This window comes from Panthera tigris, chromosome F3, assembly GCF_018350195.1.
Source record: "Panthera tigris isolate Pti1 chromosome F3, P.tigris_Pti1_mat1.1, whole genome shotgun sequence".
Classification (NCBI taxonomy): Eukaryota; Metazoa; Chordata; class Mammalia; order Carnivora; family Felidae; genus Panthera; species Panthera tigris.
Window position 1 is genome coordinate 43,830,334 of NC_056678.1, and position 69,450 is coordinate 43,899,783.

At 53.0% G+C, this 69,450-nt stretch overlaps 2 protein-coding genes across 6 annotated transcripts; both read right to left on the reverse strand.

The window, feature by feature from the left end:
- Positions 1–8,301: 8,301 nt before the first annotated feature.
- Positions 8,302–26,912, reverse strand: NUAK2 (NUAK family kinase 2). Of its 4 annotated transcripts, none has more exons than XM_042976196.1 (9): positions 26,764–26,912; positions 26,422–26,575; positions 17,196–17,316; positions 14,528–14,679; positions 14,127–14,192; positions 12,107–12,226; positions 11,400–11,532; positions 9,777–10,466; positions 8,302–8,851 (listed from the first exon to the last, which is right to left on the reverse strand). In XM_042976196.1, the coding sequence occupies exons 1-9, from the start codon at positions 26,895–26,897 to the stop codon at positions 8,694–8,696; spliced, it is 1,728 nt and encodes a 575-aa protein (XP_042832130.1). In that variant the 5' UTR covers positions 26,898–26,912; the 3' UTR covers positions 8,302–8,693. The 4 variants fall into 4 exon arrangements, with proteins under 4 accessions (XP_042832130.1, XP_042832129.1, XP_042832128.1 ...); XM_042976195.1 differs by having other exon boundaries at positions 8,302–8,881; XM_042976194.1 differs by having other exon boundaries at positions 8,791–10,466.
- Positions 26,913–43,116: 16,204 nt separating this feature from the next.
- Positions 43,117–50,205, reverse strand: KLHDC8A (kelch domain containing 8A). 2 transcript variants are annotated; one of them, XM_042976711.1, is made up of 6 exons: positions 49,960–50,205; positions 48,639–49,241; positions 45,728–45,892; positions 45,262–45,477; positions 44,592–44,693; positions 43,117–44,147 (listed from the first exon to the last, which is right to left on the reverse strand). In XM_042976711.1, the coding sequence occupies exons 2-6, from the start codon at positions 49,012–49,014 to the stop codon at positions 43,954–43,956; spliced, it is 1,053 nt and encodes a 350-aa protein (XP_042832645.1). In that variant the 5' UTR covers positions 49,015–49,241; positions 49,960–50,205; the 3' UTR covers positions 43,117–43,953. The 2 variants fall into 2 exon arrangements, with proteins under 2 accessions (XP_042832645.1, XP_042832646.1); XM_042976712.1 differs by lacking the exon at positions 49,960–50,205 and adding an exon at positions 49,600–49,923.
- Positions 50,206–69,450: the final 19,245 nt, after the last annotated feature.

The following is a 69,450-nucleotide window of genomic DNA, read 5'->3' on the forward strand; positions in this document are numbered from 1 at the left end:
TTACTAGAGAAGAGAATGAAAAGGTAAACGGCATTGTCGTATTATTAGTAAAACCGCTTAACCTTCTGTATCCTCTGGAAGGGATTTGGGGAACACCCCCAGGGGTCTCCCAGGACCACACTGTGAGAACTGGGGCTCTAGAACAACACCAGAGATCTTAGTGATGATCAGTACCAGCTCTTTTGCCCCTTAAATTAATTCGGGGTGGGGAGGGGGTGACATCGAACCCATCATCTGATGGGATTCCAAGCTGGTTCTTTCTGAGCTAAGCGGTGGGGGTGGGAGGAAGCTGAGGCTGGGTCCCTCACCTCACTAGGGATGAAAAATTGGACGTAGTGAGATGCTGACTCCAGGCACGCGGGCATGGGACACAGGCGGAACAAGCTGATTCAGCTGGGAGAGAGCTGTAAGTCTGCCAGGGCTTGGGGCTCTGAGAGGCATCCCAAGGAGGGAAACCCCTCCAGGCAGGGAGAAAAGAATGGATGAGGCTGATGGTGACTCTGGCTCCTTGGGAACAGGGTTGATGAGGCTCCTCTTGCTGCCCCACCCTCCCCCAACCAGGGCTGGCAAGAGAGGGAGGTGACCAGCTCTATCCCCTGTCCCTCCTGGGTGTACATCTGCTCATTGGGACCCGGCCCGTTGTTTCCCGTGAGAGGTAGCTGAGAGTGAGTCTAGCTATCTGACCCCTCACATCTCAGCTGGGTGACCTCAAGTGAGAGCCTGCCCCCAGGACGGAGGCGCCTCGAGCCCCCAGTCAGCAGGACTTATCCCTTTACTGAAGAACCTAGTGACCAAAGAGTGCGGACCCAAAACAGCTGGTGGTCTATCCCTCGTCCATACTGGTGGTTCCCTTACAACCAAACCCAGTGGGACTTGAGTATCTTAAGATTTTTCTGTGCCAGACACACTCCCTTGGCACACTTATCTCGTGCTGTTCACGATCATCCTGTAGGTGCTAGTTTATAGCTTCAGCTTTATTATATAGAAATTCCTTGAGGGAGGGGACCGTCCCTTTATTGCTTCTGTATTTTCCGTGGCACCTAGAACAACAGGAAGGTCTCAATACATGTTGATGGGTTTATTAGGGGATGGGTTTTCACTGATTTAATGATCAGATTCCCCTTTATAAGGGGCTGGGGCTGGGGCTGGGAAAGCAGGCGGAGGCCCTTCATTAAACATTTATGGAGTACCTACTCTCACTCCTTGGGTTTTCTTTGATGAGGTATCCCTTACGGAGTGTGTTGACGCATTGTCTCATTTAATCCCCGCAGCAGCATGATAGGCGGGAGTAAACTATGAGTGACTCTCTAAATAACGACAGTGTGCTCTCCTCTGCCTCAAGAAAGGATGCACTAAGCTGGGGATGTTGTCTCCGTGGCACTAGGGATGTGTGTGTGGGGGGGGTTCTCTCCAGAGCCGTGCGGGGGGGAAGGGTGTCCTGCTCATGATTAGCCAGAGTATCCTGGCAGAGGAGAGCCTGGCATGCTGTGAAAACCATTCCGCATTCCTGGCCCAGCTTCCACGCTCTCTGAGTTACGTTCCCGCTGAACTGTGGCCTCCCTCGTGTGAAGCTGCCCACAGTAACGGTGCCCAGCAGCAAACCCAGGGGTCTGGTTGGTTTGACAGCAGTCATTATTTTTCATTATAAATCAATGGGTTGGCACTTGGATGGTATCTGTTCATCTCCCGGAGCCTTGTGAGTCTGCCCCAGACTGTCCAGCGCCTGTTGTAAGCAAGGTTTCTGCAGCAAAGCGTAAGCCAGCCCCTGAATGGTGAAAAGGTCTCAAAAGAGACTTGGCCGCCACCTGAGGCTCTGTTGACGGGCCACCCAGCTCTCCTCAGGCCCCACCTGGCCTCTCCAGTGGCCTTTCCATTCCCAGAGGACTGGGCACTGGGCTGGCAGGCAGAGACAGTGGTGTCCCTTAACAGAGGGAAGATCCATGCTAGTGGTTGGCCTGCTTCGGGTATGAAGTTGCTACCCACTGAGGACCCACCGGCTTGGTGGACAGAGCAGTGATCACAGGGATCAGGAAGGCTGAGAGACACTGCAGGCCAAGCCAGGAGGGTGGTTCAGAGTCCAGCCAGCCAGGGAGCTGTGAAAGGTCATCGCACCCTTTCCCCCAGCTTCCAGGTGGGGCGTGTGGCCAGTCCTGTGGCGGTGGCTGCATCCAGAGGCCCCGCAGTGCAAAGCTCAGGTCAGTGCGGCCGGGAGCCCGCATTCTCGTCCTGAGGAGAGAGCAGTGATGTGTTAGGAAGGAGGTGGTGCTGAGGCAGAACTGGATGCTTCCATCCGGAAATGAGGTTTTGGCCTCTCGGGCTGGGAAAATCCTGGCCGGCAGTGTCTGTTTATCAGGGAAGCTGAGTCAGACTGGAACCTATCTCCTAAAAAGCTTCTGCAATTTCTAGAATTCCATTGGTCAAAGCCAGCCTCCCACTCCCACGCCTTCCTTTTCTCTGGGGAATTCCTCTGGGGGAGGGCGACAGAAGGGAGAGACTAGCCCTTTCCTGGGGACTGGGGACGGAAAGCTGAAATCAGAGCTTTTGCCCATTTATGGACTTGAAGCCCCCTGCCCCCACCCCAAGATGACTCATTCCTCCAGTTTGACCCAAACACCTCGGCTGGGACTGAAAGGGTAACATTGAGGAGGCGGCATTAGCCCTGGGAGAGGACTGGAGGCAGGAGAGACAGGGGAAGAGATGATTGAAAAGGATGGGGACTTCCAGTGAGGGGAGAATTTTAGAGCCAGAAGGAGGCCGAATGAGGGAGAGAGGTTTGTATTCCAGGGAGAAGCTGCCTGCCCAGCGGTGTGAAATTCCTCTAAAGGCAGCAGGCCCCTCGAGGTAGTTTATGGGCCTTCACCTGGAGTACGTTCTCGGGCCTTCACCTGGAGTACGTTCTCAAACTCCGGTGGGATTCAGGCCATTTGCCAGTCTTGTTAAAATGCAGATTCCCTGGCTCTCAGCGGGCTGTGCTCAAACTCCCCTGTGATTTGAAGCAGGAAGTTCTGAAACACAGGAAGGGGGCTGGCAGTCAGGGAGCCGGCTCTTTCTTCCGGCCTTGGTTGTACAGGGCGACTTGCACCCCCTTTGCCAATGTCAGAGGCAGGGCCCCGGCCCCAGGGCGACATTTCCAAGGGTCTTCTGAAACCCGTGAAAGCCTTTGAAGATGTGCGGTTCCGAGTACAGCCCTCTCATTGTGCAGGTGGGGAAACTGAGTCTCAGGAAGGTTCAGCTCTGTGAAGGACATTTTCTCCCCAACCTTCTCCCCCAGCCCAAAGAGAAAGCCCTTGGTCCTCCTCAGGAGGAGAAAGCTGATCCTAACCAGCAAAACTGCCTCCCCAGCTTAGCACCACACATGTCACCCCCCCCACCCCCACCACCCGCTTTCAAGCTCACGGGCAACTCATCAGCGGTGGAAAGACCTGCCCTCCAATTCAACACAATCCTAGAATCTTTACAACTCAGGACGCCACAGATTGTCTAGTCTACACTCAAAGCAGAGATTTCTTTTTTTTTTTTAATGTTTATTTATTTTTGAGAGAGAGAGAGTGGAGTGTGTGTGTGTGTGTGTGTGTGTGTGAACAAGCGGGGCAGGGGCAGAGAGAGGGAAACAGAGGATCCAAAGCAGGCTCTACGCTGACAGCAGAGAGTCTGATGCAGGGCTCGAACTCACAAACCATGAGATCGTGACCTGAGAGTCCAAGTCGGATGCTTCACCGACTGAGCCACCCAGGTGCCCCAGGCAGAGATTTCTTGTAGCAATAACTCCTAAGTCTCTATCTCTCGCCCAACTCACAACTTTCTCCCAAATCTCAGACTCCTTCTATCTCTTATCTCCACTGAAGTCCTCGTGCTCCCTTGCTTCCCTACAGCCCTCCACTTGCGGGCTTTTACCGGCTCAGCTAGTGCAGACGTCATCCCTTCATCCCTCCAGGCCAAAAATTATGGTGTTGACGCCTACCCGCCCAACCCCCCCCCCCACCCCCAGCTATTCTCAACCAGCAGCTAGAGGACCTTAAAAAAAAAAAAAAGTCAGATGATGCCACTCCCTCCCCTTGCTCAGAACCTCCCATAGGCCCCCCCATTTCACTCAGAATAAAAATCATAGCTTGGGGGCACCTGGGTGGCCCAGTCGCTGGTCTAACTCTTGATTTAGGCTCCGGTCATGATCTCACTGTTCAAGGGATCCATCCCCTTGATGGGCTCCTTGCTAACAGCTCTCTTTTTTTGGGATTCTTTCTCCCTCTCTGCCCCTCCCCCGCTTACTCTTTAAAGAAACAAACAAACCAGTGTGGTGTGGAGCCTGCTTGGGATTCTCTGTCTCCGTTTCTCTCTGACACTTCCCCCCACCCCTCCCCCCACCCCACCCCCTCCTCCCCCGCCTCTCTCTCAAAATAAATACATAAACTGAAAAACAAAAAGCCATAGCTTGTATGATGGCTCGCAGGGCCCTATGTGATCTGAGCCCTCACTCTCCCTCACCTCTCTTGACCCCATCTCTCCCACTCTGTCCTTCTTCACTCGTTCTGCTCCAGCTTCATTGGCCCTTCTAGAATTTGCCTGACCCGCTCCCACTTGGAGGTCTTTGTGCTGGCTGTTCCCTACCCCTGAAACACTGTTCCCCCAAATATTCACATGGTCAGCTCCCTCCCCTCCTTTCAGGTATTTGTCGAAATGCCACCTTGTCAGGGAGGCTTTCTCTCATCATTTAAAATTTGATTCCCTGTTCCCTCCATCCCTGTACTCCACCCCTCTTCTCCTAATACTTATGACTTGTGAACGTACCGTATAATTTACATATTAAAAATTTTTTTTTAATCTTTATTTATTCTTGGGAGAGAGAGACAGACAGAGTGTGAGTGGGGGAGGAACAGAGAGAGAGGGAGAAGCAGAATCCGAAGCAGGTTCCAGGCTCCGAGCTGTCGTCACAGAGCCTGACGTGGGACTCGAACTCATGAACCGTGAGATCGTGACCTGAGCCGAAGTTGGACCCTTAATCACCTGAGCCACCCAGGCGCCCCAACTTATTATACCTATTGCTTTGTCTCTCTTCTTCCATGAGAATGGAAGTCCCCGTGAGAGCGGAGATTTTTGTCAATGTGCTTCACGAACATATCCCCAGAACCTGAAACAGTGCATGTTGTGGGCAAGTAAATACTTCTGGAAGGAATGAGCGAACACACTGTGCAGCTGACTGCCTTATCTAACTGAATTTTGTGCCTCGGTAGCCCCTCCTCACTGGTCCTGGTCCTGCTTTTTGGGCTACGGGCCTGTGAGTGTGTCCACATTTTCAGAAGACCACCCCTGTCATCTATTATGTGGTTCCCCATAATCGATGCCCCCAAATGCCCTCTCTTGCCTAAAAATGTCCAGACTCTTCAGCTAATCCTTTGTCCTGGGTCCACCTCGGTCCTCAAGATGTGCTCTGGCTGTCAGTCTTCAGATTCTGACAGGCATTGCTGAAGGAGGGCTATAGCGGGACCACTGCCCCCCACCCATCTGAATTGCCATTTCCCCTTCATGTGAGCCCACAGGAGGGCCCAAGGCAGCCCCACTGCACGAGCTGAAGAAGCTAAGAGGGGGCCGTCCTGATGGTGGGGACAGGCTAACAGGCCAGGGGGGTGTCCCTCCCTCCACACAGAGGAGCCTCGGTTCTCCCCAGCAAAGGGGATTTCCACTCAGGGACAGCCGGGATGGACTTGCCTCAAGGAAGGGCTAAGAATGGGACAGGATTCTGACGGAGACTTTTCTGTCTCGGTTTCAGAAGGCCCCTCCTGTCTCTCCGAGTCTCCCCCTCCCCCGTCCCCCTCCGTCACGCCCGCACGCCCCCCCTTCCCCAGTCCGTTGTCTGAGTTATTCACATTCCGGAAGCGCTGATGTGGCACTAAATATTCCTAGGGCTCCAGCCTTCTGCCCCAGGGGCCCAGCGTCATCTCTCCGAGCCTGCTTTCTGGAATGTTTTTGATACGAAGCTCCCTGGTAGGTGAGGAGAAGGGCCCTGCAGCATGGGATCTGCAGCCCAGAGTCTGATCTCTCTGGGGCTGTGGTAACAGACCTTCTCTCCCACCTAGATTCTTCCCCAGCGGGCTTCCCCCATATCCACTCCCTCTCCTGCCTACCGTGCCTACTTAGAAGAGGTTGAGCAAATGGACCCCGAGGAGGACAAAGACCTCAGGACCAACCACCTCTGGGTTCCCTCTCCTTCCCGGAAATTCGAGGCACCCCACCCCCCCTTCCCAGATATGCTGATAGGACATGGCTGCAGGCGCTGTGGCCTCTCCCTCCCCCCACATTCCTGGCTTCCCTCCTCTGTGGCCTCCCCTCTCCCTTCCCATCCTGTCCCCCAACTTCAGCTTCTCCCCACTCCCACTCACCCCCTTTTTTCTCAGTTCCCTTTTGGGGCTTGTGGAGGTGAGGGGAAGGCACTTCGGGAGAGGGAAGTGCCAGATTCCTTGTGCCCGGAAAAGAGCCTGGCATATAATAGATGCTCAACAGGTATCTGTAGTTCCATTCACTGCCCGGCTCCCTCCCAGCCCGATCCAGGTTCGATGAGCCCCCCAACCCCGCTAAGATTTGGCATCCTGCAGATCTGGATTTGGGTTCTGGTGCTCCCACTTGCTAGCTAGGCGAGTCACTTCGTGTTTTCAAGTCTCAATTTCTTCTGTACATGAGAATGATAAAACTTGCACTGAGTTAATGAGGCCATCGCGAGTATCAAGTAACAGACATAAAGTGCTTGATATATATGTCCTTAATAAACGGTAGCGCAATTATTATCTCTTAATTGCAATTCTCTTCCGTCAACCAAACTCCCTTCCGACCTTACCTGAACTGACAACAATTTTTCTGCTGAATTTTATGTATTTTTATGCATGCCAGCTTGCTGGCCGGTCTGCAACCTCCTTGAGGCTGGGATCTTAAGTGTGGCACCAGGGACCCAGCAGTTCTGTCCTCCACAGAGCTTAGCACACAATAGGGCTGGATTCCAGAATTGAATGAATAAGCGAGCACAGCCAACTCCATAGCTGAACTCCATGCTTCTTGAGGGGGAAAGGCGCTCCCTTCTATTTTGCCAGCGTCACCCAGGGTCTCGCCCAGAGCCCCAGCACTCGGTAGGACCTCCGGGGTGCCAGACGTAGGACCTCCGGGGTGCCAGACCGAAACACCCCCATAGTAAGCCTATGCACCTTCTTGTTTGCTCTGGCATCTTGACCCGGTCGTTGCCTTGCCTCCTCCCGCTTCTGGCCCAGACCCAGTGACTGTGCCTGCCCCCCCCTGGATGCAAAGAGGAGACACTAAGGTCCAGATGCTGTACCCCAACAGGCACTGACGGCCGGCAGCAGGACAGGTGTGCCGTGCAGCCGGCCAGGACTGGGGATGTTGGGGGGGGGGGTGTTGGGAGCAGCGAATGCCAGCTGCAGCTTGGGTAGCGGGGAGGGAGCCCGCCTGAGCCGGAGCCAGCCGGCTGCCGGCCTGCACTTTGTCCTTATCCTCCCTTTCATCCCGGCCCGCTGCGCCCGGGAGTTTCTCAATGGAGCTGGCGTTTGGGGAATGCTCCGCAGGGGGCCGAGAGGGCTGGCCTACGAGGGGGGCATTCCAAGCATTCTTTATGTCCCGGCGGAGTCTGGCGGTGGGGGCCGGAGGGGTGGCAGCCGCGCAGCACTGGAGGAAAGGGGGTTTCTCTGGAGGGAGAGAATAAAGGCAGAGGGGTGGTCTTTAAGCTTGGGGCGGGGGACAGAGGTGGCTGGGGGAGGGGTGGGAGCAGGGCTGTATGATGCAGCAGACTCAGCCCTTCCCTTGGGGCTGAAGTCGAAGAGGAAGAGCAAAGTGGGAACCTCCGTCCAGGGCTCTCCCACCTGTGTGCTCCACAGGCTAGAACCCCGGACGGCCGCAGCACGGGAGCCTTTTGGAACTAAGAGCTGAGCTTTGTTGTTGTTGCGTTTTGCTTTTTTTTTTTCTTTTTTTAATTAAAAAAAAGAATTTATTTTTGAGAGAGAGACAGTGAGAGCAGGGGAAGAAAAGAGAGAGAGGGAGACGCAGAATACGAAGCAGGCTCCAGGCTCCAAGCTGTCAGCACAGAGTCCGACTCGGGGCTCGATCCCACGAACCGTGAGATCATGACCTGAGCCGAAGTCGGTTAGAAGTCGGATGCTCAACCGACTGAGCCACCCAGGCGCCCCTGTGTTTTGCTTTTTTTTAAGCAGGTGCCCCAGTTCCCGCCTATGACAGCCCAGGGGAAATGTGGGTTAAGAGAAGGCTCGAAGGCCTGCACCCCACCTGCCCAAACAGAACAACAGAGGCTATCTTCCGACCACGGTTCTGGTTTTAATGGAGAGGTTCTTTCTAGCCACAGTGGAAGGGAAGAGGGACCATCAGGTAGACAGAATCAGGGCATGGTGGGAGGGAGCCAGAGACCCCCTCCCGGACAGTGCAGTGGGACATGTGATTGATCCCCTCCCCCCATGATCAGTAGGGAACCACTGCAAAAATATCTCCCTGTTCACAAAACTTAGGCATCGCAGTGGACTTCCCCAGAACATAGTATTCACATTATTGAAAAGAGCTAGATTCACTTTTTTAAAAACACAGGGCTGAACACATAAAAATAAATAAGGGCGTCCCAGGGTCCAGAAAGCCCAGAGCAATAGACACTCCATTCTCAGTAGCAGGAGCAGCTTGGAGGCCAGAGAGGTTCAGAGTCTTCGAGGTCCAAGGTGGGGTCCAGGGGAATCTGGGCCCCTTGAGATGAAGTCCGATAGCAGCAGCCTGAGCCTTTTTGAGTCTTTTAGATTCCTAGCAGCGACTCCAGGAGGCTTGGGCCGGGTTTGGAGGACGGGAAAGAGGAGAAAACCTTCGAGGAGATAAAGGTTGGGTTCTCTTACTGTTGAGATAAATAAGGGTACACCATAGGAGGCCATTCCCAGGACGCCCCAGGCACATTGCGGGGGGGGGGGGGGCGCCACATTCCAGTTTTAGTGGTTGATGGGGATGGGACCTGTATCTGAGGAGTTCCCATCCCCACCTTAGCAGGAAGTCACCACGCACAAAACTTACTGCAAGAAAGGAGACTGGCACTGAGAGAGTGTTCTTTCCTGGTGTCTGTGGCCCTACTGTGTGAACCAGAAGCGGGCAACCCGGACTCTCGGCCACAGGCCTTCCCCTCCTCCCTCTACTAGCTTTCCCTCTACTCTCTTCTCTGCTCCACAGGGCCAAAGACTTGGAACCCTCAATGCACTTGACTTGCCCACTTCCCGTCCAGCCCTCTCTAGGGCTCAAGTGCAAACTACCTCAGCCTTCCTGGCCGGGATACTAGTCTTAGGAGGCAGGGGCGGTGGTGGTCTCCCCTCAGGGTGCAGCTGCATTTTAGAGCCTACCCAGGATGGGGCGGCGCCCCCCCAACCCTCAGCTGAGCTTTGAGCAGACCCCCAGTGCCTGTCGGTAGGCCTCTGTCACCTCCTGGCAGTCTGTCAGGGAAAAGCAGCTATCCCCCAGGGGGTCCTGCCACCAGCGCCTCAGGCCTCTGCTTCCAGAACCCTCTGCGGGGGGCTCCTCAAGCCCCATGAGGTTGTCCACAGACACACAGCCCCGCAGCAGGGGCTCGGGGAGCCGTTCAGGCAAGTCCAGCTGGTCAAACGACTCAGAGGACAGGATGCTGTCCTCACTCATAGCCCCGGAGGGGCGGCTGGCCCGGGCCAGAGGGTGAGGGGAGGCCAGTTCATCCAAGGAGCCGAAGGTGGAAGGGGTTGGGAGCTCCAGGGCTGTGCGGGAGAACTTGCCATTGTGTTTGAGGATGCCTTTGCGATGGAGGGGCACCCCTGAGGCCTGGGGGGGCTTCTGCTCCTCAGAGTCCCCACTCACAAACACATCGCCGGCGTCCAGGAGCTCCCCAGATTCACTGGGTTCCGGAGAGGAGTAGTAGCCAGATTCCCGCTGCCGAGACTTCTTGAGGATGCCCTTCTTGGGGAGCAGGGGGGCAGCCTGCCCTGGGCTCGCAGGGCCCAGGCTGGGCTCGGGGTCTGCCCTTGCCCCTTCTGACAAGGTTGGTGCCTTCTTCTTGAGAATGCCCTTCGGCAGCTTGAGGTTGCCCCTGCCGGGGCGGAGAGAGGGATCGTCAGCCAGGTCCCCCTGGCGAGACTGGGCCATGTCGTTCTCTTTGCGGGACTTCTTGAGCGAATGCTGGCGCTCCAGGCCTGGGGCGATGCTCCCGCCTCCAGGCGCGTGCTGCTTGAAGAAGCTGCAGACCTTGGCCCCATTCTCCAGGAGCGGGCGAGAGGACCGCCGCAGCCAGTCAGCCATGGAGGCCCGGCCAGAGTCGCTGCCAGGGTGCCCGCCCTCGTGCAGAGCCTCCTGCTCCCCCACGCGGGTGGCGTAGCCCCAGTTGACCCACCAGTGACTGGCCACATCCTCCAGGGTGGCTCGGCGGGTGGGGTTCACCATCAACAACCACCGGATCAGGCCACAAGCATCTGGAAGGCAAGAGAAGACAGGGGCTTCAGGCTGGCAGCCACGAGAACGGGCACCCCGCGGCCCCTCTCACTGGTTACCCCCATTTGGGCTAAGGCTTCTCAGTCCTGTGTCAGATATGTCCACTCCCACCTGGGCTCCATACACGCCACAGCCCACGTGGCTCCCCACAGCCTCCAACTTTCAGGGATTGACTCTGCTCATTTCTTCTTCCATCCCTCGACCCCCCAGGACCCCGGCCCCTTCTTAAAAAAATTTTTTTTTAATGTTCATTTATTTTTGAGAGAGACAGTGTGTGTGTGTGTGTGTGTGAGCAGGGGAGGGGCAGAGAGAGAGGGAGACACAGAATCCAAAGCAGGCTCCAGGCTCTGAGCTGTCAGCACAGAGCCCGACGCGGGGCTCGAACTCACAGACCGTGAGATCATGACCTGAGCCGAAGTCGGAAGCTTAACCCGACTGAGCCACCCAGGCGCCCCCTGGCCCCTTCTTTAGCCTTGTTGTACGTTAGTGTATTCTCCTTCTCTTGGCTGAATGCGACCCTGAGGGTAGAGACTGTGCTCAAGAGGAAACCAAGGTTCTCACACCCTGCTTCCTGCCTTCTCCACTGGGTGTGAAAGGACAAAGAGACTTCCAAGGATGAGGACTCAAGCAGGTGGAAATGAGGAAACTGCAGCAAAGACGGTCCAAGTTCAACCACCAGAAGCCCTTCCCAAATAGGATATAGCATCTCCCAAAGGAGAGAAGAGATACCCCTTCCTTCTCGGAGGTCACAGACCCTGGAGGCAGAGAGATGACAGCAGGAGGGGGTGGTGAGGAGCTACCCCCATCGACAGTGGGTCATCTTCTTTACTTCCCTGCCCCCACTTGGTTCCTGCCTCAGGAGCTAGGGAAGGACACACAGGGGCTGGATGAGAACACCCACGCCTCTCACTCACCAGAGGGTTTAAGCGGCTCCCTGTAGGACCCGTTGCTGATCTGTTTCACCAGCGTCTTATGGTCCTGCCCATCAAAGGGCATGGTACCATGGACCAGGATGTACAGAAGGACACCCAAGGACCAGCTGTCCACCTGAGGGAGGGCGGGCGAGAGACAGGGAGAGTGTCAGCAAGGATGCCCGCATGCCCCAGGCTGGCGGGCTTGTGGTGACACCAGAGAAGAAAGGGGTACACGCTGGAGAACTCAGGGGCTGGGGCACCTGAGGACCACCTCCTTCTAGTAGTACCCAGGAGCAAAGCTGGTGACACTGTAGAAGGGACTGAGGTTCGTGAGGAAAGGTGTGGTCAATTGCCTGCCCTTGGGAGGGGCAGCCACAGACCAGAGCAGTGGTGAGGTCACCCTTCTGGGCTAGGATGGGGTGGTTGTGAGAGCGCCCGCCTCTCCAGGGAGTCTGGGTGGGTGCCAGGAAAGAGAACGGGAACCCGGAGGGTGAGGGGGCACAGAACCAGACCAGGGGTCAGGAGACATAAGTTCTTGTCCCAGTTTTACTGCTCTTGTGAGGACCTGGCAAGTCACTGAAGGGTAGGGGGCTGAGCTTTGGGCTCTGGAAGGAGGGAAGAAGCTGGAAAGCTAGCCCACCCCTCTCAGAGGATCTAGAGCCACAGGGGGTGCCGAGGCAGGCCGTGGGTGGAGAGTAGAGACTCACCTCTGGGCCCGTGTAGGGTTTCCCGTTGACGATCTCAGGGGAGGCGTACAGGGGGCTCCCACAGAACGTCTGCAGGAACTCGCCCTGGCGGTAGAGGTTGGAGAGCCCAAAGTCTGCAATCTGTAGGGTCGGGTCAAACACAGGTGGGGGTCATACCAAGGCCTGGATTGTTCTGCAGCTCTTAGCCTGCCCCTCTCCCGATCCCAGGGAAACCCCGGCCCTCGCAGGAGGAAAGTGTGCCCGTGCCCCCTGCCCCCTGAGCACAGCTCAGGCCCTGCAAGAGACAGCCTTGCGGAGGTCATGTCCATGAGGAATGCCTAGGTGTGTGGGGTCTCCAGGGTCCTCAGTGTTCCCTAGGCCCCTTTGCTCATGCTGTACCCCACTCCAGGGATGCACTCTCCTGCCTATAAACATCCTCCTGACCCGGCAAGCCCACCTCCCCTGACACCTCCTTTTTGCACAAAGCCCAATGGCTGGCTGCAGTCCCTGCTCATCAGTCTTCTTCCTCATACTGTCCTGTCAGTATGTCCCCCGTGCTCACCTCCTTCTGCCCCTCCCCCTCCTGCAGCTCTTCCCACAGGTGTGACCCATGGATGGGACTCAACAGACAACTACTAACTGAAGGAAGGGTCTACCAGATGTACGGAGAGAATCAACTTCTCATGCCAACCCCATGGCCCTCAGAAGCAAGCCAGCCCCATCAGTGACTACCACGTGAGGCCTGGCCTGCCCTTCCTAACAGAGGGCTCATCTCTGCCCAGATCTGGGCGGGAACATAATGGCAGGAGCCGGGGGTCAGCCCAGTAGAGCTAAGAAGCAAGAGTGAAGTCAGAACAAAGATCAGAGCTGTGGTCAGAGCTCAGGAAAAGGAATCTTCTCCCAGGATTCCCTGAGCCATCTGATACTGCGGGCTTGAGAGGCCCCAAGCCCGTCTTCTTACTTCCCAGGGAGACACCTTTTCCCCTAACTGTCCTCAGATACAAGCAGAGGCCAATGCCCTGCTTCTCCTGGCCTCTTCACCCCCAGCAGAGGGTCATGTGTGCCCAGGGTGGGGAGGGGCTGTTTATGAAGCTCTGGCTCCTTCATTTATAGTTTTATTGGCCTCTTATCGAGCAGTTACCATTTGAAGCCCATAAAGACGCAGACGATTGGTACAGATGGGAAGGTTCGTGCCTGTCTGCTTACGTGAGTTTACTGGCTCTGGCTCCCCGCCCCCTGCTTAGCATCAAAGAAAGCCCCACCTGGCTCCAGGAATTGGCTGGGTAAGGGGAATGAACTCAGTGCCAGGGTGCTTCAGGGCATGAGTTCAAGGGTCACGGAAGGGAAGGGACTGTGTCCTGGGTTCAGGAAGATTCTGAGGAGTGTCCGAGTGCAGGATCAAAGCCCTCCCAGGTACCTGCAGGGGTCAGCCCTTGCCATTTCCCCCTTCTAGCCCCGAGAGCTGAGCTTATCTCATCAGCATGAACCTCTCAGACCTAAGCTTAACCACTCAGGCATGGGAATTCAGAAGCTGCAGGGGGCAGAAAGCTGGTGCCGGGATGCGTGGTCTATGGAGAAAAGTACCAAAGGGCTACCCAACTGCGACAGATTAATGTGCGTGTGCATGCGCACAGGTGTGTGCGTGCAGGCAGGTGGGGAGAACTCGGGCTGTGACCCTCTCTCCCTGCCAGTCCCAAGGTTATGTGCAAAGGCTGATCCTGGATCTCGACTCCAGTTAGCCTTATGGACGTCAAGAGCACTGGCTAAGGAGTCAGAAGACTTTGGTTCTAGTCCAGGCTCAGCCACTCCCTTGCCATGGGATCTTGAGTAAGTCACCGCTTATCTTGAGGCCTCAGTTTTTCATCCATAAAAAGAGGTACTGGAAAGGAAGGACGACGGCTGAGTTCTCTACTGCTACCAACATCTAAGTCTCAGCTTTGCTCAACTCCTTCTGGAGTCCCCTAAGCACTTGGAGATAAACACTCGGCAGAAAGGCTGTGGTGGGGTAGGGAAGCTGCTGGAAACAAGTAGCGGGGCTCACCTTAATATTTCCATTGGCATCTAAGAGGATATTCTCCAGCTTGAGATCACGGTGGACAACCCCATTCTGGAAGAGAAAGGGCAGAAGGATGGTCAGGGAGAGGTCGCCACGGAGGGACAGGACGACACGAAGGCCTCGTCTGGAAAGTGAGGTAAACACAAAGGGGGCCAAGTTGGGGGAGCACAGGCAGGCGAGGGATACCCATCTCACTGGAACACAGCGCAACAGACACAGGCCCCTCCACTCCCGAGGGAGTCAGCCAGAGACGCCAACATCCCCCGAGAGGCCCAGAGTCCAGATGGAATTTTGCCTCTGTTTCTGTCTCCCTGCGGGATCCTGGAGGGGTCATGGAATCTCTCTGGCTCAAACCAGCCCTGGAGAACCGGCAGGAGGTCGCTCACCTGGTGGCAATAGTGCACGGCCGACACGATCTGCCGGAAGAAATGGCGGGCGTCCTGCTCACTGAGCCGCTGCCGCTCACTGATGTAGTCGTACAGGTCGCCCCGGCTGGCGTACTCCATGACGATCACAATCTTGCTGCTGTTCTCAAACACTGGGGCAGAGCAAGGCAGGAACGTGAGGTCCCTCCAGAGTACACTGTTCCCCACTGGAGGGGTGGGGGTGGGGGTCACACACGCCTCCCTGGCCCCAAACCAGACAGGACCTTTGTCCAGGGATGTCTGCCAATGGGACGGGACAGTGGCAGGTAAGAGCAGGAAAAGGGGCCTCTAAAGCTCCCACCATCTTCCAGGAACCACGAGGTAAGGCCAAGGGAACTGGCTTAGCCTCCTTCTCTTTGGAAGTTTAGGCTTTTGAGGAATCTTAAAACTACCCTGCAAATTTCCCAGGAAGGCAGGAATCAATGGATGAGAATGAAAAGTCAGGTTCTCTGCCTCAAAACCTGGTACTGTTTGGCCTTACGACCACGGGCAAATCTCTTCTAGATACATCAGTAAGAATACAGGTTTGGGGTTTGAATCCTGGCCCCATCACTTATTAGCGGGGTGACTTTGGCCAGTTTTTCAACCAGAGTGCCTCAATTTCCTCATCTGAAGAGTAGGATATAATGGCAACCTCACAGGACTGGGTAAGAAATAGATGAAAGTCAGTGATAGCTCTGGGGCTGGCTGAGCAGGCGGGCGTAGGGTCTGATATAGAAACAAGCACTCGATAAATCGTACCTACTGTCATAAGCACGATCAGTATCCTCGTGCATAAACTTGAAAAATAATTCCCATAATAATGTTTGCCTTGAGGATCAGAAGAGGGATAAAAAGGGATAGGAAGGTGGCTTGTGAACTACACAATACCATGGAAAGCGGAGATAAGAGATCTATTACCCTCAGCATCTTTGACTTCCTGGCAATCAGCCTCCCCCAAGCTCACGTGCCACTCAGGCTTTGCCCTGGCTCTAGCCGCCTGGAAAGGTAGGGAAGGACTGGTTCACCAAACTGGCCCTTTGGCTGGGTATGTGTCAGAGCACGTATGTCCGTGACATTGCATCTTTGTGTCGAACGAGTCCTAGGAGTTTGGCTTGCTCAGCCAGCCCCAGAGGCACTGTTGTCTAGCCTGTGACAAGGAGCTGAGAGAGCAGGCTTCTCCCAAGAGGGATCCCAGGTGCCAGGCTATCGGATACATGGCCAGGAGCCAGCAGGATTGTGCTCTTTTTCCACTCCCACATGAGTGCGTGGACCTGACGCATGGTGGCCCAATCTCCCGGGGCCGGGGGCGGTACCTAGATGAGATCCCACGGCTGTGGTTCTCCATATGTCTGTAAGGGTGCGTACGATCTTTGTGTCATGAAACTGGAGGTCAAGAGCCAGCCAGAGTACATCCTGGAGAGCAGCTAGATTCCGAAGACCGGAGCCTTCCCCTGGTTCACATCTCCCGAAGATTGGCAGGGGACGAATGGGGTGGAGGGGCCTGCCTGTCACACAGTAACTGTGACACCCCTACAATCGCAGAATCTGAGGTGCAGGCAAGTCCACGGCCTAAGCTTCAAGACTCAGTTCCCAGACGTAGCTGGAGGTATGGGTGTGGGGGAGAATTCACACACACACACTCTCTCTGCCCAATCACCAAGCTCAACCTGGCTTAACCAATACTCTGTCATCTACCCACTCTTCCCTGGGGGAAATACAGAGAGATACAATTAGCCTTCTCAACCATTTGCCCGGGATCCCTGTGGGACAGGCTCAGGCCATGGGGCCATATCGGTGGCTCTGCTCTTAGTCTTTCCACGAACAGAACCCAAGAGAGGAGACTTCTGTCTTACTTCCCACCAGGAATATTCAGACAGAGGGCAAAGCCGCAGGCTTCCCTTCCTCCCTCCCTCCCTCCCACTGCTACTGTTATGGCTGGTTTCTCATCTAACCGATATTATGTAAAGGCTGGAAGCAGACAGGTGTGCGTGGGAGGGTGCTCCCCCTCTTTTACTCATCACTCTCTCTTGCTCACTTTGTTGTCTGGGTCACAGGGAGCAGGGCAGATGCAGTAGAAAGCCGGCACTGATGTCAGAGCAAGAGGAGGCTAAGAAAGATGAGAAAAGGTAGGAGCCGGCCCCATGGCAGGAATGGTTCAGAGCCCAGGTCAGATTCTAGGAGGCCGGCTCTTGGGACGTGTGAAGGATAACACCCACGCACCCGAGACAGGTGCAGGTCTCTCCGTTCGTTCCAGCCTCCCCCAGGATGCTAAGGATCTCATCGGGTTGGGGAGGTAGGGTTCAATTATGGAAAACCTAAGAATAACAACAAGAAAGCCTACGGTCCACGGAGTTCCTCCCGTGAGCTAAATACACAGTGACATTTAATTTGATCTTTGCAACTACCCTGTGATGTAGGTGGGACTGTCCCGGTCTACACATGAGGCACTGAGGTCCACCCAGAGCCTAATTAAATTAGTTGCCCAAAGTCATAGAGCTGGGTTTCAAATCCACCTTTTGTCCAACTCTAAAATCTGGGTCTTTTCCACTTCTTTGTGTCCTGTTCTGACTGCTCCTACACACACACACACACACACACACACACACACACACACACACACACTGCTTCGAATGCCCTGCCTCTGTACCTTCGTGGATGGCAATGATGTGGGGGTGGTTGAGTGATGACATGATCTCAATCTCTCGCCGAATGTGCATCAAGTCTTGCTCATCTTTGATTCTGTCTTTCCGGATTGACTTGATGGCCACCTGGGAACAGAGAATGCAGGAGACTGAGGAGAAGGTTTTGGCAGATAAAGGCATCCGTAGATATTCTGGGAGTGCTGCCCCTGGCCACCTGCCGCTGCTAGAAGTCCACAGCGTGCACCCAGGGAAGCCATTCCATCCCTCACCAGGGCAGGTGACAGAGAGGCTGGAGAGCACCTTCCCTAGAGAAGGTTTAAACCTGGGTCGGGTGCAGTCTACACAGCAGGGAGGCGTAGGGGCCAATGACCTCACCCAGAGTCCACAGATGAACAAGGAAAGTACAGCCTGCATCTGTAAGGTCCATGCTTTGTGATTTACAAAGCAAATTTACCATACGGCGCCATGATTACGATGGGGCTGGTTTTGCTCAGCAATGGATCCCTGAAGCCACGCGTCGTGCCTGGCACACAGTAGGCACCGAATAAGTATGTGTTGCATTAGTAAGTACACTGGGCCTCCCAACAGTCCTGAGAGGCAGGCACAGAGTTTCATCGTCCTCATATATAGGTGGAGAAAACCGGTACCCAGAGAGGTGAAATGACCTGTTCAAAGTCATATTAGTTACTAACGGGCATAAGCACGAATGAACTTTGAAACCATAATGCTAAGTGAAAGAAGCCAGACACACAAGTGCAAATGTTCAATTCTCCTTATACGAGGTAACCAGACTAGGCACGCGCACAGGACAGCAGGTAGACTAGAGATTACCAGAGTGGGGGATGGCAGAGGTCGGGGTAGAGGTGGGGGCGGCCGGGAGCGTATTGTTTAATGTGTCCGAAGCTTCTGTCTGGGGTGATGAAAAGATTTTGGAAATGGATAATGCTGACGGTTGCACAACACTGTCATTGTGCCTAACAGGTCACTGAACTGCAAATTATATGTTCTGTATATTTTTCCACAAAAAAAAAAAAAAAAATTATCAAAAAAACACCCATCCCTTCAGTTGAGGTCAGGAATGTCCCTCTCCTAGCAACAAACAAACAAGACAGCGTGCTCTGGTCTTGGCTATCTCCCCTGCAAAGGTGAAAACACCATATAAGGAGTCAGCCCTCGGGCTGGTAAGTGCGGTGGGTTCAGGAAGGGCAGGAAGGGCGGAGGCAACAGGAAATGGAGAAAGAAGTGCCAGATGCCATCGCTGGTAAGCAGGACTCTTAGCTGCTGAGGAGTCTCTGTCCTTTCCCTGCTCTGCCCCACTCAGCAGCCGCAGGGACAGAAAGAGGAGAGGGACAAGGGCCCTTCCGTGTGTGCAGATGGCTCGGGCCTGGGGAGCGCCAGGGGAGTCGGGGAGACCTCCTCTGGGCTCTTGTCTCTTGTCGCTGTGCCCAAGGGAGCAAGTCCCGCCCCCGCTCCGGGCCTGGGTTTTCTTTTCTGTGAAACACAGGCTGAACTAAGAAGTGTGAGGTGTGTTCCTGCTCTCAAGCTGTGAGATGAGCTGTCCAAACGTGGTTGGGGAGGGGGGGGGAAGTGGTGGTGGCTCGGGCGCTGGGCAGGGGCCCGGGAGGGCTGTCACAGGGCTGGTCGGCTCCTGACAAGTCCTGTCCCAGGACACCAATGGTAAATTCAGGACTTCCTTTTCGGGGGGCGGGGAGGTGGACACGTTGTGAAAAAATCTGAAGGCACAGACCGAGGTAAACTGCTCCCCATTCAATTTCCCGGGAGGGTTCGCCTCCCCTCAAGGTTCAAAAGGAGACAGGGAGAAAAAGGAAACCAAGCTCCAGGGGAGGGGCCTCTAATCCACCCTTTCACAGGGCTCTGGAGGCAGACAATGGCTTCCGGCTCGCAGGGACAGTGGCCGAGCGGGCCTGCGCTCCCCATCGGACAAGAATGCGGAACAGCCTTAATCCCATAAGGGGAGCTGCGCACAATGGCCAGGCCCGGTCACCCCGGCAACGGGCCAGGGATGGCGTGCCCTCCGCCCCTCTCCTCCCCTGGAGCTGCATCCTTGAAAGAGGGGAGGCCCAGCTCTTGTGCCCTCCCGGAGCAGAGCAGGGAGGACAATGGCAGCAGGAGGGACCTGTCGCCAGGGAGCCTCGTCCCCAAGATACCGGGGAGGCCCCCGCTGCAGCTGCCGGGGACAGGGCTGCACCTCAGCGCCTTTCTTTGCGACCCGCCCCCGCTTCTCCTCCAAACCACCCTGATGAGCCAAGCAGAAAATCTCTGGCTGAGAACTGAACGGAGGGGTGGGGATGGGGAGGTGAGGGCCTGAATCCTCCTCCCGCTATGAGGAGTCAACTTACAGAATCATTCTTGCAAACCCTTCTCTCCATACCCCTTTCTCTCCCTGAAGGGGAGATTTTATGGACTAGTTCTTTTCTAAACTTCCTTGTTTTAAAAATCAGACAGTAGATAAAAGTCGTATGAGCTCTTCGGATAAAGGGCCTTAAGTATTGTGTTAATAGACAGTAAAAGAAAAATCACATAAAAATCACACAACTACATAATGAAACAAATAGTTGAGAGCTTACGATGCACATATATGTAAGAACTAGGCATATTACAACTGTACACACAAACCTATACAAGGAGATAAATCATTACAGGCTTAGGGGGGGAGAGATCGAACAAAGATAAAGCCTAAAAGAAATGAGGTTCCCGGGGTGCCTGGGTGGCTCAGTCAGTTGAGCATCCGACTTGGGCTCAGGTCATGATCTCAAGGTTCGTGAGTTCGAGCCCTGCGTCGGGCTCTGGACTGACAGCTCAGAGCCTGGAGCCCGCTTCAGATTCTGTGTCTCCCTCTGTCTGCCCCTCCGCTGCTCTCACTCCGTCTCTTGCATTGTCTCAAAAATAAATAAACATTAAAAAACCTTTTTTAAAAGAAATGAGGTCCCCCCTCCCCAAAAAAAAGGGGTCTGAGCAGCGGTAGGAATCCCTGAGTGGATAGAGAACACAGAGGTTGAGCCCCAAGACCCATTTCTTTCAACTCTGGAAGTCTAGGATTCCAACTCAGAGTTGTTCATCCTCAGTGAACAGTTCCATTCTTCCGCAAGCCCACTCAGGCCTCGAGGGCCAGGTCAAAGACCCCCGCGACACCCCCACATCCCTCCACCTCAAGTTATCCCCATTAGGTCCTAGGAGACTACAACTTGGTTAGCACTTCCTATGAAGGAAACAAGGTAAGTCATCAGGCCTCCAAGCAGAGCGATGTGTCACTGCCCTGGTAGGGCTGGGCCACTCTTCCCCAACCTATCCCTGCCCCACAGGACAGGCCCCTAGCCATGTGCTGTCTAGCTTGTCATAGTAAAGAAGATGCAGCAACAGCTCAGGCCTAGAAGGAGCTCGGCATCCAGAACAACTGTTTACTGTTCAACAACTGTTTACTGGTGAACATAAATCACAAATAAATAGTTATTGGCTAAGTCATCGGGCTGATCCCTGACTGATGTGACCAGTGCCCAGATAGGATTTTCTGCCCTTCTGCCATGGGTGGAGAGTCAGTCTCAGTTACAAGGACTAATTTGAGGGACCTTTGTTCTGATCTGCAAGTTGGTTGAGCAACCATTCTCTAGAATTAAAACAAACTAACTAGAGCCAAGGAGGAGGGTAACAATTGCTGAATGGATCACCCAGAGGTAGGCAGGCCACATGCCTGGAGATAATCCTGGTTCATCCTGGTATAATTATTAATAGAGCCCCTTTTACTCCCAAAGTACCTGAGTTTAGATGACATGTTATGTCGCCACCCTACTCAGAGGGGGCAGGAAACCCAGGCACAACAATTATGTGATAATGTAAATGTGAGTGCCAGATCAGGTATCTGATCCTTATTTGTCCCTATGGCACCACGCAACTCAAGACAAGTCACTTAAATGAGCTGGTTCACTAGTGTGGCTAGTTTTAATGTCCTCATCTGAAAAATGAAAGGGCATTTATTTATTCCTCAAACATCTGCTAAAAATTACTATGTGCCTGGTGCTATGCTAGGTATTAGAGATTTAGACAAAATATGGATAGTCCCTGCACCAAGGCCCTCAGCCCAAGGGGAGGACTGGTAATTAAATCCATGCCAGTCTAGTGTGACGAACAGGACAGTTGAGGTCCCTGCCTGCCCAGGGGCTCCAGGAGCGCAGACAAGAGTTTTCTTTGCCTGGGGGAACAGGGAAAGTCATCTCTGGGAGAAAACTTTGTTTTCGCTCTTAAAGGATGAGTGGGGTTTGCCAAGCCAGGGGGAGCAGGGGGTGGTAAGGTGGGGAGGGGCAACAGAGCATTATAGGCAGAGAGAAAGGTTTGTGCAAAGGCCAGAAAGAAAGGAACCATTCATGAATTGGTATATCAGGACCTCTAAGCTCCCTTCCAAATTGTAGCATTTTCCGCTAAGGTTCTTCAGAAATGGGTCACCGGCTACTATGCCAGGAAGGTTCTGGCCAAAGATTGTTGTAACGGGTTTATTTCGATGCCCTAGGCTAGATCTATGTGAATCTGCCTGGGAAAAAAGTCCTATAGATGCTGGCCCACATTGCGAAGGGAGCGGGACTTATTCCCCACCCCCCACCCCATTTTGCAAATGGCAAACACTGAAGTCCAAAAAGGCACACTACTCTTCCAAGGTTCCCTGACGCACCGAGGTGGGATTACAGCGCAAGATGGAAGTGTTGCCTGCAGAAGCGGAGTTCTCGGAAGACAAAATTTCCCTGCAGGTGCCCTGCCCTGCCTCTAGCTCCCTGCTTCCCACCCCTGGAGAAGGGAATGCCTCGCACCCTGCCTTGGGCCCGTGCAGCGCCACCAGCAGCCCCGTCCCACTTACAGACACACAGATGTGCCGGGGAGATGCGAGTTGGGGCTCGAGTGGTTAAGCACTGTCTCCCCTGCAGGAATAATCTGGATGTAGGAGAGGATGGCTGAAAGGCCTTAGAAAAAGAAGATGTGCAGGTGCTGGTCCCCGGTCCCGGGAGAAAGGATGCAAGCTGGGCATCTCCGGTCATGGCTATCACTAGGAGTTGGAGCCAAGATCCTCGACTCCTCTCTGGCCTTGCACGGAGCAGCTGCCATCTGGGAGGTGGGGCAAGGAGCTGGAGGATGACCCATTTAGATAACGGAGGGGAGGTTAGGCCGGGCTGGGCTGGCCTGAGCAGAGTGGGGATGGGTCTGGGGGTGGCTCACCATCTCACCAAGCCTGCCAGAGAACCACGTAGGGAGCAGGAAAGGGCTCTAGGAACGAAGGGAGCCTGAGCCGCCTCCCCTGAACCCCATGCCGTGCCCGCCCCCTCCTCGCCACCCTCCTGCCCACTCTGCCAGGTTGCCAGGCAAGGCGCTTCCCTGCTCAGCCCTCTTGTGTGGTTTGGCCAAAGCCCAAGGACAAGAGTCGCCTGCAGCCGGAGCCTCCCTCCCTGCTGCTGAGCAGGGAGGTGCAGGAGAAGCTGGGAGGGCAGCGTCACGCAGAAGAGGCCTTTGGCAGCCGGCCAGGCGGAGCCCTCCTCTGGGAGCTGGGGCTAAAGGAGAGGACTCTGAACAAAGCAAAGACCAAAGTAGTTTGGCTTAGGAAAGCTCAGCACAACCCCTTCTCTCGCTCAGGGCAGGACAGACCCAGGATGGGGTATCCCAGGAGAGGGGAGGGCCAAGCAAACCAGCCTGGCTGGGATAATGACACTGTGTGTGTGTCAGCTGCCGTGCTGAGCATTTTACATACATTATCTCATGTAATCTTCTGAGAACTCCACGAGGCAGGAATTATTATAATCCCCGCTACAGGGTCTGATTCCTTCATTGGCAGATGAGGAAACAGAGATGCAGAGAGGTCACATAGCTGGTAAGCGAGAGAGTCTGAATTGGAGCCCTTACAGTCTGAGTCTGAGCTGCCCAGCCTTCCTGACGAGGTAAAAACCAGGAATGTAGAGTAGTCCACCCATTCGGGATCCCTCGACATAGTCAGCATGTGTGGGGGTGGGAGTTAGTTCCCAGTGACTGTTCCCACCCTCAGCACTGCCTGGAGCCCTGGGAAAGGTGGCCCGGGCTAGCTGTTGGAATGACAAAGCACACGGAGGGAAGCCCGGCCTCAGCTCAAGGCAACTCCAAGTCCAAGACTCCTTGTTGGTCATCCATGGCCTGGGGTGGTCAAGTCAGGAGCCCGCGTCGCCGGCATGCCATTAACCAGCCACAGGACAAACCCCATCGTCTCTCTGGGCCTCAGTTTCCCCAACTGTCAATGAAGGAATCAGACCAGCCCAGTCATTTGCAAACATTTTGAAACGCCATGCAGCAGTCCAATATATAGAAGACACAGAAGCATCTCTGTCCCAGATCGCTATCCACTTGGACTCCCCTAATGCTCCTCGTGGTACCCCTTGGAAAGAAGACTGCCATGCAGATCACCCCAAAGGCTCTACCATTCCAGGGACCCACAGCAGGTGTTTTTCTTTTGAGGGGAGGGGTGGTAAGGGGAACTGGGAGAGTCACAGGAGGAAATGTCATTTGGATACCAGGAATGTGGTCAGAGACTAGAAGATCCAGGGCAAATATTTGTTTTTCCTTTGATGCCCTCCTGGAGTAGCCATTAGTCCTGCCCACCCACCCCTTCCTCTGGAGGGTCCCATCTGGCCCCTGATAATCTCATCTAAGTAGGCTGGGAAGGGGAAGTATGCTAGAAAGGTAGAGAGAATATTGGGATGGGAGTCACCCAGCAGGCTTTCCTCTGAATCCAGTCCCCACCAACAGCCTCTGTTGAATTGCCTCAGTTCAATGAACTGAGCCATTCCGGTGTCCTTCTCCCTTACAGAAGATCCTGAGGCACCAGGTCAGTCTCTCTCTCTCTCTCTCTCTCTCTCTCTCTCTCTCTCTCTCTCTTTTTAATGTTTATTTACTTTTGAGAGAGAGAGACAGAGCATGAGTGGGGGAGGGGGAGAGAGAGAGGGAGACCCAGAATCCGAAGCAGGCTCCAGGGTCCGAGCTGTCAGCACAGAGCCCCACGCGGGGCTCGAACTCACGAACTGTGAGATCATGACCTGAGCCAAAGTCGGATGCTCAATCGACTGAGCCACCCAGGCGCCCCAAGGTCAGTCTCTCTTAAGGGAGGACAGTGAAGAGGCAGGGATGGGGGTGGAGTGGGGAAGACAGCTCCTCTCCAGAACTGAGAGATCACTAGCACAGCAGGCAGCTCTCCTCCAAGGAAGAGGGAGACCCTGAGCACATTCCCAGTAGAAGTACAAAGTGGTCTGTCGATTAGGGAAGTTCAGGGCAGACCCCGTTCCTACTGACCTTGGGCCCCTGCGCACCGCCAGAGGCGGGAGGCCAGGGAGTACCTTCTGAATTCTCTCTGTTCTGATGTCATAAGAGCCGGAATTCCTGCTTCAGCCAATGAGGTTTGAAAACTGAAAGCTGGTTTATCTCATTCCAGAATCAATGACATCAATCTCTCTCTCTCTCTCTCTCTCTCTCTCTCTCTCTCTCTCTCTCACACACACACACACACACACACACACACACACACACACAGGTGCACATACAGTGACCCAGGTCAAGAGTCTGATGGGATCTCAACTTCAATCTCAGTTTCCCAGTTTCTGGGCCACCCCAGTCCCCCAGCCCAGCCTGTCTTTCAACAAGAGGCACATGCTACGAGCGGCTATTTTCCAGCTGAGCGCCTGACAAAGCCTGAGCCCAGTGGTCTCAAGCCTGGAGCCTCACCGGGCCCTCACACTTTATAGAAAGAGAAAGAGAAAAGGAAAGCCAGGAAGTACATGATTGCCCAATAGCTGTAACCTGGCAGCAGGCAACTGGGGACAGTGCCAGGCCCTAGCAGGAAAAACATACTCGGTCCTATTGATGAGGCCATAATCCACTCCCTTTCTCCAGCATCCACTCTCCTTCACCAATGAAATGACTTCTTGAATTTCAAACCAGTTACTGGCTGCAAAAGCAAACAATCTGGGGAGGTGACTGGTCCCACAGCCAATAGGGTGAACCACGGACACACAGACAAACACACACACATGCATGTCTCATAACCAGTACCCATTTGAAGGTGGCCAAACAGTCAGTCCCTAGATCACCTGCCCTAAAAACCTTGCTAAGAAATGCAAGTTATCTGGCCCCGTCCTAGACCTCTGGAATAAAATCCTCTACAAGTGGAACCAAAGAATAAGTATTTTAAAAGAAGCACTCCAGGTGATTCCTATGCATGTTAAGTGCAAGTTTGTTAACTCTTGGCAAATTTGCTACCCTTTCAGGGCTTGCCTTTCCGGATATAAGTATCAATTCTGACTGAGGTTTCTATGTATCAGGATCAATTTAAATTCACGTTTGTATCTCATTCAATTCTAATAGCAACTTGTGAGGGAGGCTGTGGGGTTTTGTTTGTTTTTGCAGAAGGGGAAACTGAGTATAGAGATAAGTTGCTCAAGGTCTCACAGATTACTACTATTTCTATTGCCTATACCCGCCCCTCTCATAAATTAACTAGACAGGTTTCTGAAAAGGCCCCTCACCAAAGGTATCTTGGGGCACAGTAGACTTTGCACCAGAGCCTTGTTTCACATTTCCCAGAATAAAAAACGCATCCTAATGAAACTCTGAGTCAATTTTAGAGCTGGAAAGGACCGAAGTGTCAAGCTTACTTCCCACCCACCCCAGTGCAGAACCCCACGGTATGCTGGGCTGCCAGATTATAAGAACTGAGTTGAGAAACTGGACCTCATACATTCATTCAACCACACACTCATTTACTAAACCCATCCTATGATCTGGCACCTTCTACTTCCTCTTCCCATTCCACTCTTTTGGACAGTCTGCTCCAAGTAAAATTCAACGTAAGTCTCATCTTCTTTGGGGAGTTTTCTCATCTCAAGACAGGGCACTATCCTCTAGGCACCCTGCATCAACCGTCCTCCTCACTTACTGGGCAATCATCGTATGCTGGCTAGTGTTGGGATTCCCAGGTCTACGACCATTGTCCCTACAATCACGGGCAGACATATCTGCAATGGATACCCCAGGCCCCCGCCCCCACTACACACGCGCGCGCGCGCGCGCAACCTCAGCATGGCCAAGACTAAATGCTGGCCATCCCCCCGCCCCGAGGAAGGCACTAGCCCCTGGCCCAGCCTCCATCCCTCACCGCCCGCGGACAAGTCCCAAGCCCGCCCGCCCGGCCGCGCCGGGAGAGGGAGCCGCACTTACCAAGCGCCCCGAGCTCTCCCGCGCCTTCTTCACCTTCCCGTAGGTTCCCTTGCCCAGGGTCTCGAGGAACTCGTAGCGGTGGCGCAGGTTGTGCTTGTGGTGGTGCCGCTTCACTGCCTGCTTCTTCATCTGGGGCTTGGGCGACTTGATGAGCCTGTCGGGCAGGGGCCGGGCAAGCTCGGTGGCCGGGGCGGTGGCGGCCGAAGGAGCCGGGCCGGGCCGCCGGGGGAAAGCCAACGGCTCCATGGCGGCCGGAGGGTGAGCGAGGGCGGAGGGGGAACGTGCTGCGAGGGGAGAGGTAGAGCCCGGGGCACACGTCCCGCACCAGGGCTGGGAACTCACAGCAGCAGCAGAACGCGCGGCAAGTCGCCGCGTTCCAAGTTGTTATAAACGCTTCGAGCCGGAGGCCCTGGCCACGCCCCCCCGCGCGTCCATTGGCCTGCTCGCCGGCTGTGCGTGACCAGGACGTCCCGCATTGGCTCTCCCGGGCCTCCGGCCCCGGCTCCTCCCCCAGTCGAGGCCGGGAGAGGTGTCAAGGGAGCCCCGCCCACCTGGGCCCCGGAGGGACACGCACCGGGCATTGGGGACATCAGTGGGTACTACTGGGATCTGGAACTTTTGAAGGGCCCTGGAACTGCTCTTGCTTGCGAGTGGCACCCTGTCCTAGTTACAGCCACCTGTTGTCCTTCCACTGTACTGTGTTCTCTGTGACGAAGGGGCAATCTGACAGTTCTAGATGTCACCAAAGTATTTCTCCATCTGAGTACTTTGCCTCTCTCAAGCCAAAAGTCTATGAAGTCACTGGATCACTTCTTTAAGACTATAAGGGGGGAAGGGGGAATGGAGAGGGATGGAGACTGAATCCAGCCGAGTGGGAGGGCTAGTGGAGAGCTGTTCCAGGGTTCTCACTTCACCTGTCTTCAGTTAGATCTACCTCGATTGGATCCCAGAAACGTGGTTCTGGAAAGTTCCTATCTCGTCATCAAAGAACGCTTCTAGGGTTGAGTGGCTCCCTCAAGATGTAGAGGAACTTTTGAAGTTTTGGAAGGAGTTGGAGCAGACAAAGGGAAACACCCATCCATTAAAAAATACATTGCAATCCTATTATTTAACTTGTGTTCCCTAAATCTGTATATAGCTGTCCCCTCAAAGTATTCCTCTCTGTGATTTCAGAGCCAGGAGGACGGTTGGTAGGTCATGAGATTTGGCTTGGTATTTAAGGCCCGGAGCACTGTCATTTACAAAGGAACGAAACTATCCATAGTCTGTCCTCCTTCCTCTAGATGCGAAGAGTAATAGGGAGAAAGAGACGTTTCCCCTCGTGTCTTCATGCTAACTCCAGTTTTTGAAGTGGGTCTTATTTTGCCAAAGGCCATACAGCCTGTGAGAGTATGGTAGAGCTGGGATTCAGACCCCCAGGAGGATTGTGTCTCCAGCTGTGTATTCAGGACATCAAGATCAAGATCAAGATCAAGATCAAGATCAAGAAGGACTACATCCCCAGTGACTGAATTTTGCATTTAGTGTCTGCCCACTTTCCTATTTCCACTGATCCTTTGATCCTTGCTAGTGTGTGTTAGGGATGGAGAATACATCCTTTGTAGCTAGAGAGGATCCACTTAGGCAGGAAACCAACCTCCCTTCCCCCAAATCTGGAGGGCCATGGGAGGTGGCAGCCAATTTGGTATTCTTCTCTCTGCCAGCCTCCCTTCTTGCTCTGAATCATCTGAGGAATTAGAACAAGGCCCAGGTAACAGTTCCCTTGACCTGTGTCCCCTGAGGTCTCTCCCCGGAGATCTCCATCCATCCTGGGGGCCCAGCTAGCTGGGGCCATCCAGATGAACTAGAGTTCTTAAGAGGAAGCACAGGATGAACAGGGCCGAGTACTGGAAGACCTGAGTTCTAGTCCTGCTGACATCAACCAGTTCTGTGACCTTTTACTAATCACGGTATTCAGTCATTCTACAAATAATGGGGCCCACTAGGTGCTGGGCCTATGGATATACATGATGGTGACAAGGCGTACATGGTTTCTGCCCTCAGAGAATTCTCAGTCTAGTGAGAAATAAACAAGCAAATCCTAGCCAGAGGAAGATGTGTTCAAGATGGGAGAAGAACGGAATGCCCTTGGGGTGTATAACAGGAGGGAGCCCCTAGCCTGGACAGGAGGAGGTCAGTCAGAGGCAGCTTTCAGAGACAGGGCCTTTTAAGCTGAGACCTGAAGAGTGGGAGACGGCCAGATGAATCAACATCTCCTCATAAATAAGGTGAAAGAATCATACAGATGAGCCTAAGTGTCCCTTGCAGGCTTAATCTAGATTCCTATGAATTCTTCCAGATATGCCCAAGACTGCTAGTGCACGGCTAGGCCCCCCAAAAGGCACTCAATGGATGCTTATGAACCAAAGAACATACCTGCAATGTGATTCAGAGACTAAAGTGAAAGCATCTATAGATGATTGATTTTCTTCCATCACTGCTGAACTGGCCATGGCCGTGGGGAGTCGATCTCCTGCGCCTCCTGGGCCCTCCCCACCCCACTTCAGCTTCCTTTGACCAGAATGTGAATCCCTCTTTAGGGGGCAAGCCAGGCATGATCAAAGACCCCAGAGAAAAGAGATCTGCCCTGTTCCAGCCAGGTGCAGCCTGATGGCCCCTGGGGGACTACAAGACAGCAGTGATGAGCGGACCTGGCTGCTGTCTGTCCACAGAGACAGGCAAAGCAGGCAGACACAGACTCAGACAGAACCGGAACAGTTTGCGACTCGGAAATGAGCTTCACCGCTGAAACTCAACTCTCAGATTCCTTAAAGGGAGACCTGGTCTGTCGCAGCAGAGTGAGAATTCCCTGACAGGGAATCTGATTATGTCAGGGGCCCTCGGCTGCTGCAGATTTTTAGGACATTCCTGGGTCATGTGCTCGGACGTGGCTGGAAAGCTGGGCTGAGCTAGGCCATGTCAGTCCTGCTTCCCCACCATCCCATCCTGGGAAGGGGAAGCCTATCCACCTACCCCCACATCCTGTCACTGATCACTGTCTGAAGGGCTCTGGGGAAAACCGTTCTTTGGGCCTACTAGATGCCACAGTGGGCAAGCAATTAGAAACAAGTGTCTGTGCCAGTCCAGACACACTTTACAACCTGTGTGCATGCGTGTCTGTGTGAGTCTAGACTAGTAAAAGCAGATGTTAATGTGGCTCAGAGTGAGGACTTCTGTGGGGTGTGGAGGGCAGGGTGCTGGTGGGAGAGCAGGTGAGGGACACCAAGGCCATGTTTTGGGGGTGAGGGGTGAAGCATTTCTTTTGAAAAAGAAACACATCTAAGATGAGCCTTGGGGGGGGGGTGACTAAGAATTAGCTCTCTGCTCCCAGGAAGTATACAGTTTAGTAAAAGAAATAAGATAAATGCACAATTTCTTGTATAACCCGAGGCAGATGGTGGGAAGGTGCAAGGTGCCATGTGAGGCTGAAAGCGTGGGTCTTACTCTGGCTCAGGCGTTTGAAGGAGGACCTCACAGGGGGTCAGGTGGGCCTGGAAGGAAGAAGTATGAGGAACAGCCTTCAGGGATGGGGTCAGGGTAGACGATTGGAGGAGATACTGAGTGTGTTGGGGGGGAAGGGGGGTGCGGGAGGGGGGAGGGCGGGGAAGAAGAGTAGAAAAGGACCAGCCAAGCACTCTCTGGATCTGATGAGCTTTAGGGGGGCTCCCAGGCCCTAGAGCATCTCCTCCCTTGGGCTTTATCTCAGTGTTGATGTCTGAGCCCATCTTTCCTTTTCTTTGGGAAAAGAGCTACTGCAGGCTGGAGGGCCCAGCTCATCATGCCCTTCCAGCCTGAGACCCCAACCATTATATTTTCTTCCCCCGGAGCTCTGAGGACAAGTTACAGCGCTCAGTCACCCCCAGGTAGTGGACAATCTGGCTTTGAAGGTGCCGACCTTCCCCTCTCAGGGGCTGGTGGAACTGTCTGGATAGGAACTGTGTGTTAGAAGTGGCCCTCCAAGATCAGGAGGCGAGAGTCCAAAGAGAGGGGTTGTAAATTCTGGAAGTGGCTGACAAGTTAGGATCCCTGACTCAATGCTGCTCTCTTCTGACCAGCCTAAGCCTAGCAAGCTTTATGGGATGCTGTGACCACAAGCTTTGTTCTGCTTAGGTAATTGTTCCTGCAATGAGCCAATCACTCGTTCGTGCATTCATTCACTCATTCATTCATTCCACAAATATGTACTGAGCGACGACAATAATAGGTATGAGAATATCTAACATTTATTGAGCCAGCCCTGGTTCTGAATGGCTTAGATACAGTGTTATGTCCAAGACCACCTGGCTATAGCCGGGAGTAACAGAGCTGAGAGGCCAACCCTATCAGTCCAGCATCGTAGCTCGAGTTGCTAAGGATAGCATTGCTTTGTGGTGCCCAAATGGGCTCTGGAAATACACGATGGAATGGTGAGCTGCTCACAGTCTAAATTCTGTAAGCCTTACCAGGAGCCTGGGGGGATTGTGCGCAGCAAACACTGAAAGCCGTCCCCGGATTGCTGGATTCTCATGGGAAATGGAATGTCATTCACGGGTTATGCCTGGGAGAGGCTTGACCCTAGCTCTTGTCCTCACACCAGAAAGCTTGCCTGTCTCCTGCCTGGAGTGGCGGGGAGAGCTCATGCAGATGAAGAGTCAGGGGTCCTGGGTTCCAGCTCCTCTTTTAACCGCCAACCCACCCACTGCGGTCACGGCCAAGGACTTTCTCTCTCGAGGAAGTTTCTCATCTTTCAAAAGGGATTTGAATAAACCAGCTCTGAGTTCCATTTCGACTCTGCTGTGACTCCTCTGTAATGTCTAAGAAAGGACACACTTGAAATCTTCGTCATTCCCCCTCCTTTGCCCACCTGGGAGGTCATCCCATCACTAAGAGACACTCTGGAGCCCCACCCCCTTTCCCACCCCCGGGGCCGGAATGATGTTTTGGCTCAGGAATCTGGCAATCCAGATTCTGCCACTCACTGGCTATGACTATCTCTCATCTCGTGGCAACTCCGTGGGCAAGAACTGTTGTCTTTTATATATAGCTAACGCTCTGTGCGCTGACCACTGCATAAATGGGGTCTATCCTCACCACGTGAAGTAGGTGCTGACGTGTGATTACCCCCATGACACGGATGAGGAAACTGAGACAGAGAAATTCAAGAACTGCGGTGTCATAAAGCTGGCGAGTCATGGGGTCAGATTGGAGCCCAGGCAATCTGGCTTCAGAAACAGCACCCCTTACCTTTTTTTTTTTTTAAATATTTATTTACTTACTTACTTATTTTTTTTTTAATGTCCAAGTTAGTTAGCCTATAGCGCAAAATGATTTTAAGAGTAGGTTCTAGTGATTTAGCGCCTACATATAGCACCCAGTGCTCATCCAACAAGCGTCTTCCTTAATGCCCCTTGCCCATTTAGCCCGTCCCCCTGCCCACCACCCCTCCAGCAACCCTCAGTTTGTTCTCTGTATTTAACAGTCTCTTATGCTTTGTCCCCCTCCTTGTTTTTATGTCATTTTTGCTTCTCTCCCCTTCTATTCATCTGTTTTGTATCTTAAGTTCCTCATATGAGTGAAATCATATGATATTTGTCTTTATTTGACTAATTTGGCTTAGCATAATACCCTCTAGTTCCATCCATGTAGTTGCAAATGGCAAGATTTCATTCTTTTTGATTACTGAGTAATACTCCATTGTGTATATATATATATATATATATATATATATGTATATGTGTGTGTGTATATATATATATATATATATATGTATATGTGTGTGTGTATATATATATATATATATATATATATATATATATCACATCTTCTTTATCCATTCATCCATCGATGGACATTTGGGCTCTTTCCATACTTTGGCTATTGTCGATAGTGCTGCTATCAACATGGGGGGTGTATGTGTCCCTTCAAAACAGCACACCTGTATCCCTTGGATAAATCCCTAGTAGCACAATTGCTGGGTTGTGGGGTAGTTCTGTTTTTAATTTTTGAGGAAGCTCCATACTGCAGAAACAGCACTCTTAGCCATCATACTTCAGCTTAGAGAGAATACTTGATTTGCCCAGAGTCTCCAGTAAACTCTGATTCTCTATGTCATACTTTACCCGACCTGAAATGTGCCTCATACTTGTCTTGTGGGCTTTCTGTGGGGGTGAAACAAGAGGTGAAGCTGTCAGATTGATGATTTCCTATGTCTGCTTGGGGGTTTGCTGAGCCCTGGTCCTCTCAAGTCCCCCCCTCCCCCCCCAGTTCTGGCAGAGATTCGTGTGTGTGTGTGTGTGTGTGTGTGTGTGCGCGCACTATGACAGTAAGGGGCTTATCAGACTCCCTGAGCTACAGCTGATCTCATCTGGGACACAGGACTGTTAAGATAAGCTAAGAGCTAGGAAGTGGTCATTGAAACTGCCCAAGGCAGGAGCTCTGTGCTGGGGAAAGGAGAGGAGGGATCCTGACTTGGGGGAGAAGAGGAAGGGCCTGAGAAAAACTCTCAGTGCTGGTGTTGTAGCCAGAACAGGGATATTCTAAGAGTTGGGAGGTGGAGTGGGCGGCTGTTTGTGCAGATTTAGTCCAGGGCTTCTAGGCAGTAATTTGGAAAGGGTCTTCTTACCCTATTGTTAATGGCAAACCAAACTGATCCTTCTCTTTTCCTGCCCCTCATTCCTATGTGCTGTTCTCAGTGTCTGAAGCTGTGTATCTCCCATAGCTGTGAGGTTGTAGGTGGGGCGGGAGGCACCTATGCTTATGACTGGGGTAAAAGTTTTTATAGGACATAAGAAAGAAGTCCTCATCTTTACAGGGTCAGCGCTTTTCATATCCACCATGGATCCTTCACGGATCCTGTGAAGACAGGACCTTTGCTACAGGATCCTGCGGTATAGAGGCCGTAGAAGTACATGAGGCCAGGGGTACATGAGCCCCAAAAGGACAGTCAGAGAAAGGGATTTTACACCTAGCCCTACCCTTAGCTGGCCACATGACCTGGGGCAGGTGCTTTGTTTCCCTACACCTCATTTTCTTTCTTTTTTTTTTTTTTTTAATGTTTATTTATTTTGAGAGAGAGACACAGAGAGACAGAGCGTGAGCAGGGGAGGGGCAGAGAGAGAGGGAGACACAAAATCCAAAGCAGGCTCTAGGCTCCGAGCTGTCAGCACAGAGCCCGACATGGGGCTCGAACTCACGAACCATGAGATCATGACCTGAGCCAAAGTTGGACGCTTAACCGACAGAGCCACCCGAGCGCCCCATTACACCTTATTTTCTAATTGATAGGAGGAGACCTGGAACATGGAGGCTCTTTGAACACTGTTAAAGGCTCCCTGGTGGCTGGGCATTTATGGTGGTAGGTCCCGTGACTCTGAGCTCAATACATCATACTCCATTTATTTATTTATTTATTATTAATTTTATTTTTTATTTTTTAAAATTTACATCCAAATTAGTTAGCATCTAGTGCAACAATGATTTCAGGAGTAGATTCCTTAGTGCCCCTTGCCCACTTAGCCCATCCCCCCTTCCACAACGCCTCCAGGAACCCTCTGTTTGTTCTCTATATTTAAGAGTCTCTTATGTTTTTGTCCCCTTCCCTGTTTTTATATCATTTTTGTTTCCCTTCATTTATGTTCATCTGTTTTGTCTCTTAAAGTCCTCAGATGAGTGGAGAAGCTTTGTATTTTGATGAGGTCCCAGTAGTTCATTTTGCCTTTTGTTTCCCTTGCCTCCAGAGACGTGTTGAGTAAGACGTTGCTGCGGCCAAGATCAAAGAGGTTTTTGCCTGCTTTCTCCTCAAGGATTTTGATGGCTTCCTGTCTTACGTTTATGGCTTTCATCCATTTTGAGTTTGTTTTTGTGTCTCGTGTAAGAAAGTGGTCCATGTTCATTCTTCTGCATGTGTCTGTCCAGCTTTCCCAGCACCACTTGCTGAAGAGACTGTCTTTATTCCACTGGATATTCTTTCCCGCTTTGTCAAAGATTAGTCGGCCATAAGTTTGTGGGCCCATTTCTGGTTTCTCTATTCTGTTCCATTGATCTGAGTGTCTGTTCTTGTGTCAGTACCATACTATCTTGATTACAGCTTTGTAGTGGAGCTTGAAGTCTGGGATTGTGATGTCTCCTGCTTTGTTTTTCTTTTTCAAGATCGCTTTGGCCATTCGGGGTCTTTTCTGGTTCCATACAAATTTTAGGATTATTTGTTCTTGCTGTGTGAAGAATGCCGGTGTTATTTTGAGAGGGATTGCATTGAATATGTAGATTGTTTTGGGTAGTTATCGACATTTTAACAATATTTGTTCTTCCTACATACTCCATTTAAATGCTGCTCCCTTGAAGGGGCTGAGTGTGTTCTTCCTCCTTGTCCTGCCTCCACAGCTGACATCCTACACTCACGGAGGTCCACAGAGAACCAGGCAGGTTAGGGCATGGGAGCTACACCCAGGAGGGAGGAGAGGGGAAGGTCTGCCCAGTGCCACCTCCCTGCCCGTGCCTGGCTCCCACTGGCACCCTGAGCCTTGGCCCTCCCAGGCTGATCCTGGAATGTAAACCCCAAACAAAGCACATTCTTGAGCCGGGTCATTAGCTCCTGACCCTCGGTAAGGAAGGCAGGAGCCCGCATTTCTCTTGGCCCTGAACGACATTAGCACAGTCTGGTGCTGGGGGCTGTTATCACAAGCCTGGATTACTAGGCTGGCTGTCACCCACAGCTTATGAAGGGCCTAATCCTGACCTACTCCTCCTGTCAGAGCCTGCTGCAAAGGGAAAGGGGACCCAGTCCCTAAGCAAGGGGATTTGAAATACTGCTGATTTCCTGGACTGGATTCTTTGTGCCAGCCACAGGCTGTAGCTGGGCTCAGAGGAAGAGGGAGCATTGTAAAGGTTACTCTCAGAGTGCTGTCTCTGGGCTCTTTGATTTTCTGGCTTCATTCAACTCAGTTGTCTGCTACACATGTATTCTATTCAGTTATTTGCTATACATTTAGACATTGTGTACCCAGCACCCTGTGATGCTCTGGGCCTCCAAGGGTGGATGGCATTGTCATGGTCCTGAGAAGAATCCAGAAAGTTTTGTGTATGGGGGTGCTGGGTGGAGACGGTGGCTGCGTTCACCAGGTACACAAGGGGCAGGAACCCTGCTCAGAGGCAAGGAGGGGTGGCAGGAAGGTAGGACTGTTGTCAAGGGGCTCAGAGGCCCAGACTGAGGCTGGAAATCACCCGAAGGGCTGGGGAAGCTGAAAGGGGATGTTAAGCTCTGTAAGGACACCTGGATTTGGAGATGAGAAAGATTTCTTTTTAAAAAATTTTTAGGGGCTCCTGGGTGGCTCAGTCGGTTGAGCTTCTGACTTCGGCTCAGGTCATGATCTCCCGGTCCATGAGTTCGAGCCCCGCGTCGGGCTCTGTGCTGACAGCTCAGAGCCTGGAGCCTGCTTCCGATTCTGTGTCTCCCTCTCTCTCTGACCCTCCCCCATTCATGCTCTGTCTCTCTCTGTCTCAAAAGTAAATAAACATTAAAAAAAATTTTTTAATGTTTATTTATTTATTTTGAGAGAGAGAGAGAGAGTGTGTGTGTGTTCGTGTAAGCAGGGGAGGGGCAGAGAGAGGGAGCTGTCAGCGCAGAGCCCATCATGGGGTTCGATTCCCACGAACCAAGAGATTATGACCGGAACTGAAATCAGGAGACGGATATTCAACTGACCGAGCCACCCAGGCGCCCCAATAAGAAAGATTTCTGAAAGTGCAGGGGCTCTAGCACCGATGTGGCAGGTGGGCTGGAGGAGAGTGATGGGCAGCACAGCCACAGGGGGAGGCTGTGATGTGGTCTTCATGCAGGAGGATGAGCGTGTGAACCCAGATGGTGGCCATGGGCATGGGGGAGAGGCCAGCCTGTGGGGTGTGTGGATGAGGAGAGTGAAGGCGGGTGGTCATTTGTCACCAGGGCTGAGCCCGCTTCCTGCAGGTGTTGGAAGCAGAGGTCTGAGGTGAACAGAGACCAAGTTGGAAGGGCAGCTCCAGTCCAGTCGCCTTCTCCCGTAGATGGGGACACTGGATCTGGATAGGGGAACCTGGGAAAGGGATGTGTAAATTACTATTCCTTGACAAATTCCCTTAAGAATGTGAGTTGCACATTTTCTGTTGAATGGGAGGGAGGGTGCCCCAAAGTCCTCCTTCTCTTCTCCAGAAAAGGAGGGCAGGGCAGGCCACCTTCGGAGACAGTGAGTGGGACCTTAGGAGTCCCTAGCCCTGAGGGCACAGCCACATCTTCCCGAGGAGGAGCCAGGATGGCTCAGCCAGAGCCCAAGTAGGCCACCAGCTGAAAACCTGGGCGTCCTCGCCCCCCTGTCTCCACAGCAGCAGTGTGGAGGGTGGAGGGAGGCTGGGGGGAGACAGACTTCTCTCTGAACCTCCTAGAAAACTTATCAACTCTAGGTGTCACCTGAGGCATGAAGTCTTCAGACACTTTCCCGCCTCCAGCCCCTCACCCCACTGACCCTCTGAATCATCTGCCAAATATTTCCTCCTTGGAGGAGGTTTTGCATGGGAAAACAAAACAAAACAAAATGTCTCGGGAGTCAGGACTGTCCAGTCGGGCTAAATGAGAAACTGGGACTGGGCCTCTAGGAAAGTCTTCCCAGTTCTTCCCCTAAAGGAACCATCCCCTAAACTCACTCAAGGAATGTTTATCCAGCGCTGGCTCTGTGCCGGCCATGAACTAGGGGCCGAGTCCGTGAGGGCAGGTGAGAAAGACCGGGTTCCCCCATTTCCGGAGCTCATGACAACTTGTGGAAGTCACGGTTTCCCCATCTGTAGAACAGATTGACCCCAGTCTTTCCCAAACTCACAGGGATATGAGGGCGCAAGAGGCCCTCCAGCCTTTATGCCAAACCCACGCAGGTTCAGGAAGGTCCTGAACAGTCCATAGCCCCAGGGGACCCGGCCCTGGAGAAGACAGCCTGACATTTCAGCAACTCACCTTCCACCATCCAAGGCTTTGGAGAGGGGACGCCTGGGTTGGGCGTCTGACTGCAGCTCAGGTCACGATCTCCCAGTTTGTGAGTTCAAGCCCTTCATTGGGCCCTGCGCGAACAGCACAGAATCTGCTTTGGATCCTCTGTCTCCTTCTCTCTCTGCCCCTCCCCAGCTCGTGCACTCTCTCTCTCTCTCTCTCAAAATAAATAAATAAACATAAAAAAATACAAATTAAAAATAAAGAAATAAAAGGATTCTGAGCCTGGGCACCGGGGCCAAGTGTGTGAGTGTGTGCGAGGCGTGAGAGCACGTACATGTGTGTGAACAGATATACGTATAGGTGTGAGAGGTGACTGGGTAAGTGTGTCTACGTGTGTTCCACACGTGGAAATGGGAGGTACGCTGTAAGAGATGTGGCCAGCACGAGGCATAAAAGTGAGCTGTGTGAGTTGTGTGAGCACGGGTGATGATCACGTGAGTGTGAATACACAAATGTGCTTGGAAAAGGTGTCTGTGCAAGAGCGAGGGGTATGTGAGTGTGTGAGATAAACATGAGTGGGCATTTGGGAGGGGTCTGTGAGCACGAAGCACGTGTGTGTCGGGGGGCTGGCTGCCCCAGAGCACGCTGGGTGAAGTCTCAAGAAACCCCTCCGATATGAAATGCCAACTGCACGTGACCTACAAAGAGCTCGCTCTTGGGAAGAGGCGCACTTGGGCCTCTGGGCTGCAGACAATGGCTTCTTGGTGCTCTGCTTTGCACCATCGGGAACATGGGTGCTGGGGGTCCTTTGAGCCAGGCCCACAGCTCTGTGGGAGCTCAACCGAACTGGGATATTTGGAAACACAGCCCATCATGTAAAGCATTAAAACAAAGGGCCATATCACGATGGAGAATGCCAACCGGGCATGAGTTAACACAGGACACTGGAGATGTTTTGCCCTTGCAGCCAGCTGGCCTGTCATCCTCTCTCCAGAGACCATCTCTTCCGCCCTGTCACTCCTTGCACTGTGGGTGGGGATGGGCGAGGCATCACACTTTTTAAGCTGACCTTCCCCAAACCCTTCTTGAGGCATCAGTCTGCTATTCGAGGTCTGCACAGACACCTCGTTGCCTCCTGACCTCTTTTCACACCACTCCCCACTCCTGGGTGCACTTGGCACCCCAAGTCTCCGTCCCCTTGAGAGCCAGTTATAACAGCAGGATCCTCCAGGAAGCCTTCCCAGATTAGCTCAGTCTTCAGGGGACTCTTGTTGCCTCAGTCGTCCATCCACAGCATCCACCGAGTTGAGCTGGGACCCCCCCAAACGGTATGTTGACCTCCTAACCCCTGATATCTGTGAATGTGACTTTTTTAGGAAAGAGGGTCTTTGCAGATGTAATCAAGTTAAGGCGAGGTCATACTGGATTAGGACAGCCCTAATCCAGTGACTGGTGTCCTTACAAGATGAGAGAAACGTGGACACAGACACCCAGGAGAGAAGGCCGTGGAGACAGAGGCAGAGTTTGGAGTCGTGTGACCACGAGCCAAGGAACACCAAGGATTTCTGGAGCCACGAGGAGCTAGGAAGAGGCGAGGAAGCCCCCTTCCTTGACTTCAGATTTCTAGAATTGTGAGAATCCATTTCTGTTGCCTTCAGCCACCAGTTTATGGCATTTTGTTTGGGCAGGCTTAGGAAGCCAATGCGAATGGCAGCTTTTATTTTGCCCAACCTGCCTGGGTCCTTTTATGTGCCGCCTCTTTGATCTCATCCATTGGATAACCCCAGTTCTCTGGAGCTGGAGGCCTTTGGCTCAAGGCTTTGGTCCAGTCTGTAGCCACCTGGGGACATGGATAGATGACTGACCTTTGTAGCCACTCCCCTTACTGCAGAGCTCGGAGGCGTCTTGCACACCTCTGAGCTGGGTTAGAATTTCCCTCCCCTCACTTACAAGTTGTGCCACATGGGTCAGCCACAGGGGCTCTCTGGGTCTCCGTTTCTTCTTTAATATGGGGGTTGGAAATGGCTAACCCTACCCCACCTCCCGTGTAAGATCTCGGCCAGCCAGAAAACCCAATGCAAGTGTAAGAGATTATTAGAAAAAAAAAAAAAATCTGGAGAAAATGAAGCAATGGAGGGGAGAGACTTCTTTACTCCTTGTGGTCCCAACCACCCCCCTCCCCCAGAGCTTGGTTGCCCAGCAAATGGACCTTCCTCCAGAGAAGGCCTGGGGAGCTTGGTCCCCATGTTTTCCAAGGACTCCAACCCCAACTGGGATTCTCGTTTTAGATGGTGTCTTGGTGATTTCACTTCCTTCATTTTCCTCAGAAGAGGACCTTGGGATATCCCACAAATCCGATCGTGGTGCTCATCTGCTTAAAATCCTTAATTTGCTCCCAATTTCTCATATGGATAAATTCCTTAGCAAGGTACGCGAGGCCTGTCTTGATCTGCCCTGCCTGCACTTCCGGCCCCTAGAATCTCCACGATGTGCAAGCTGTACCCCAAATAAGCCAGACCCTTTCTCCCAGCTGGCTTGAGAATGCCCCTACCTCTCCTTCAACAACAACAACAACAACAAGTCAGCTACTCACCTAATATACACGAATCATTTTACTTATGGGGCGGGGGGCGGGGAGGCTCTTTTTCTCATAGCGAGGAATTATTTTGTCCATTTTACAAATAAGGAAACAGACTCGGAGAGTTAACAACATATCCATAGTCAATCAGCACACGACAGTCATGATTTGAGCCCATCTCTCTTGCTTCAAAGCCTGGGGTCATCCTCCTCTGCCTGGCTGGTCTCTCTCTTCTTTCAAAGTGCAGTTTGGGATTTTCCGGAAACCTGTCCTGACACCCCCAGTCCTTCTCTGCTGCCTAGTCACCACTGGTAGGGTACCTCTGGATTGCACTAACAAAGGCCCGACACTTATCTCATCAAATGGAAATGCAGGTTTAGTCCCTTGTCTCCCTTCTAAGATTGCAACTGCCCAGAGGGCGGCAACTCACATCTAGTGCCAGGCACTTAATGGGTGTTGAATGTCAAACAATGGAACAGCCAACGGAATGAAAAAGCTGGAAGGGAGCTTTCCTGGGATATAAATGTAGAAATATGCTCATTTCTTCTTCTTTTTTTTTTTCTCGATTTTTAACGTTTATTTCTGAGACAGCGAGCACAGGAGAGGGCCAGAAACAGGGCGACAGAGGATCCGAAGCAAGCTCTGCACAGCGAGACAAAATCAAGAGTCCACTACTTAGGGGCGCCTGGGTGGCTCAGCGGGTTAGGCGGTCGACTCGGGCTTGGGTCGTGATCGGGCGGTTCATGAGTTCGAGCCCCGCGTCAGGTTCTGTGCTGACAGCTCAGAGCCTGGAACCTGCTTCAGATTCTGGGTCTCCCTCTCTCACTGCCCCTCCTCCATGTGCGCACATATGTGTTCTCTCTCTCTCTCAAAAATAAACATTAAAAAAAATTTTTTTTTAATTTTTTTTAACGTTTATTTATTTTTGAGACAGAGAGAGACACAGCATGAACGGGGGAGGGGCAGAGAGAGAGGGAGACACAGAATCGGAAGCAGGCTCCAGGCTCTGAGCCGTCAGCCCAGAGCCCGACGCGGGGCTCGAACCCGCGGACCGCGAGATCGTGACCTGAGCTGAAGTCGGACGCTTAACCGACTGAGCCACCCAGGCGCCCCTAAAAAAAAATTAAGAGTCCACTGCTTAACCCACTGAGCCACTCAGGCACCCCTATGTTTATTTCTTTTTTTTTTTTTCTTTCTTTTCCTTTTTTTTTCCAACGTTTTTTTAAATTTATTTTTGGGACAGAGAGAGACAGAGCATGAACGGGGGAGGGGCAGAGAGAGAGGGAGACACAGAATCGGAAACAGGCTCCAGGCTCCGAGCCATCAGCCCAGAGCCTGACGCGGGGCTCGAACTCACGGACCGCGAGATCGGGACCTGGCTGAAGTCGGACGCTTAACCGACTGCGCCACCCAGGCGCCCCCCCATGTTTATTTCTTATTAGGGAGCCCTTTCTACTCTTTCCTTGTTAATCCTCAGATTCCTTCCTTGGGAAAAGAGTCTCCATATTTCCAGGTTTGGCACGTGGAACCCCTTACATGGTGCAGCACGGCTGATTTCCTCGCCTTCCCCGTATGCTAGTTCATTTGAGGCGAAGCAGTGCTGTGGTCACAAGTTTTGAAATCAGACATGGCTCAGTCGCTTACTAGCTTGTGACCTTCGACAAGTTACATAACCTCTCCGAGCCTTAGTTTTCTCATCTGCAAAATGGGAAACTGCTTACCTCATAAAGTTGATCTAAGGATTGGAGTACTTGTGACATGGCATCATCATCGCTCTTGTTATACAGATTGGGAAATGAAGACGAGAGGAGGGGAGGGATCTTTCCAGGGAGGGATGGTGATAGGAAAGCCTATGGCAGGAGAGGAGGAGGGAGGCCTGGAGTCAGGCCATCTCACCACAGATCCTGAGCTGCCTCCATGGCACCATGAGGTGCAGACCAAGGGGTTTACCACTGACATTCCCTATTTCCCCTGCTCGGTGAAGCACCCCGAAATGGACCTCCAAGACATAAGTCCTCAGCAGATACCAGCTCCACCTGTTAGCGGCCCTCATAGATTCTAGTGGCTAGCCCCCCATTCTCATAATGGGAAGAACTTTTTTCAGACTGGCTGTACCCCTGAGGTTCCAACCATTTAAAAATACTTCAGTCCCATCCACAGATCTGGTACCATTTTGTGTGCTTGGAAAGCCCCCTCCCCCAACACACACACACACACACACACACACACACACACACACACACGGGGCTTTGGTTTCCTCTTGGAAAGTGGGGAGGGACCCCTCTTCTCAGGGAGAATAGAAGGGGATGGCGAAGTAACGTGGAAGGGGAAGACCAGACCAGGGCTGGACTTTGGAGTGGCTTCCCTAACATGCCGTTCCATCCCTCACAGGATCTGTGGTTCCTCCAGGATCTTCTAAGTTACCTCAGCAGCTAACAGAACCGAAGTACGGGGTTCCAGAAGCAATAAGAAGACACCCCTCCTCCCAGTCCGCTCACCAGGAACCCCCCCCTGGCCACAGGATGCCTCTAGCCCGGGTGGGAAGGCAAGGCTGGGCCAGCAGGGGGCAGCACCCTTGGGGCCTGAGGAAGGGACAAACACCCCCGTCCCTCCCCTCGAAGACCCAGGGGCAGAGTCACTTCCTCCAGGAGGCTCCCTCTGTTCCTGCCTCATAAGAATGAATGACACCATCACACAGGAAGTGCTGACTCCCCCACAGCCCTTGGGGGGGGGGGCAGGTTTTCCTTTGTAGTCCCCGTGCTGGCACAGCTTTTCAAAATAACCGGAAATCAGAAAGAGGCGCTCTACGAGCCAGGAGGGGGCACGTCCTTCACGGCGAGTCAGTGAGCGATCCCCGTCCAACTTCAGGCAAGACAGAAGTGAACTTCGGCTGAGTGAATTGAGGCCAGGCACGAAGAGGTCAGCCTTTCCTAACACAGAGGAGTCTAGGCACTGAGGAGGGCTGCCCTGTACTGGGAGTGAGGTGACCGGGCAGGAGGTGCTTTGGAGGCGGAACCCACAACAGCGGGTCGCCTGGGGCCCTATTTAGTCTGAGACAGTCAGAGGGACTATTTCACGGGGTCCCCTCTACCCATCAAGACACCCACCCACCCCACCCCTGCACCAGGTACCCGAGAGAATAGGAATATAGATTTTAATTGTTGTGCTGCTGCTGTTAACCAGAGTGCAGTTAATCCATCCTTCGTGGATTTGGATGCCACAGTGTACATGAGAAGGTTTTGCCCAGAAATGAGCTGGGGCCGCGGGTGACAAAAGGGCGAGGGGAGGGTGGCGGAAGGAGAAAGTGAGCGAGGGGAGGAGCGGGAAGCAGAGCCTGGGCTGGGCGTCTGCTGCTTCCCCATCGTCACGTTACCCTCGAGGACCTGAGAGGCACGGGTCCTTCCTGGCCGAGGCTACTGACCTGGACCAGTCCCCGTGAACCTGACTCCAAGGCCAATTCTTGCTGAGGGGACGAGGGCTAGGGCAGGCCCACGGCTGACCACCAAATGGGGAAGGGATGTAGACCAAGGGAGAAGCGAGGGGTTTGGGACTCTTTGCGAACCTTCTCCGTTTGCCATCCCGAGAGACCCTCAAACTAGTTCAGAGCTGGGGAGAGGACAGTGATAGCAGCTGTCTTCGGCCCTGCCCACCCCCTACCCTGGACACGGGGGAGGTGGAACTCACAGGAAGGGGAGGTAGCCAGGACTCCTGTGTCTTTCTCTGCCTGAGCAGTAAGGGGGGACTCTCCTCAGAGTTCAGCTGGCCTCCAGCTGGAGACTGGCTGAGTCCCTGGGACTTCGCATGGTTTCCTGGGATGGGTAGGGTTTGGAGGCGGAGGGAGGTCCCTCAGAACCCCGGGGCCTGACCCCACTAGCTGCTGACAGGAGCTGGCATCCTGGGAAGTCGCCCACACTGCTTTGACGAGACCATTCCTCTTGTGGAGAGTGGGCTGATCCGGTCCGGGGCACAGGCGCTGTGCTGAGAGCTAGGAGTCAGAGACACACAGGGCTTCCACCGCGTCGCTCAGACCCTGGTTGACGCCCCCCACAGCCAGGAGGCAGTTCTTGACGACAATGCTGGAGCAGGCGCAGCGGGGCGTGGGCATGGTGGGGAGGGCCTCCCACTTGTTCCTCCCGGGGTGGAGCGCCTCTGCTGTCTCCAGGACAGTGGGCTGGTTCCCTGAAAGCGCCAAGGGAACCGGACCTCACGAAGAAGTCCAGCCCCCCAGTCCATGCCCCGCAGCGCCCCCCCCCCCTCTGGAATCCACAAGCAGAAGCCAAGGGACTTTAGTTCCTGGGCTGCAGAAACGCTTCTTCCCTACCCTGAGCCCTCGCTCTTGTCCGACAGCCACTTTGCCCCTCCTGCCTTCTCTCCGTCCTTCTGTCTCCTCGAGAGGAAGGCTTTCTTTCCCCACCCTCTGCTTTTACCCGAAGTTTCTAGTCACTGCTGCCTCGCTTTTGCCTTTTACTAAAAATCCGCCCCCATGGGTTTGTGAAGCCCAGCTGGGAAGAGGGGTTTTTGAATGATTTGGGGGAACGCGGTAGGCAGGCCGTGCGCAAGCAGCCGGTGCCTTCTCCTGCTCGGGCACAGTGTCAGGTAACAGCCTGGAAGCCCCATCCTTACCAAGCCCTCCGGCCACTACGACCCGTCCACTCAGAGCGCCGGCCACAAAGTCTGCCCGCCGCTTCCTGAGGAAGAACGAGCGTTCCATCTTCAGCCATCCCCCTGCGGGCCGTGGATCACGGCAGGATAAATTTAGAGAGAGTGAGACGCTTGGCGGTGACCTCCCCCACCAAGTACACACTGAGTCCCCAGAGCTCACATCCTAGGTGGGCGTCCACCCCATCTACGCTTTGTGCTCAGGGCATAAACTACGCCTCCTGCTGTTTGAAATGATGCACTCCGGGGCCTCTACACCCTCTCCCAGGCTTGCTACAGTCCAAGGAACCATAATCCCCTACAATCAATCACCTTGTTCTAACCTCTGTTCTCAAGGTCTCTGAGCTGGAGAGGAGGTTAACTAGAGGCAGTGAGCGTGGGAGTCGGGATCCTTCTGTGTCTGCATCGGTAAAAAGCCGGAAAAGCCCTCCCTCACCGGGCCCTGCCTGAATGTCGTAAGAAGAGAAAATGGGAAAGGCTTTGATAAAAATAACCAGCTAACCCAGAATAGCCCTGTCCAGAGGAGAGAATGCGATCCCAAGAGGAGGCCTGAGTGGAGAGGGCTGTTCGGACCCCTGAAAGGCTCACCCCCCTGGATCAGCGGCCTGGGCGGGCGCATGGGATGGGGGGTCACCTTGTTCCATGTCGAACACGTCCATCGTCCGGAGGAACTTGGGCTGCCGGTAGAGCCGCCCCTGCCTCAGGCCTCCCAGGCTGTACAAGCGGTCATCCAGGGTCACAAAGCTGGAGAAGGCCCGCTTACAGGGAATGTTGGGGAACTTGGTCCAGGAGCGAGTCTCGATGTCAAAAACCTCAAAGGCGTTGACTGCATACTTGGACTGTCGTCCCCCTGGAGGCCAGACCAGGGTTGGGAGGGTGGGGGGAGGGAAGGGGGGTTGGGCCACAGTAAGTCCCTGAGGGCAGGGGGCTGGGTTTCCCCTTTCCACGTTTACCCAACCACACAGGGAGCTCCCTGAGGGGTAAGGCATCGGTGATTACCCCCAAGGAGATGCTCAGCACACAGACACGGACCGCTTCCTGTGGAAACTGACCCAAGGGAGAGAAGGAGGGATAGATGTGGGACAGTAACCTGTCCTTACCTAGCACATAGATCTTGGAGCCTCGGAGGAAGGAGGTGGCAGCATATCTCGGGGTGGGCATGGGTGCTAGTGACACCCACATGTCCTTGAGCATGTCATAGTGTTGGAGGTGGTTGTGCGGACGGAGGTCCAGGCCCATCCCGCCTGCCGCATACACTCGGTAATCTAAGGAGAAAGGCCACACACAACCCCTGGCTCAGCTCACGCACACTGTGAGACAGGCCCATCAGTAATGACCTACCAAGCCAGGCCCCATCAACCCCTCGCACACCAGCACGGAGGCCAGGCCAGGTTCCCAACCGCTGCTGTGCCGGGGTGAGGTTGACGGAACCATGGAGAGTCTCTGCCATGGTTGAGCCTGAAGCCATGTCAGGCCTGAACGCCTCGATGTCCAGCCCGTGGCGGAGCCTCTCACAGGGTAGACTGCGGTGGAGTCGAGGCCTGGACAACCCTTTGCAGGTTTTGTCCCCTCTACACTCCTCCCTCCTGGGCAGCCAGAGGGGATGCCAAAGAGGAGGGGTAATCCTCTGATGTCCTCCAATAGTGGCCTGTTCCTTAGGCACTCCCTGCTTGGAACTCTCCAGACCCAGCAGGAGCCTTTGGAAATGAGGTCAGCCCTGCTGTCGCTGGCCCTGTGGGACCCTGGACTGCTGCTGATTTTTCCCCATGGGGGAATGCCATCCTCCTTCACACATGAGGTGGCTTGTGGGCTCCAGAAGACATCCTGAGCTAGATGGGATAGGGTTAGGGGTGAATGAGGGTGAGGCTTTGGAGGAGAGAAAAGCGGCCCCTTTAAGGAACCCTGCCAGGGCAGTAAGCTGGGCACTCGGAGAGGAGAAGTGAGTTCTCTCCCTTTTTCTATTGCTCTTGGTTGCAGGTAGCCTTTCAAGGCACACCCCTGCCACAGGGCATCAGAGAGGATGAGCGAGGCACCCGCGTTTCCCTGGGCCTCACCCCAGTGCCTCCTGCAGCCTATCAGAGACACAGCTTCCCCTCCTCCCCCAGCCCACAAGCCACTCTTCTTCTCGGGGACCCACCCCTGCCCGGGATTCTATCTCCCAGTAGCTGGTCCTCACTGCTTCCAGCTCTAGGAGACCTTGATTCTGTAAGGGAATTGCAGGGAGACTACTATTTCCTTCTACTGAGTACTATTTCCAATCTTATTGAACAAGGAAGACAAAAAATCCTAACCTTAGCCTGCGGCCAGGAGACTGGCCTGCTAATATTAGAAGGACTTCCCTTACACAAGCTCCGCCTCTCCCATCCCTGTGTCACCTGAAACACACGTCCAGCCGACAGCCCTCACTCCCGCCACACCACTGCTCCTGTGCCAGCTCTTAATCATCCCTTCGGGTTCGCCTGGGTGTCCCTGAACTGCAAAGCGGGGCTGAGAGCACCGGCTCAGTACCGCCCAAGGTAGCTGCTCACCCTGTTCACCATGCGTTATGGAAATAATCCTTGTCGGTTTCTTCCAAATAGAGAATTTGGTCATCTGTGACCCCAGCCTCTGCTTCCGTGTCTGCCACACAGGCATGTGAAAGCTTATTATACTAACTCCTAAACCCATTCAATGCCACAGTTAAGAGCACAGACTCCATCATTACTCACCAGCTGTGTGACCTTGGGCAAATTATTTAACCTCTTTGGGCCCCACGTTGCTTCTCTTTAAAATGAGGATAATAATAGCACTTATTTCATCAGATAGGTTTTTGAAGATCAAAGGGGCTAAAATATATAAAGCACCCATGGTAAGGATTCAATAAATGTTAGTTCTGTCTTTCAGCACCATCTACTGAAGCCTGGGAACAAAGGAATACCCTTTCCCTCTTTTTCTCCATGGGCCCTCCGGCTCTTATCCTTACTGATGGCCCGTGGAGGCCTCACTGGCCACTACCCTGAGGGATTCAGGCTTAGAGTTTCTCACTGGTCACCTTCATTGATCAGACTCCGACTTCTGAAAGTAGGGGCCAGACCTTCTGCCTCTTTCCTTCCTCCCTGGGACCTGGAAATGTGCCAGGGACACAGCAGACCCTCCAGAAATCCTGGCCTGATCTACAGTAGACCCCACAGGCAAATGGGATGGTTTTGCAAGAGAGGGAGGGAAGGTTGCATCCCACCAAGGCTGTCTGTCTGAGTTGCACTTGGGGTCTTCTAATTCCTGTTGGACCATTTCCCATAAAACCCTGTGTGTTTCAGCCAAAGAACTTTTGAAGCCTGCTCTATGCTCTGGGCTGTACCAGGCCCAAGGAGAAAGAATGAGGGGTTTTGGGAAAGTGAAATGAAGATCCAGTAACCTCGTGGTCCCTGCATGCACCCCTTGAGAACTGTGAACCTGGGCGAGGTAGGAGCACAACCCTCAGGAACATTCTAGTCTCCATTCACTAGTATCTCTGAGACTCGGAGGCAGAAGGGGAGGTTGAGGGTAGTGGGAAAGGCCCTGCAATCAGGCCTCAAAGCCCCACCAGAGGGGCCTAGTGATGGTACAGGGATGCAGTGAACACCCCCAGGACCCCAAATATGTGTCTGGAGGTGGTGTCCCTCGAAGGCAGATCTCAGGGGATGAGGTGCTATGGGTAGGAGGCTCCTCATTCTGCTGAATGAAGGGGTCTGCGGAGACCCTGCACTAAGTCTCCAGCTCTCCTCTCTGGCCAGGCCTGCCCAGCTTGTTGGCAGGAGGCTGGTGGAGTGGAGTTCTGGCATCACATGAAATTACTAGACACTTCACCTACTGAGTCTGTTTTCCCATCTGTAAAATAAGGCCTGTGGGTCTCTAGTTTCCGTGTCTATTGTAGGGATCAAATGGGATCGGGATTGTGACAGCGGGCCCCCAACTCAGTGTTAGTTCCCATCCCTCTCCCCGTGGTCCCCCACGCCCTTCTCTCTTCCCTCCCTCAGCCCTGGCCCCACTCGCCTTTGGCCGTGACAGAAATGCCCATGGCGGCCTCACGCAGCACGCTCCTCTTCTTCCACTTGCCCTCATCGATGTTGTACATCTCCACGACCTTCAGGGGCAGCTGATTGGTGCCCACACCCCCGATCACCATGATCCGCTTCCCCAGGGCGGTGACGGCCACCCCGGCCCGGGCCGTGGGCAGGGGGGGCAGGGCGGTCCACTGGTCGGCCTCGGGGGAGTAGACCTCAAAGCAGTCCATGGGGATGCCGTTGTCGTCACATCCCCCGATGGCATAGACCTGCCCCCCGGTCTCCAGCAGGGAGCAGTAGACCCGGCGGCTGGGCAGCGGCGCCAGGCGCTTCCACTGGAAGTCCTTGACGTTAGGCACCTCCATGGCAGCCCCGGGGGCCCCGCCCGCCGCGCCCCAGTGCCCGCGGAGCGCCACGGCGCCGCGGGAGGTGCGAGCCCGGGGGGCCGCCCGCTACTCCGCGCCCCCTCTCGCCGCCTCCATCTGGCTCCCGTCCGCCGGCTCCCGCCCGACCCCGGGGCAAGGGCCCCGACGCCGGCCAGCGCTTCACAGTCCCTCCAGACTGCGCGGTCCGGCGGCGTCCGCGCCTGGCCCTGCGGGAGGGATGGGGCGAATCAAGGGCGGTCGGGGCCCCGCGCCCTCGCCTCCTCGCACCGCCGGCGGGGCGGGCTGGCTCCCGGCTCCCAGGTCCTGGCCAACTTCAAAGGGAAGGCGGCCGAGGGCGCCACCCCGCGGCGGCATCGCGCCCCGCAGCGCGGTGTCCCCCGCCCCTCCCGGCCGGCGGCTCGGACACCCGCGGGGCGCACGGGGGGCGGGGGCTTTCCGGGGCTCGCGGCGCCCGGCAGCCTCCCGGCGGAACAAGGAGTTAACACCTCCGGGCGCCGCCGCCTCTCTCCCCCCGCCCCTGCTCCCCTGCCCGCGCCCTCCCGCCCACGCCCCCGCGCCACTTACACAGCCAGGCCCGAGGAGCGCGGCGGCGGGGCGCAGACAGCGCATCACCCGGGAGCGGGGAGCCCCCCCAGGGCTGCGGGGAGCTGGGGACAGGGCGCGCTGTCCTTCCCCAGCCCGCATACCGCTGTCACACAGGCAGACGAGGAGAAGGAACGAGCAGCTCGAAGGAGAAGCGGAGCCGCCCGGGAGGAGGAGGCCCGCCAGGCTGCTCCACGCACATCCCCGCCCGCAGCCGCCACACCTGTGCAGGAAGCCGCGTGCGCCCGGCGGCGGCGGCGGAGCAGGCCGTGACCTCTTTACATAAGCGCTGGCAGCGTCCGCCCGCGGGGGAGGGGAAGGGCCCCTCGGGGAGACGCTCACCTTGTCTACAGGGTCAGAGAGGCGGGGCACTGGAGCCAAGTACCCAGATGACAGGAACCAGACTCCTTCCAGCGTGGGGGTGGGCGGTCTGTGAGTGTTTGTTTTGGATGAAGAGGCGGAGAGTCCAATTACCCGGTTTATCTACAGTACACAGACCCAGTTCGTGACAGGCTGGCTCAACAGTCAGCTTTGCTTTGGGGGAGGTATTATCAAACGGTTTAACCTCATAGAAACAAGTCATGTGGGTGTGACCCGGGGAGACCTGCCCCGGGTGCACCCAAACATAACGTATACACCGACCTGCACACACGTAGGCAGAACTTGCACATCACCCTACCCTCTCTCACCCGGAAACTGACATATTCACGGAGTAACTGACAAAGGTACAGACATGTGGATACCTAACTGGAGACACCCACATAGACAAACACATAGGGGGACCCCCCCCCCCCCCACACACACTCTCATCCCTTTTTCACACACCTTGGGAAGGGGAAACCCGGTTGTTCAATGTTGGCACTCAGCACCAACCCACAGGGCTTACCAAATAGTTTCTCCAAGCCACATTCTCAGCCTTTTCAGGACAGTAGACCCCCGGTAACACATCAGCCCATGACACCCGTGGGTCCCCTGGTCTAATGGACTTCCAGGCCGATGGGGTCCTCCTTCTTCTTGGTTCCCTTGAATAGAGTCAAGTCTCCAAACGCTCAGGTTTGGCAGTCTGACACCTGAGTTTGAATTCTGGCTCTGAAATTGTTTTACCACCCTGAACCCCAATTTCCTTATATTATTTGAATTTATCTCTTTTTATTTGGAGATAAATTGTAGATTTACATGCAGGGGGAAGAAATAGCACCATTTACCCAGTTTCCCTCGAAGGTAACATTTTGCAAAACTTATAGTACAGTAATATCACAACCAGGATATGGAAATTGATCAATGAAGGTACAGAACATTTTCACCACAAGACAAGGATTCTTTGTGTTGCGTTTGTACACCCACACCTGCTTCCCTCCCACCTTTTGTTCTCCAACCCCTGGCAACTACTACCCTGTTCTCCATTTCCCTCATTTTGTCTTTTCAAGAATGGATTAGTTAGATAAATAGAATCATAAAGTATGTAACCTTTTGGGATTGACTAGGAACCCCACCTCCGCCCCCAACATAATTCTGTGGAGCTTCATCCAGGTTGTTGCATGCGTCAGTAGGTCATTCCTTTTAATTTCTGAGTAGTGTTTCATGCTATGGATGGCTCCTGGTAGATTTTTGTGAGGATTAAATGAGATACTGTTTGTGAAACAGTTCAGTTTCTGACACATTAGCAAGGGCTTGGTAAATCGCTATTAACACCATGGCCAGCAACTATTACCAACAAAATGCAGAAAAAGGGAAACGGAACAAATACAGACTTTTGCCCCTTGTTTAGAAATGACTTCCTGTGAGAAACAGAAGCCACAACTCATCTTAATATCTTGTGTTCTTGGCTTAGAAATTGAACTGCTTTTTTTTTGTTTGAATTCTCTGTGCTTACAAAGTAAGCACCTCTAGAACCTTCAGAGGAAGGTTGTGTTCTGTTTTCTCTATTCAGTAAGAACTCATAAATTCCAAAAGAATGTGGTCTGAATTAATGAAGTTTTACAGGAAACGCCAACCGTTTCTCTTTCTTCCCAAGGATCCCAATCCGCCCAGAGGAATAGGGAACAGATCCTCGACCCCCAACTTGAACTGTGTTCAGAAGACCAGCACAGGGTGAGTAGGAAGACTGAAAGCCATAGGTCTTCCTCAAAGGGTCTCGTGGGGGACCCGTCTTCAGCTTCTTTTGTCTACTGAGCCTTTTACCAAAGCAATGGGGCAAGGCTCCTGGAGTCCCCACCCACCCCAGCTGGGGCAGCTTACTAAGCAGTTATACACAGTTCCATAAGATGTTGTGTTTGCAGAATTCATCGAACGAACCTAAGTCCTCACACATCCATTTTCTCGTAATCTTAAAACAACCCTGGGAAAGATGACGGGGGCAGGTATCGGTTTCCACTTTTTACAGGTGAGGCAGCTGAGACTTAGTGAGGTGAAGTAACGGACTTACGACCATCCGAGGGCCGACACCAGGGTCTAGCTTGTGAATTCCGAATCTAACCCTCTTCCACTTTAACACCGTTAAATCGCAAATAAAAGAATTGTGTATTCCTAAGGACACCAAGCTTTTCAACTGTCACCTGGCTTCCGGCTTCTTGTCCAATTACACTGAAAGAAGGAGCCCAGTCCCCCAAAGGGTTCCGGCAACAGCTCTGCCCATTGCCATATTGTGTGCTGGGCAGCATAACTGGGGAAGGACTGGAACCCAATCCCAGAATAGGCCCCCTTCTAGCCTAACGCTCATGTTCTGCAAGCACCGCCCTCCATGAGGACCGCGGGATCTAGGGACTCAGACCCTTGGAAAAGTACTGAGAATAGGATGCCTTTCAGGTCATGGCCTGATTGCTTGTTCTGGAAGTCCTGGCTTCTCTCCATCTCCCCAACTCCTTCCCCCATGGCTCTTCCTCTCAGCCAGGTGACATCCTTTAATCCTTACATTGAGTGCACATTGAGGAAACTTGTAACCTAGCAACCGCCACTTAAGATTCCCTGAGTCACGGGCGGTTTTCCATGCCTGGGCAGAGTGCACCCAGCTGGGGCCTGAAGGGGCACCGAGCAGAGGCGGGGAGTCCGGTGACCCCTTTGATTCCTCACCACCCCGTTCCACCGGGTGGCCATTTCCCTGTCGGGGTGTTCTTCCTCACGTCAAACCCAAATCCCTCTTGCTCTGAGACCTTGCAATCGCATCAGGCCTGGGTTTCTCTTCTCTCTTAAAAAGGCTTTGACTCTTTGCCTTGGTCACAAGGTGGCACGGGGAGGGGAGAGAAGCGGGGGAAGGAAAGTTGATGAAAGCCTCCAATGATAAAGCCTTTGGTACTGTGGAGTCTTTCTTTCTTATGTGATATTGCTGCGTCAGACTTGTTGAAGGGGTGCTCAGCTCCAGAAAGAGTCACTCGGTATTTTTTTTTTTCTAAAGTTGCACCTAGGATCTAGTACAGTCTCTTTTATACAGAATACAATGCACAGTTTGACTCGGTAGCGACTGGGTTTATTAGATATTCAGCAGGGGCCCGCCGTCACCACCTTGGGGTAGCTCGTGGGGAAGCTGAGGGTGGGTAGGGACAATTTCATCCCCGTTAACTAGCAGAGTCCCGGCGTGGATGGAGGAGGTAGGTGGGGCCACAAGGGACTGGGGGAATCCCAGGTGCAGGGTACATTTTGGGGAGACAGGAGAGGGGAGCTGTTTAGTTATTAGAAGCTAGAACAGCTCCTTCTCCCTCCTCGGAAATACAGTTTACCTTCCTGTCGGGGGGGGGGGGGGGGGGCACCTGGACGCCCTCTGCAGGGTACCGTGAGGGCTGGAAAGATGCATCTTGAGCTCCTGGAGGCCGGGATCACCTTCTCTCCTTAGTTCTTTGTCTGCAGTGCCTCACAGGGCATGGGGTAGGGGAAAGTGTGTGGACTCTGGCATCAGGCAGACTGGGTCTGAATCCTGCCTCGGGCCCCTCTAGCTGTGTGACCGCGAAGAAGTCACTTATACCCCTGACTCTCAGTTCCTCATCTGGGAAAAGGGGAATAAGAAAATCTGCTTTCTAGAGTTACGGGCAGAAAGAGATGCCTGGTGTAGATGCTGGGCATGTAGGAGGTAGTCTATAACGAGTAACTTCTTTCCTCCCTGTGTGACGACAAGTTCCTGCACCCTGACTTTCTGCGTATCCAGACCGGTGAGCCCAGACAGCAGGTGCCCATTTCACACAGCAGGCATCTCACCGGGCCCCACGCTCCTGTGCCCCACTGTGTCGGGGCCTACGTCTCGGACAGGATTTCTACCCTCTGAGCGCACGGAAATCTCTCCCACTAACTAAATTGCATTCTGATCTGGAGAACAGCTGTCGCCCTTCCTGCAGAGAATCACCTTCTCATCCCTCACCAGAAGCCTGGCTGTGTTTAGGGGATGGAAGTGACGATGGCTCATCCAATCAGAACTGAGGCCGCCTGTAGACCGAGGGAGGGGTAAATTCCTCCCCCACACCGAAAAGCCTCCCTGGGGCGTCCTCCCGCCCCGTCCCAACAGCAGCCCAGAAGAAGGATTTAGGGCTCCAGAGGACTCGGCTGGAGATGATGTGACACAGGTGCCGGCAGTCAGAACCATAATCGGCATCTGTTCACGTGGCACTGCCACCCGTGGGGTTGGCAGTCTGGGGTCCCGAGGAATGGCCACCTCCTGACCCTGCAGCCTTGACTAGATGGGCAGCGGCGGAATCAGCCACCAGCCCCGCTCCCTCCTCCCCCAGGGCAGAGTGGGGGGCGGGGCGTGGGGCCCAGAGGGACTCAGTGGGTATCAGTTAAGGGGTGCATCTGATGGAAAGTGCGGCTCGGGTATGTGATGGTGGGATGGGGGGAAGGGATCATCTTGGTTTTCAGACTCAGGAGCTGCATGATTTAGAAGAGTCAGGAAGCTGCCCCCTCCTAAGCTGTTTCATGCATAGAGATGAGAAGGACAGGAGCAAGCGAGACCTTCTCTGAAAGACCTCGGCCCCTGCCCTGTGCTGACTGAGGAGGTCGTAAGAGGAAATGGGACTTGGAATAAAGCCTGAGGATCTGGGTTATAAAGAGGGAAGAACTTCAGAGGCCCAAGAGCCTCAGAAAATGAAAAGAGCGGCATGAGGTGGGAGGAGAGGCCGTGGCGTCACCTGCCCTGGGAGATACTGGAAATAGGTAAGACACGGGACCAAGAGCCAGGAGACTTCTGTTCCAGCCACATTTTGCCCCAACTGGGCCGTGCACCTCCGGACCAGTCTGTAGAATTAGAAGGGAGAGAGAGGAAGAGCACAGCGGGCTTGAGGTGTCTCCCAGCTGGGTGTTCTTTACTCCGAGGGGTATCCAGGGTGTGAAGTCCTACAGGAAGAGTCACTTAGCCATGGTGACAAAGCAGCAGGCCCCAGAATGGACATCCTCACATTCTTCTGAGTGGCACACACGCAGGGGTCTGGCTCCATCGGCGCTCACGGGCACCGCCAGCTACCCCAGGTTCAGTCATCAGACGGGACTTGGTGAGGACCCTTGCTCGGCTCGGCTGCTCATTTGCAACAGCTGCAGCTTTTGCCGACGGGCTGGCTCCTTGTGGGCACTGGGCACCCCCTGGAGGCCTACCCATGTTTCCTGCTGGGTCCTGACAGTTCTGGGGAGCCTGTGGCCTTCCCACAGGCTGCCAGGACAAGAGGCAGAGGACTCAAGGGTTCAAGTCGTCCTGCTTCTGGCCTTTCCTCTAAATGCAAAAATGAGGGGTGCCTGGGTGGCTCAGTCGGTTAAGCGGCCGACTTCGACTCAGGTCATGATCTCGCGGTCCGTGAGTTCGAGCCCCGCGTCGGGCTCTGTGCTGACAGCTCAGAGCCTGGAGCCTGTTTCAGATTCTGTGTCTCCCTCTCTCTGACCCTCCCCCGTTCATGCTCTGTCTCTCTCTGTCTCAAAAATAAATAAACGTTAAAAAAAAAAAAAAGATATCTTAAAAATAGATAGGTAGATAGATAGATGGGGGCACCTGGGTGGCTCAGTCGGTTAAACGTCTGACTTCGGCTCAGGTCATGATCTCCTGGTTCATGCGTTCGAGCCCCGCGTCGGGCTCTGAATCGGAGCCCGGAGCCTGCTTCAGATTCCGTGTCTCCCTCTCTCTGTCCCTCCCCTGCTCATGCTGTCTCTCTCTCAAAAATAAATAAATACACATAAAAAAATGTTTTTTAAATAAATGCGAAAATGTGCCCTTTTGTCCCAGGTCACCAGGCGGGAGCCTGGCTGATCCCTGGGGCCAATGTAGGTGGCGGGAGGGCGAGGGCGGTGCTTATACCCTGACCCTTCTAATGCAGAGGACAGCACAGCCTTTGTGGGGGCCTGGGCGACTCTGCAGAGGGGCAGAGGGTGCAGGCTGGGAAGGCAGCAGCCACTCAAACACGGCTCCTTAAATGCCCATTAGTAAGTTAATATCGCCATTTCCAGAGCCAGCAACATCCTCCATTCTTCTTAATTAAAAAGAGCTCCATGTCCTGGCAGAGCTGAGAGAGGGCTCTGAATGATTTACACACCAGCCCCGCTGCTTCGGCTAGGAAATCAGCAAGGAAAATTGATTGGCAGATGGGCCAGCCTGCCTGTCATGAAGGGCGCGCGTGTGTGCGCAGGAGGGGCGCGGTAAGGGGGGCTGGCTGTCCTGCTGACAGGCTCTGAGTGAGCAAGGCCAGCCACTCCCCCCAGTCCCATAGATCGCAGCCTTCTGACAACAGAGGGGCAGAAGTAAGGGGCAGAAGTAGCCAGAAGTAAGCTCTCCTGCTTACTTCCTGCTGGGGTCCCTCATCCTGGCAAAACTATCTTTTTTAAAAAAAAAAAAACCTTCATTTATTTATTTTGAGAGCAAGGAGGGGAGAGGGCAGGGGAGGAGCAGAGAGAGAGAGAGAGAGAGAGAGAGAGGGAGAGAGAGAATCCCAAGCAGGCTCCAAACTATCAGCACAGAGCCTGAGGGGGGGCTCGGTCTCTCTCGAGGAACGCTGGGGATCATGACCAGAGCCTAAATCAAGAGTCAGAAGCTTAACCGACTGAGTCCCCCCAGGCCTCCCAGGGGCAAAACTATCTTATCTGGAGGACAAAAGCTTGGGCTGTGAGGTGGTTGTCCCATTTCCACCCAGGAGAGAAAAGGGCCACTCCTTAGAGGCTCCCCTTATTTCCAGATGGAGGCTGCTCACCTGCTAAGGAACATTACTGGCTTCTATTTGGTTATTACCACTTACTTTGGGAGGAGGGTTTCTCAGGGCCCGCCTCTCCTTCTTTCTCTGCCTGTTAGCCCCATTTTGTCTGAGCCTGATGGGATCCAAGGCTCTGGCCCCTTCATGGGGCTGGGAAGGGGCGGTGGGGGGCCCACAGCCTGGATTGCTGTGAGATGACACTAGAGAGCCAGGAGGTGAGAACAGTCACCCTCAGAGGCCCTGCCCCTCTCCGGCGTCTCCCTTCTGGCCAGGCCCAGGGGCAGCTTCTACAACAGAGCGGGGGCGCCTGGGTGGCTCCGTCGGTTAAGCGTCCGACTTCGGCTCAGGTCATGAACTCACGGTTTGTGGGTTCGAGGCCCGCATCAGGCTCTGTGCTGACAGCTCAGAGCCGGGAGCCTGCTTTGGATTCTGTGTCTCCTTCTCTCTCAGCCCCTCCGCCGCTCATGCTCTGTCTCTCAAAAATAAATAAATGTTAAAAAAAAATTTTTTTAATAAAAATATATAAATGAAACAGAGAGGCCTCATTCTCCACACCATGCTTCTGCTCACCTCCAAGAGCCCCTTGATGGGTGCCAGAGAGGCAGGGTCCAGTTCACCCTCCAGCTGGGAAGAGGGGCCCGTCCACCGTGGCTGGGGCCTCTACGGAGGTACAGAGTGGCTTTCACTCTGGCACGGTCTCTCCTCACCCCTTCCCCTTCTTCCCTGTTGCTTCACATCACAAACACACGCGCGTGCACACACGTACATGCATGGGCACAGCACGTGCACGCACACAGGCCCTCCTCCCCAGAGGTTCTGGAGAAGGGGCCGGGCGGAGGCATGTTAAAGAAGAGGGGTGGGGACTGTGGAACAGACAGCCTCCAGTGCTCTGCTTTAACCCCCACCTCTCCCGGGAGCCCGGCAATCTGCCACAACAGTGAGGTTGCCATCTGGTGTGGTGACCTGTGTTCTCTGTGCTAAAGACAGAGAGGAGGTGGGGAGGGATGGCGGACTAGTTGCAAGAGCGCTCTGTGTGTGTCTCTAAGGACAGATGTCAGAGAGCCCAGGAAAGGGGGGAGACAGGCCAAGTCTCGGGTGAATCAGAGGGCCTGCCCGTCCTTACCAGCAGGCACTCCTGGGGTGGGCTGAGATGCCCGGGGAACCCTCACCGCTCTCCTGGTTGGGGAGAGAGCAGCAGGGTCTGAGCCCTTGAACCCCCTTCTAGAACCCTGGTCTCAGGCTCCCAGGCTGGATCTCTTTCAGGTGTCACATTCCCCCTCCTCCCAGGGCTGGGCTCGGGCCTGTCACCAGGAGAATGTGTCGGCCGGCTCGGTGCCCAAGGAGCTACTGGTTCCTTCCTGGACATCACTGGGAAAAAGTAGAATGACACCTGTACTCGTGCCCTGATCTAATGGCTGGCACCCCAACAGAGACCAGCACCAGGGACCCTATGTGTCCTTTTGTCCTTGGTGGTCCTGGCCCAGAAAGGGCTCGTTGCTTCCTTGGATGCCGTCCCTCTCCATTAGTCCCAGCCTTAGGAGTTATGTTCTGAGAGGTCCCCTGGTGCAGACTCCACCCAAATCACAGGTGAAGGTCTCTTGTCAAACCTTCGGGGAGCGATTACTTACAGACCAAACCCAGCCTGCCGCCTGTCTTCGTACAGCTAGTGATCTAATAATGGTTTTTACATTTTTAGATGTTTGGGGGGGACCAATATTTTGCGATGCATGAAAGTTGTATGAAATTCACATTTCAGTGTCTATAAATAAAGTTATATTGGAACACAGCCACGCTCATTCACTTGTGTGGTGTCTGTGGCTGCTTTCCCGCTACAACGGTGCAGTGGAGTGGTTGCAACAGAGAGCATATGGCCCACCAAGCATGAAATATTTACTATCTGGCCCTTTACAGAAAGTGTTGGTGTTCCCCGACCCCTCGCCTAGGTTATTTGAAGGGAAATCGTGGATGCCACCTTTTTCTTGAGAACCTGCTTCTCACCTTGACCGGTTAAATTGGTCCAGCAAGATCTCGAGACAAGGGTAGGGAACTAACATTTGTTAGGCACCTACTGTATACCAGGCACGTTTTTCTGTTTATCGCATAATCTTTACAGCAATCTTGAGAGGAACGAGCACTAACAGCTGCTTATATTGTGAAGGCGCGGAGGCTCCGAGGGATTAGGAAATTGGCCAAGATCTTATAGCTACTCAGAAGAAGATCCTGGATTCAAACCCCAGTCTGGCTGTAGCCGAAGCCTGTATCCTCTCCAGGCCACCATGACTCTGAGATGACCTCCAGCAGCCCCGGAAGGGCCCACCCAAGTGGCTGCTGGTTTGGAGATCCGCCCCCTGAACAAAGAGGGGAATTGAGACTCAGGCTTTAGGTGCCCGGACTTCTCCTCAGGTGCCCCGTGCCTGGTCTCTGGGTGAGGGGAGTGTGGTCCACAGGCAGCAACAAAGTGGCCCCAGTGGCGACTCCACATCGGCCCCTCCTCCCTCCTCCTGCCTGCTTCCTCTTCTCTTGCTATCTATTTTCATCACTTATTAGCTTTTCTTCAGGAAGGTTCAATTTGCATTTAAATAGAAAGCCTCTGGAATGGCCCTGATATAATGTTAAGGTGCTAATTACAGATTCATTCCTTTTTAAATATTAAGGCACTTCAGTTCATCTCAGGGGTGATGGAAGGCAGACAGAACGCTTGGTGTGGAGGGGTAATGGACGTTGAGCTGTTTACTGCGAAGCACTTACAACTCCCCGCCAGCAGAGGGCAGAGAGGAGGTGTTCTGCAGACCCATGGGGATAGTGTCTTGGGAGCCTAAAATCAACCTAAAAAAAAAACAGCAATAATCCACAGCAATTGTCTCACAGCAATAATCCTTGAAAGAAGCCAGAAGACGGCCAGCGGGATGGAAGCTGCTAGTGTGGAGCACAGGGACACCCTCAGGTTGCCAGTTTCGTGAATTGCTTGTAAGCATTTCAGGGCAGGACCCATGCCTGTCTTGGGCACTCCTCTTTCCCATCACCGAGCCTGCGGTGGCTACTCCAAGAACCCTGAATGAATGACTGAATGAGTGAGTCCACCAGCCAATCAATTATGAAAGAGATCATTCAACTACTATTATGAGTCAGGCATTGTACTAGATGATTTTCACAAGCCTCCTCGTTAAATGAGTTAGTCCTTTGCATTTCCCCCAGAGCCCTGTAGAGGGTCCACGAATTCTCTTTCATCTTGAAGAACAGGACTTTGCATTTTACCTACTGATTTAAAATGTCATATTCCCATGCGATGGTCAGTCACGATAGTAAGATCGGGAGGGAAGTCAAGTTTCAATATTCCCCTTTCATAGGGGAGGAAACAAACCTGGAGCAGGTGAAGAGGTTAGCCTCAGAGCACCCAGGTGGGAGCTCAGCCAAGACCCGAACCCTGGTCTCAGGCTCCCAGCCTGGGTCTCTAACTTGCCCTTGGCCCCAAGTTGCTGGGGAGTCCAAAGTGCCGCCCAGCTTCTGACCAGGCTCCGTGCTTGGGCCCCAGGCAAGGTGCTCGCTGAGCTGGCGGCCAGGAGGCCTCTCTTTTCCTGCCTCCGCACCTTGGCTTAGTGCTTCTCTGCTGCATACCTTCCTTCCTGCGTGTCGAAATCCTACTCATTCTTCAGGGCTCGGCCTCAATGCCACCTTCTCCGGGAGCCTCACCCTAACCCTGCAGGTGACAGTAAGCTCTCCCGTGTTCCCATAGAACTTTCTGTAAGCGCCACTGTGTTAGTACTCAATGACTGCCTCGCACGGTAATAACCATCCCCGATATTCTTTACACGTTTCATAGGATTGAAACCATTTTTTTAAAGTTTATTTATTTATTTTGAGAGAGACAGAGCAAGTGCGATCAAGGGAGGGAGGGGCAGAGAGAGAGAGGGAGAGTCCCAAGCAGGCTCCTTACAGCCAGCGAGGAGCCTGAGACGGGGCTGGAAACTGTGACGCCCGGAGATCGTGACCTGAGCTGAAACCAAGAGTCGGACACTCAACCGGCTGAGCCACCCAGGCGCCCCTATAATTTCTATAACAGTAATAATAGTTAACAAACGAATGGCGGTTGTTACTGTCATGAACTGACCTAAATTTTGAGTGTGTGCAAGTGGAATTTAGCCTGGAAGGCAGGCACTATTGTCATCCCCATTTTACAGGTGAGGAAACGGAGACTGGAGGGGCTAAGTGACCTGGCCAAGGTCATGCATCCAGAGCAGGGTACCGAACCCAGCGTGCCTGACCCGGGAGTCTTCATACCCATCTGTGTAGACGTCCTATCATTCCCACCAGATGGAAAGCGTTTAAAAGCAGAAACCGTGTCGCGGGTCATCCGTGTTGCTCTTCCAGAGCCAAGCACGGCGACTTGTATGTAGTCAATATTGAATACGCGGAACTGAATTCAGACCAGAAGCCAGAAGTCCTGGACATTGGCTGTATGTCAGTCATTCTGTGCCCTAGACACTGATCTTTGCATTTTACTATCTGGGTTAAAACCGGCTGGGAAGGAGCCCTGAACTTCAAAGCCGGAGAGGCACAGCTGAGGAAGAAAGGCGCTTTGAGACCCTCTCCTCTCCCCACTCTCCCCATCTCCTGCCAGCCTGTCTGGGCCGAGCCGTCCCCCCCACCCCCCTCCCCACCCCGTTAGCCCACTGCCTGTCTCCCCAGCGGCAGGCACCACTCCGCACAGATAGATAGAAATGAAACTTACCTGACCCGGGGGGGAAAAGGATATCAGGTGATCATCTGCCAAAGACAAAGGAGGGGAAGGGGCTGCAGAGGGTCCCTCAGGGGTTGTCTCCGAGGCTCCTCCTAGGATCCCCAGGGTCCTGAGGGCTTCTTCCACAATTCACAAGTCCACGGCTGCTGCCTCTGGCCAAGGAGCTGGGATACAGCCGGGCCCGGCTGCAGAGGGCCCCACCCCAAACTCACGGAGGGAGGCTCGGGGACCCCTGAGCTCCAGGAGGCCTGACCCCCCACCGAGAGGACCCCAGCACACTGGCCAGAGCCCTGGCGTCTTTGCCTGCCTCCCCGGCGGCCGCGCCTGAGCCGCCAGGGCCCGCTCTGGAAGGGGAGAGGGTGAGGGGGCGGACACGCTCTCACACACAGACAATAACTGCCATGGAAACTAACCAACAAAAAGAAGATTTAGGGAGCCGGACTCCTCTGCCAGATGGGAGAGAATGGAAGCAAGAGAGAGTGGGGAGGGCGTTTCTGCACCGGGCAAACGCCCACCTTGGCCCTAATCCATTGATGGCAGGTTTCCTCCCTCTGGGGTGGGGGTGGGGGGCTGTGGGCAAAAGGCACCGGTGGTGGGGTGACCTTTTTGTGCCCCAAATAGCCACCCATACATACCTTTGCCTTTCCATGCTTGGATGGGGCATCAGCGTTCAGAGAGGGTAAGCACCTCCCTCAGAAACACTCAGCATCGTTCTACCAGGTCAGGCTGAACCCTTCAGGGCAGTTTGGATCACTTTGCTTGGAGGGATGGCTCACAGAAGTTTCTTAGATGAAAAGTCCAGTATTTCAAGGGATAAAAAAAACAAGGCTGTCTTTTAAGCCTGGCTTCCCCTGTCCATGAAGTTAAGCAGAGCGTCTAGACTAGAGAGAAAGCAGGCGAGCAGGGCTGACACAGACGTGGTACATGTGCTTCTCCTTTCTAGGACTTTGAGTCGGGGTGGGGGGGGGTTGGGGGGATGGGGGCTGGGGGGGATGGGAGGGCGATCGTCTCTCTGGAGGAAAAGAGGATCTAACGAGGGGAACATTTTTGTATTCTCTGAACAGGTACTGTTGGGGTAAGAATATAAACCGAACACCAGATATCCACTCCCCCAACTCTTTAGCTGTGAAACCAGGGGCAAGTTTCTTCGTCTGTAACATGGGACCAGTGAGGTTTCGGAGAGGGTTAAAGGGGGGAATGTGTGATGCCCTTAGAACAGCGCCCGGCATATAGTGACGGCCATTGTTATTGCTGTTTTCAGTCTTCCCGGTCCTCTGTTTCCTCAGCGATAACACTGAGATAGTAACACCAGTCTGTCTCATGGGAGTTAAATGTGAGGATTAATTATGAGATCATACTTGATGGGGTGGCTCTAAGGGTATAAACGTTTGTCAAAAACCATCCAACTGTGGGTTTGACTGTATATAAATGACACCCGGATTTTTACGTGAGTTTAGGTAACTAGGTTTGTCAGTCATGAACATTTCAATGCTCACTCCCTTATTTTATTTTTATTTTTAAGTTTATGTATGTATTTTGAGAGAGAGAGAGAGAGCAGGGGAGGGGCAAAGAGAGAGGGAGAGAGAGAATCCCAAGCAGACACCGCTCAGTCAGTGCAGAGCCAGGCATGGGGCTGGAACTCACGAGCTGTAAAAGCAGGACCTGAGCTGAGATCAAGACGCAGACGCTTGACCGACTGAGCTGCCCAGGCACCCCCATACTCACTCCCTTCTTAGGCACTGGCCCTCTCCCCATAAAGAGAGGAAGGAGAGTGAGTGATAGAAGTTGAAGAGAAGGGTTGCCTAGGGAGGGGGTGCTTATGCACAGGCCATATTGATGATGTAGGTGACGGGCCGCCTGTGGAGACTCAAAATATTCTGGATGTTTCCTGTGGCTTGAACATCAATTTCTCAGCTGCCGAGGCAACATCTGGGTAGCTGAGTTGCCGTTAGTGACGCGGCTCCTCATTTCAAAACCTCGTATGAGAGAGCGAATGGCACTCTGGTTTGCTTTAAACATCTGTCCCAGGAGCCACATCATCACCACGGCCCCTCTGCAATAACTACCCCTTTGTCTCCCAGACTCCCCTCTGAGCTGCTCTTTGGCCCCTGAACAAAGTGGCATGGTGACCATTGGCTGCAGGGGCTGTCACACCTAATGAAGCGTTGGCCCGGGGTGACAGCTGTCCATCAGAACTGTGTGCCACATTAGAAACGCCTGAGAGATCGCTACAGCCCAATTAAAGAGAAGGGGTGTGCATGTGCGTGCGTGCGTGTGTGTGTGTGTGTGTGTGTGTGTAAGGTGACTGAAGGGGAGGAAAGTAGAATGTAATTAAGAATCAAGTGAAACTGATCCCTGGAGACAGATTACAGACCACAGGCAAACCGCTTGCCTAAAGGAGAGCTGCTTGGGTGAGGCTGGAGATTGGTGCCATGCTGCCGAACGGCCCCAAACCAAAGGGAAGCGTGCCGATCCCTGTTTGTCCTGTGGGGCGATGCCTATCAATAAATGAGTTCCACAATCCATGATCTGAGAATAATGTGAGACTCAATTTGTGATGATCCGTTCTAAGCAAATATTTGGAGGCTCTGGCATGATGTTCACCTCCGAGGGCAGGGAAGAGAAGGGGAAGAGGCGGGACCGTGGAGCACAGGTGGCCATTAAGAGGACTGCCCTAAATGACAGTTCCCCGTGTGAAATCCTGGGGACCAGGAGGCCTGATGCTCAGCCCAGAACCTTTCCGATGATGAAAACGACTCTTTTGGCAGTGGTCTGATATTAGGTGATGAAATTAAGAAAGCGTGCTCCGGTTGAAATTAGCAGGCTGGGGTCCAGGTTAAAAAGCAAACAAAGGAAGGCAGCCCGGAGTCAGCTGGGGTGCTGGGATACAGATAAGTCACAAAGCTGGCTTTATCCGCAGGTGTCAGGATTGATCAGCCCAGGGTCTATTTCCAAGGCTCTTCTCTACTCAGCCACCTCCCCTCCCAAAAGAAAGAGGCCCAAGCTGAAATAAGAAAAAGGTGCGGGATCTGAAATCCTGCCTAATTTAAGCTCTGCTCACAAAGAAGGCCAGAGAGCACAGGGAGGGGTGGAAATCAAGTAAGTAAATGTCAGCCCTGTAGTTGGGTAGAAGCCATTAGCCAGGCAGAGCATCCAATTAGAAGGCATTGAATTAGAGCAGTAAAAGAGGGGGCCTGACATCAGAGGGCACGGCGGGGAGGGCCGGGCGAAGTGGGCAGGAGGGAGCACGAGGCAAGGCAGCAGTCGGTAGAGGATTAGCGTAAGATGTGCAAATGGCGGGAGCAGATGCCTCCCAAACGACAGAGCCCCCATCCAGACACCCTTCATAAGATGCCCACACGATTCCTTTGTCCTCCCCCAAATCCTGTCTCAGGGAGCCCCGCCATCTCACGGCCTCTTTTGGAAAAGATTTCTCCCTTCAGCCTGAGCCCAGAGACAAAATGGGTAGCTTTCAGCCACTCCAGGGTTCGCACAACAGACAAAGGAAGGGAGCAAATCCCTTGGCAAATAGTGCCCGGGAGATTTCATTTTTCCACTTTTCAATCCAAACCTACTCAAAGAGATTCAGAAATACAGCTGTCTGCTGCACACGCGAGAAACGGGAACTTTGTTCGCATGGAGGCGTTTTCGTTTAATGCTGTAATAATTCTTTTGTAACGTGTTTGCCAAAGTTAAGTCTTTTTTTTTTTCTTTTGCGTAAGCTCTGTTCCTTTGTCCAGGGGAGGAAAAGATGAACATCTCTCCCTTTTCTCCTAAATTGGAAGATTTCAGATTAAGTCTCTTAAAAGCCACATATGCCCACCTGCCACTGATTTCCAGGATTGAAGTGGGGGGAAACCCACTCTGAAAATGAAAAGAGAAAGTAGCTCTGATTTAGGATAATCGAGTCTCATATTTTTCACTTAACAAATAGCTAACGGGCACCTCACAAGCACAAAGAAGGAATGGTCTACCAGAGGTCAGGGATGGTCTGTGTGCTTAGGAAGCTTCTAGGCTCCCGAGGGTATAAAACACAGGACTTAGGGGCACCTGGGTGGCTCAGTCAGTCAGGCGTCTGATGTGGACTCAGGTCACGATCTCATGGTTTGTGAGTTTGAGCCCCGCGTTGGGCTCCGTGCTGACAGTGCGGAGCCTGCTTCAGATTCTCTGTCTCCCTCTCTCTCTGCTGCTCTCTCTCTCTCAAAAGTAAATAAACAAACATTTTAAAAAACAACAGACCGGCAAACAACATAGGACATACATCTCCAGAGTGGAAGGAGGCATGTGTTAAGTGACACATGATTGGTCTGCTCTTCGGGAGTGGAACGGAAGAAGAAATCATAGTTATTTGAGAATGCCAGAGAACACCTAGTAAGAGAGGTGGTCTTTGACCCAGGTCCTCAAAGGGGTGTCAGATTTGGGCGAAGAAGAGTGGAGGGCATTCAGGCAGAGACAAAGTAGATCCACGTTTGCAGACTGACCATAGATTTTCAGATGAAATACAGGACACCTGGTTAAATTTGAATATTTACATACACATACTAAAAATTTATTTGTCATTAATCAGAAATTCTGATTTACCTAAGGGCATCCTGTATTTTTTATTTACTAAATCTGGTAATCCTGTGACAGGAGCAAACGACCACTCTCACAGGTCAAGTCCCTGCAATATTCCAGGTGCTTAAATGTGTTATTTGTTACCCACTGCAACTATCTCTACAAAGGCAGCGCCCATTGTACAGGTGGGGAAACGAAGGTTTACAGGGCTTCAGCAACTTGTGACTCTGCTCAAACAGCCAGTGGCAGAGACGATTTCACCCTCAGCTGGGCCAGCTCCCAAGATGCCTTGCGAGTACCGAAAGGCCAGGGGAGGGGAGGGGAGGGGAGGGGAGGCGGGGGAGGCAGAGCTCTCCTCTGAGCAAGGGAGTGAAATGATCAGAGCAGTGTTTGGAATACTGATCTGGCAGCAGACTGCAAAATGGGTTTGGGCCAGGTGGGGGGGATGGGAGAGAAGGACGCCATGCAGTTTTCCTTTCTATGGTGCTTTGCGGAGCACCCGCTAGGCACCAAGGGCATGTTGATGAAAAGGAACAGCAAAGTCTTTGCCTTATAGCCTAACAGATTGACAAGCAACTGATTTCGATAAAGAGTGATGGGTTCTTTTTTTTTTTTTTTTTAAGTTTATTTATTTTGAGAGCGAGAGAGGACATGGGGTGGGGTGCAGGGAGAGAGGGAGAGAGGGAGAATCCCAATCAGGCTCTGTACTGTTTGCACAGAGCTTGATGCAGAGCCTGATGTGGGGCTTGAACCCACGAACCTCGAGATCATGACCCGAGCCGAAACCAAGGGTTGGAGGCTTAACCAACTGAGCCACCCAGGCGCCCCAAGGGTGAGGGGTTCTATGAACGAGGAAGTTGGCCTACTTTGAAGATTGTCCAAGCAGCATACTTGAGGGGACAGGAGGGTTGAATTAGAGTCATGGAAACGGGCATGTACGTTGCTTTTGTAAACCAAGATTTTAAAATATATTTAGGACGTGACCAAGTGATTTAATTGTTAATTATAAGGATAGTTGGAGGGGAGTGCCTGGCTGGTTCAGTCGGAAGGGTGTGCAACTCTTGATCACAGGGCTGTGAGTTCAAGCCCCACGTTGGGTGTAGAGATAGCTTAAATAAATTTTTTTTTTTTTTAAAGGAGAAACAGGGGTGCCTGGGTGGCGCAGTCCATTAAGCATCCGACTTCAGCTCAGGTCACGATCTCGCAGTCCGTGAGTTCGAGCCCCGCGTCGGGCTCTGGGCTGATGGCTCAGAGCCTGGAGCCTGCTTCTGATTCTGTGTCTCCCTCTCTCTCTGCCCCTCCCCCATTCATGCTCTGTCTCTCTCTGTCTCAAAAATAAATAAACGTTAAAAAAAAATTTTTTTTAATAAAAAAAAATAAAAAAAATAAAAGGAGAAACATAGATCATTAAAATCCAGTGATCACTCCAAGTTCTAATTACATGCTCCCCCCTCCTCCATGGGCTGTGGACGTATTTGTGTCTATTCAGACACCAAACAGTAAAGCATAGTGGCTAAGAGTAAAAGCTCCAAAGACTTAAATGTAAGAGCTGCAATTATAAAACTCTTAGACGAAAACAGAGGGATAAATCTTCGTGACCTTGGATTAAGCAATTTTTTTCAGATTTATTGAGATACAATTGACATACAACATATGTAAGTGTCACATGTATAAGTGATGATATATATATATATATATATATATATATATTGCCAACTGATTACCACAGGAAGATTAATTAACACCTCCATCACTTCACGTAATTACCATTTGTTTTGGTGGTGATAACATTTAAGATCTATTCCGTTAGCAATGTTTTTTAAAGACTTTATTTACTTAAAAAATTTTTTTAAATGTTTATTTGTTTTTGAAGGAGAGAGAGAGAGAGCATGAGCAGGGCAGGGGCAGACAGAGAGGGAGACACAGAATCGGAAGCAGGCTCCAGGCTCTGAGCTGTCAGCACAGAGCCCAAAGCAGGGCTCGAACTCACAAACCGTGAGATCATGACCTGAGCTGAAGTAGGATGCCCAACAGACTGAGCCACCCAGGCCCCGCTCCTAAAGATTTTACTTTTTTTTTTTTTAAGTACTCTCTACCCCCAACGTGGGACTTGAACTCACAACCCTGAGACTGAGAGTTGCAGGCTCCACTGACTGAGCCCTCCAGGCGCCTCATCTTAGCAACTTTTAAGTATGTCATGAGGTACCGCTAACTATAGTCATATAGCGGTTTCGTGGCTATGACACCAGAAACAGAAGCAACAAAAGAAAAAAAATCATTTGTTCGGTACTTTATTTCTTTTTCCTTTTCTTTTTCTTTTTTCTTTCTTTCTTTCTTTCTTTCTTTCTTTCTTTCTTTCTTTTTTTTTTTTTTTGCCTTATAATATTCCATTGTATTGGAAGAATATTTCATTCCATTGACACATCTTTTTATCTGTTCATCGATTGACAGACGGGGTTTCTTCTGGGGGTGATGAGAATGTTCCCACACTGACTGTGGTCAGGAGTGCACAGCTCTGTTTGGTAAAAGCCACTGAATTGTACACTGTAAATAGCTGAATTGGATGGCATGTTAATTGTTTCTCTAAAGTTTTCGTTTTTGTTTTTTATTTTTCTTGTTTTTTAAGAGCAAAGCTGTGGCGCGCCTGGGTGGCTCAGCAGGTTGGGCATCCGACTCTTGATTTCGGCTCAGGTCTCCCGGTCCCCCGGTTTGTGGGATCGAGCCCCATATGGGGCTCCGTGCTGACAGCTCTCTCTTTGGAATTCTTTCTTTCCCTCTCTGCCCCTCTCCCGCTCTCTCTAAACAAACAAACCTAAAAAAAAAAAAAAAAAAGCAAAGCCAGTAGCATCATGTAGATATGGGTTTTTGTATCCAAGTTCTTCATTTGATCTTGAGTAAATCAACTTTCTGGGTCTCAATTTTTCTTCATCTGTACACTCAGGATTATTATAGTACCTATTTCACAGGGTTGCTGAGAGAAGTACATGAAATAATGCATGTGAAACACTTAGCACAGTTCTGGGCATACGATAAGCTTTTAATTAGTGTTAACTTAGGCTGCTAAATTTGGGTCAGTACCAACTTGTTGTGTGACCACGGACCACGCTTCATTCTAGCACCTTAACTTGTCCAAAAGTATGCTTCGGAAGCTTCATGGGACTGTGCGTACCTTTAAGGGAGTTAACAGCTGTATCATTCCATACAGCATTTCAAAATCAGGAAGTATATCTCTCAGTTGTCGAAATGCAATCCTCAAAATTAAAAACAAAACCAGAAAACACCCGTGGTTCAACTTTGGTTAAAGGTCTCATGGCAAACTCAGCATGGGGTATTTATATTAACGTCCTACCCTTTGGGTGGAATGCTATGAAGACATCGTTGGTAGGTGTGGGA

Excerpts from the sequence above, each read along its gene's own strand:
- NUAK2 (XM_042976194.1), bottom strand. The coding sequence starts at position 26,897 with ATGCGGGACGTCCTGGTCACGCACAGCCGGCGAGCAGGCCAATGGACG. Across the intron at positions 26,576-26,763 it reads CCGCGCGTTCTGCTGCTGCT|GCTCATCAAGTCGCCCAAGC; the intron begins GTGAGTTCCCAG and ends CCTGCCCGACAG. Across the intron at positions 11,533-12,106 it reads AACCCTACACGGGCCCAGAG|GTGGACAGCTGGTCCTTGGG; the intron begins GTGAGTCTCTAC and ends GCCCTCCCTCAG.
- KLHDC8A (XM_042976711.1), bottom strand. The coding sequence starts at position 49,014 with ATGGAGGTGCCTAACGTCAAGGACTTCCAGTGGAAGCGCCTGGCGCCG. Across the intron at positions 44,694-45,261 it reads CGTGTTCGACATGGAACAAG|GGGGATGGCTGAAGATGGAA; the intron begins GTGACCCCCCAT and ends CACGGCCCGCAG. Across the intron at positions 44,148-44,591 it reads CGTAGTGGCCGGAGGGCTTG|GGAACCAGCCCACTGTCCTG; the intron begins GTAAGGATGGGG and ends TGGCGCTTTCAG.